Source organism: Saimiri boliviensis, chromosome 8 (assembly GCF_048565385.1).
Source record: "Saimiri boliviensis isolate mSaiBol1 chromosome 8, mSaiBol1.pri, whole genome shotgun sequence".
NCBI lineage: Eukaryota > Metazoa > Chordata > Mammalia > Primates > Cebidae > Saimiri > Saimiri boliviensis.
Window position 1 is genome coordinate 23,251,518 of NC_133456.1, and position 70,743 is coordinate 23,322,260.

At 48.6% G+C, this 70,743-nt stretch overlaps 1 protein-coding gene and 2 pseudogenes across 1 annotated transcript; 2 read left to right on the forward strand and 1 right to left on the reverse strand.

The window, feature by feature from the left end:
* The first annotated feature begins 10,312 nt into the window (after positions 1 to 10,312).
* LOC120363142 (POU domain, class 5, transcription factor 1-like) lies at positions 10,313 to 12,524 on the forward strand (annotated as a pseudogene).
* Positions 12,525 to 20,831: 8,307 nt separating this feature from the next.
* On the forward strand, positions 20,832 to 49,620 carry RPN1 (ribophorin I). The gene is made up of 10 exons (XM_074404164.1): positions 20,832 to 21,137; positions 23,281 to 23,345; positions 30,333 to 30,639; positions 38,137 to 38,346; positions 39,894 to 40,086; positions 43,218 to 43,317; positions 44,024 to 44,162; positions 44,381 to 44,500; positions 46,846 to 47,091; positions 48,987 to 49,620. The coding sequence occupies exons 1-10, from the start codon at positions 20,877 to 20,879 to the stop codon at positions 49,167 to 49,169; spliced, it is 1,824 nt and encodes a 607-aa protein (XP_074260265.1). The 5' UTR covers positions 20,832 to 20,876; the 3' UTR covers positions 49,170 to 49,620.
* Positions 49,621 to 63,949: 14,329 nt separating this feature from the next.
* LOC120367226 (5S ribosomal RNA) lies at positions 63,950 to 64,069 on the reverse strand (annotated as a pseudogene).
* Between the last annotated feature and the right edge of the window lie 6,674 nt (positions 64,070 to 70,743).

Here is a 70,743-nt window from a genome sequence, read left to right on the forward strand (position 1 = left end):
AGTGCAATGGCGCGATCTCGGCTCACCGCAACTTCCGCCTCCTGGGTTCAGGCAATTCTCCTGCCTCAGCCTCCTGAGTAGCTGGAATTGCAGGCACGCGCCACCATGCCCAGCTAATTTTTTTGTATTTTTAGTAGAGACAGGGTTTCACCATGTTGACCAGGATGGTCTCGATCTCTCGACCTCGTGATCCACCCGCCTCGGCCTCCCAAAGTGCTGGGATTACAGGCTTGAGCCACCGCGCCCAGCCGGCAGTATTAGTTCTTTAGCTCTAAGGTTATTACAGAATTAAATACCACTTATTGAGTACCTACTGCATACCCTGCACAAAGTGCTTTACATATATTATTTCTAATTACTATTCTCACAGTGACCCTATGAAAGAGGTTTTGTGATTCTTACCTTAGTTATGCAGAGACTGAAACCAAGAAAAGTTAAGTAGAGCCAGGCACAGTGGCTCACGCCCATAATCCCGACACTCTGAAGGGCCAAGGTGGGTGGGTCACCTGAGGTCACGAGTTCAAGACCTGCCTGGCCAACATGCAGAAACCTCGTCTCTACTGAAAATACAAAAATTAGCCGTGCATGGTGGCACACACCTGTAATCCCAGCTACTTGGCAGGCTGAGGCAGAAGAATTGTTCCAACCCACAAGGCAGAGGTTGCAGTGAGCCAAGATCGCTCCACTGCACTCCAGCCTGAGCGACAGAGTGGATTCCATCTCAAACAACAAGAAAACAACAACAAAAGAAAGGTTAAGTAATTTACTGTGGGCGCCACAGTAAGAATCTAATTTCTTTCCACATGGCGTCTATAAAATGATGAAAATAGTAAGAGCTCTACAGAACTAGCATATTTTTACATCCTCATAAAGTCTCAGAGGCAAAAAGGTACTTCATCAAGCAACTGAGAGATTCCTAAAACAACAGTAGATAATATTTACTGAGCATTTAGTACAGGTAAGTAACTTGGCTAAATAAAAAATAAAGCCGGGCGCGGTGGCTCAAGCCTGTAATCCCAGCACTTTGGGAGGCCGAGGTGGGTGGATCACGAGGTCAAGAGATGGAGACCATCCTGGTCAACAAGGTGAAACCCCGTCTCTACTAAAAATACAAAAATTAGCTGGGCATGGTTGTGCATGCCTGTAATCCCAGCTACTCAGGAGGCTGAGACAGGAGAATTGCCTGAACCCAGGAGGTGGAGTTTGCGGTGAGCTGAGATCGTGCCATTAGACTCCAGCCTGGGTAACAAGAGCGAAACTCTGTCTCAAAAATAAATAAATAAAAAATAAAAAATAAATAAAAAAGGCTGGGCACAGTGGCTCATGCCTGTAATCCAAGCACTTTGGAGGCCAAGATGGGCGGATCACCTGAGGTTGGGAGTTCAAGACCTGCCTGACCAACATGGTGAAACTCTATTAAAAAATAATAATAATTTAAATAAAAAAAATATAAATATATATATAAACAAAGAAAAAAACAAAAAAAAAAGTAACTCGGTTAAACTCTTTTTTTTTTTTTTTTTGAGACGGAGTTTTGCTCTTGTTATCCAGGCTGGAGTGCAATGGCACAATCTCGGCTCATCGCAACCTCCGCCTCCCGGGTTCAGGCAATTCTCCTGCCTCAGCCTCCTGAGTAGCTGGGATTACAGGCATGCACAACCATGCCCAGCTAATTTTTTGTATTTTTAGTAGAGACGGGGTTTCACCATGTTGACCAGGATGGTCTTGATCTCTTGACCTCGTGATCCACCCGCCTCGGCCTCCCAAAGTGCTGGGATTACAGGCTTGAACCACCGCGCCCGGCCTTAAACTCTTAATTACATTAGATATTTAATGCCTTCACCAACCCAGAGTGCTATGTGTAATTATCTCATGTAAAAATGCCTTCTTAGCTGGGAGCCATGGTTCCAGCACTTTGGGAGGCTGAGGCAGGGAGATCATTTGAGGTCAGGAATTAAGAGACCAGCCTGGCCAACCTAAGGAAACCCTATCTCGACTAAAAACACAAAAATTAGGCACTGTGGCTCACACCTGTAATCCCAGCACTTTGAGAGGCTGAGGTGGATGGATCATTTGAGTTCGGGAGTTTGAGACCAACCTGACGAACATGGAGAAACCCTGTCTATACTAAAAATGCAAAATTAGCCAGGCATGGTGGTGCATGTGTGTAATCCCAGCTACTCAGGACGCAGAGACAGGAAAATTGCTTGAACCCGGGAGGCGGAAGTTGTGGTGAGCCAAGATCAAAACATTGCAACTCCGGCCTGGGCAACAAGAGCGAAATTCTGACTCAAAAAAAAAAAAAAAAAAAAAAAAAAAAAATTAGCTGGGTGTGGCCAGGCACAGTGGCTCACGCCTGTAATCCCAGTACTTTGGGAGGTTGAGGTGGGCAGATCATGAGGTCGGGAGTTCGAGACCAGCCTGGCCAATATTGTAAGACCCTGTCTCTACTAAAAATACAAAAATTAGGCCAGGCATGGTAGCTCACGCTGGTAATCCCAGCATTCTGGGAGGCTTAGGTGGGCAGATCACCTGAGGTCAGGAGTTTGAGACCAGCCTGGCCAACATGGCATAACCCTGTCTTACTAAAAAAAAATACAAGGCCCGGCGCGGTGGCTCACACCTATAATCTCAGCACTTTGGGAGGCCGAGGCGGGTGGATCACAAGGTCAAGAGATAGAGACCGCGCGGTGGCTCAAGCCTGTAATCCCAGCACTTTGGGAGGCCGAGGCGGGTGGATCACGAGGTCAAGAGATCGAGACCATCCTGGTCAACACAGTGAAACCTCGTCTCTACTAAAAATACAAAAAATTAGCTGGGCATGGTGTCGCGTGCCTGTAATTCCAGCTACTCAGGAGGCTGAGGCAGGAGAATTGCCTGAACCCAGGAGGTGGAGGTTGCGGTGAGCCGAGATCGCGCCATTGCACTCCAGCCTGGGTAACAAGAGTGAAACTCCGCCTCAAAAAAAAAAAAAAAAAATACAAATATTAGCCCAGAGTGGTGGTAAGAGCTTGTAATCCCAGCTACTCAGGAGGCTGAGGCAGGAGAATCGCTTTAACTTGAGAGGTGGAGGTTGCAGTGAGCCAAGATCGTGCCACTGCACTCCAGGCTGAGCCACACAGTGAGACTCGAGTCTCAAAAAAAAAAAACCACACATACACACACACACACACACACAAACACACACACACGCACGCGCCTCTAGTCCTAGCTACTTGAAAGGCTGAAGCAGAAGAATCACTTAAACCTGGGAGGCAGAGGTTGCAGTGAGCTGACATTGTCACAGTGCACTCCAGTTTGGGCAACAGAGCAACTCCATTTCAAAAAAAAAAATTAGCTGGGCATGATGGCATGGCCTGTAATCCCAGCTACTCAGGAGGCTGAGGCAGGAAAATCCCTCAAATCCGGAAGAGGTAGGCTGTGGTGAGCTGAGATCGTGCCACTGCACTCCAGCCTGGGCAACAAGAGTGAAACTCTGTCTCAGAAAAAAAAAAAAAAGAATGCCCTCTTGTCTGGTGCCTGGCACACTAGTAAAGGCTCAGTATGGTCGTTGCTTTAGGATGGAGGACTAACATTTCTTTCTTTCTTTTTTCAAAAATTATAAATATATATACATATATATATATATATACATATATGTATATATATATATATATATGTATATATATATATATATATTTTTTTTAAGACGGGGTTTCACCATGTTTGTCAGGCTGGTCTTGAACTCCTGATCTCAGGTGATTCGCCCGCCTTGGCCTCCAAAGTGTTTGGATTATAAGCGTGAGCCACCACGCGCGACTATATATATATACGTATATATATATATAGTATATACTATATATATATATACGTATACGTATATATATATAAAAAGATGGGGTTTCACTATGTTGGTCAGGCTGGTCATGAACTCCCGATCTCAGGTGATCTGCCTGCCTTGGCCTCCAAAGTGCTTGGATTACAAACGTGAGCCACCATGCCCGGCCACCACTTCTTTCAAATTCAAATAGGTGACTTCCAAAATCAATGCCAACTCTGAAACTGCTACTACTTACTTTTCAGGCATTGGAAACTCCTTTCTGGATGATTCTAAGGCAGAACTTGCCTCAAACTCTCAATGTTGCCACTGTTTTCTTCTTTGAGATGGAGTTTTGCTCTTGTTGCCCAGGCTAGAGTGCAATGGTTTGATCTTGGTTCACTGCAACTTCCACCTCCCACGTTCAAGTGATTCTCCTGCCTCAGCCTCCCGAGTAGCTAAGATTACAGGCATGCGCTGCCATGGCTGGCTAATTTTGTATTTTCAGTATAAACGGGGTTTCTCCATGGTGGTCAGGGTGGTCTTGAACTCCCGACCTTAGGTGATCCACCTGCCTTGGCTTCCAAAAGTGCTGGCATTAGAGGCCGGAGCCACCGTGCCCGGCCAGCCAGTTTTCAATATTATCCCGAAAAGCCTAAGATAAACCAAAATCAGAAGCCACTATGAGACAGTACATTTTTGTAGTAAAAAGGCATTCATTCGTTCTACAAATAATTAGGTTGAGTATCTCCTGTTTCCAGGCCAAATTTCCTGACACCTCCCCCCTCAACAAAAACTAGCTTTCAAGAGGGCTCAGGCTGTCACAGGGATTGGCATTCTCTGCAGTAAGTACAAGAGTATCGACCTTGAAATTTTTATCATTGCAAAGTGAGTTTAATAAATATGTATCATGTCTTTGTTCCAGCGGAAAAAAGTCTACTTTTTTTTCTATGTGATAGTCTGCCTTTATGATACCCTTATAAAAGAACCTGTCTTTAAGTCATAATTTAGATGTTTACAAAAAATTTAAAATTAACACCTGTCCATGGCACAAAGCTCAGAAGACCCAACGTTCTGAGACGAAAACTGTCTCCTCCCATCCCCATTCCCGGTATCTCCATCCATCCAGTCCCTTCCCGGGCGATCGCTATTACCATTACCGCTATTCTATGCCTACACATTCATAGCTTCATTTATATGGGTCTTCTTGTTTAAAAACACAAAGGCTTACTACACGCTTTCCTGTGCTTTGCTTTCTTTCACTTAATTTATCTCAGAGCTGGTTCCACCTCAGTACATAAACTGCCGCCTTACTCTTTTTTTAAGGGTGGCAGGATAATTACTCTGAAAGATGGCCTCTGATTTATTTCACCAGTTCCTGGTTTTACGGCTCAGGACGCGAAAAAGGAAGTCTGAGTAAGTCGCGCTGAGGTCTCTAGGAATCCCTGAGCTCCCACCTCCCGAAGTGTTAGGACGTAACGTCGCCTCATCGCGCTCCAATGGAGTGCAGTGAAGACGCACACTTGGCCCCGAGGCGGCCCTCACCTCTACCCGCACACAAAGGTGAGTCGCAACCCCGCACGCGGAGACAGGGCCAGCAAGGGGCGGGGACCCTCGGGGCCGCTGCCTCTCGTAGCTCCGTGTGTGTGGGCGCCTCCAGGCGGGCCGCCATCTTATGCTGCGGCCGCCGCCCCCGCCAGGAGACACCTGGCAACTCTGCGGCGGCCATCTTTGACGAGAAACCTGCGCTGCAACCGCTGCGTCAGACCACCGCGTCTCCCAGGGACTGGACGCCTCTCCGCGTTTGGTGAAGCCACAGGGGAACCAGTCATCCTGTCGTCTTGTACGGCAAACTTCCATTGCTGGAGCCGGCATGCTGACGTAATGAGGAAGGCACAAGCCAACACGGCGACTGCGCGCCCTCTGGTGGCCGTGCGGGAGCAGCGGGATTATCTTTGATCTAGCCGGCATTCTACTTCCGGGACCGCTTCCGGGCTGCGAGTGTTGAACGGGGGAGAGGTGGGGCTCCCTTCCTAGGACTAGATCTGAGCATGCGCCATGAGCGATGTGGGGGCGTGGCCTGGCGTGGGGCGTGGTCGGGCGTGGCCGCTGGGTTAGGAACTGGAAAACTGGGAAAGGAGTGCTGTATTTAATAAGGGCCTTGGGCGCTGTGGCTCCCGCCTGTAATCCCAGCACTTTGGGAGGCCGAGGCGGGTGGATCACGAGGTCAAGAGATCGAGACCATCCAGGTCAACATGGTGCAACCCCGTCTCTACTAAAATACAAAAAATTAGCTGGGCATGGTGGCGCGTGCCTGTAATCCCAGCTACTCAGGAGGCTGAGGCAGGAGAATTGCCTGAACCCAGGAGGCGGAGGTTGCGGTGAGCCGAGATCGCGCCATTGCACTCCAGGCTGGGTAACAAGAGCGAAACTCCGTCTCAAAAAAAAAAAAAAAAGAGGTCAAGACCATCCAGGTCAACATGGTGAAACTCCGTCTCTACTAAAAATACAAAAAATTAGCTGGGCGTGGTGGCGCGTACCTGTAATCCCAGCTACTCAGGAGGCTGAGGCAGGAGAATGGCTTGAACCTGGGAGGCGGAGGTGGCAGTAAACCAAGATTATGCCACTGCACTCTAGCTTGGGCGACAGAGTGAGACTCCGTCTCAAAAAAAAAAAAAAAAAAAAAAAAAAAGGCCAGCTGGGCGCTGGTTTACACCTGTAATCTCAGCACTTGAGGCCAAGGTGGTCAGATCACGAGGTCAGGAGTTGGAGACCAGCCTGGCCAAACATGGTGAAACCCTATCTCTACTAAAAATACAAAAATTAGCTGGCTGTGGTGGCTCGTATCTGTAAACCCAGTTACTTGGGAGGCTGAGGCAGGAGAATTGCTTGCACGCAGGAGTTTGCAGTAAGCTGAGACCGCACCACTACACTATCCACTATCAGCCTGGGTGACAGAGCAACCTTCTCAAAAAAAAAACAAAAAAAAAAACGGCCTACCCAGAGGTTGCTGTGAGGTGAGAGAACACCACTGCTCTCCAGCCTGGGTGACAGAGTGAGACTCTGTCTCAAAAAAACCCCAAAAACTAAAAAAAAGGCTTCCTGTGGTCTCACTGGCTCCTCTTTGTTACAGTGCCATTGATACCACGTACAGCGGAGGAACTGAGGTTCACCATTGAGCCTCTCACTTGCCCACTCTGCCAAACGCTGGTAGGGATGTGATTAGAGGCTCCTCTTCTTTCATGAAATGAGATAGCAGTGTCTACTCCAAAAGATGGTTGGAAGGATTAAAACTAGTATTCAGATTACAGTGCTATATTAATAGTGTCCTCTTTTAATAGTAATAATATGGTAGCAGCAGTCACGTAGTCTTTACAGTCACGCAGGTGTGTATGTAGATGGGGTTCTCACTCTATTAACCAGGCTGGTCTCAAACTCCTGGCCTCAGGCTATCCTTGCCCCTCTGCCTCCCTTAGTTCCGGGATTACAGGTGTGAGCCACTGCACTGACCTGCAGTCTTTTTATTTTTATTTTTCGAGACGGAGCTTCACTCTTGTTTCCCAGGCTGGAGTGCAGTGGCGCAATTTTGGCTCACCACAACCTCCATCTCCCGGGTTCAAGGGATTCTTCTGCCTCAGCCTCCCGAGTAGCTGGGATTACAGGCATGCGCCACCATGCCCGCCTGGCTAATTTTGTATATTTCATAGAGATGGGGTTTCTCCATGTTGGTCAGGCTGGTCTCGAACTCCCAACTTCAGGTGATCTGCCCACCTCAGCCTCCCAGAATGCTGGGATTACAGGCATGAGCCACCACGCGGGGCTGCAGTCTTTACTCTCCCTACAACTCTGTGAGGTGGTTAGTGCTAGCATTCCCATTTAACAAATGAGGACAGTGAAGAAAGCAGAAGTATCTTGGCCAAGGTCACAGAATAGCTAATAGCAATTCCCAGGTGGTGTGGAGTGGAAGGCCCTGCCCAAGGTATATTCTGGTTTCTAGAGGTTGCAAAGAAATGGACCACCCATCCGTTCTTGCAGCCTCCTTCTGATCTACAGTGGGACTTGGCAAAGGCAGGCATAGTAAGAAAACAAAGAGAAGAAGGTTGGAAGAAGAGAAGGATTGGGCCTCAGAAAATACGAGAGGACTAGGAAGGATAGAAACAAATATTTTGGCCAGGTGCAGTGGCTCACACCTGCAGTCCCAGCATTTGGGAGGTCATAATGGGTGAATCAATCGAGGTCAGGAGTTTGAGACCAGCCTGGCCAACATGGTGAAACCCCATCTCTACTAAAAATACAAAAAAAAAAAAAAAAAAAATCAGCCGTGCTTAGTGGCGCATGCTTGTAATCCCAGTTACTTAGGAGGCTGATTCAGGAGAATAGCTTGAAGTTGGGAGGTGGAGGTTACAGTGAGCCGAGATTGTGCCATTGCACTACAGCCTGGGTGACAGAACCAGACTCCATCTCATAAAACAAAATAAAACAAAAATTGACCGGGTGTGGAGGTGCGTGCCTGTAATCCCAGCTTCTTTGGAGACTGGGGCAGGAAAGTTGCTTGAACCCAGGAGGTGGAGGTTGCAGTGAGCCGAGATCCTGACACTGTACTCCAACCTGTGTGTTGGAGTACAAACAAACAAAAAAACAAAGAAAGCTTTTGTCCCCATTTCCACCAGAAGTGAAGAAAAGAATGCCTTCTAGCTTGAGGAATGGGAAATGGGCATGGTAGTACTAGACTGCTGCTACTACTAAATACTGCTACTACTGCTATGACATTGCACAATCATATCTACTCATAGAAGGTATTAATTAATCCCAGAAATTCAGGCTGAGATTGGGAAGACTAGGTTTCTTGTCTTTGGGAATATGTTTACTTACCTATACAGGGAGCAATAAATAAGATTCCCAGGCCGGGTGCGGTGGCTCAAGCCTGTAATCCCAGCACTTTGGGAGGCTGAGGCGGGCGGATCATGAGGTTGAGAGATCGAGACCATCTTGGTCAACATGGTGAAACCCCGTCTCTACTAAAAATACAAAAAATTAGCTGGGCATGGTGGCACATGCCTGTAATCCCAGCTACTCAGGAGGCTGAGGCAGGAGAATTGCTTGAACCCAGGAGGTGGAGGTTGCGGTGAGCCGAGATCGTGCCATTGCACTCCAGCCTGGGTAATAAGAGCGAAACTCTGTCTCAAAATAAATAAATAAATAAATAAATTAAAAAAAAAAAAAAAAAAGATTCCCTGTCCTGGCTGCCTAGCCAGGTTATTAGGAGGAAAGAGAGATTTGGTGTCCTGCACTACCGTTCAGAATGGCTCATGATGGGACACTGTGTTTGCAAGGCTGGGGAAAGCCGGCTGTGATACCTACAAGTGAGAGTATACATTTTTACAACTTCAGAGAAGGCAAGCGGCAGTATCTGTTAACCTAACATTAATCCTTTGTACCAATCCTTTGATTAAGCACTTCAGGGCCAAGGAAACTATCTTACATGTGTATTCCCCCATGTGCACAGACAAATGTACAGAGAGATATAGTTTAGAGTTGTTTGAATAGCAAAAGCATGGGAGCAAACTAATTGTTCATAAATAGGGGACTGGCCTGATTTTTGAAAAATGACACGTCAAGCATGAGCAACATGGTGAAACCCTGTGTCTACAAAAAATACAAAAGTAGCTGGGCATGGTGGCATGCATGCACCTGTAGTCCCAGCTACTCCGAGGTTGAGGCAGGAGGATCACTTGAGCTGCAGAGACAGAGGTTGCAGTGAGTCGAGATTGCATTACTGCACTCCAACCTGGGAAACAGAGTGATACACATCTCAAAAACAAAACAAAACAAAACAAAACACATTTGTGTAACAGGAATTCTATGCATCTCCCCCCCAAAAATGTAGTACTCTTGTGCAATAAGCTCCAATATTTAATCACATATAATTATGACTGTGATTGGCTGCAAAGAACAATATAGCCTTCTACAGTGGCTTAAGCAGACAAGGGTTAATCTGTCTCAAGTAATAAGTAGTCTAAGGGCAGGCACATCTGAGTCTCATATGGGGCATGGTGTGTTGTCAGAGACACAGACTCTTGAAAATTTCAAAAACATAGCAGGTCACAGTGGTACATGCCTGTAGTCCCAACTACTCGGAAGGCTGAGGCAGGAGGATCACTTGAGCCCAGGAGTTCCAGGCTGTAATGAGCCAGGATCATGCCTATGAATAGTCACTGCACTTCAGCTTGGGTAACATAGTAAGACCCCATTTTTAAAACAATTTTTTTTTTTTTTTTTTTTGAGACAGAGTTTCGCTCTTGTTATCCAGGCTGGAGTGCAATGGCACGATCTCGGCTCACCGCAATTTCCGCCTCCTGGGTTCAAGCAATTCTCCTGCCTCAGCCTCCTGAGTAGCTGGGATTACAGGCACGTGCCACCATGCCCAGCTAATTTTTGGTATTTTTAGTAGAGACGGGGTTTCACCATGTTGACCAGGATGGTCTCGATCTCTCGACCTCGTGATCCACTCCGCCTCGGCCTCCCAAAGTGCTGGGATTACAAGCTTGAGCCACCGCGCCCGGCCTTTTTTTTTAATTTAAAAACTTTTTGCCTCATTTCACCAGGACCCTGGCTTGGGGAGCCTCCCTCATGGTGGGACTCCTGGCTTTGGATTTCACCTTCTTTCCCCTTCCAAGTGGTGTAGGTAATGGGCCATGGGGGCTGGAGCTGGACTTGGCTAAGCTTCCAAGGCCCTCCTGGAGGGCCAAGAGTTGGGCCAGGCTCTGAGGTGTGGGGGATTCTCCCGTGCCCCGCACCGAATGAGTTCTGTGAGTGATGGGGTACTGTGGGCTTCAGGTTGGAGTGGGACTAGTGCCTCAAGGCAGCTTGCAGATCTTTCAGCCTGAGGGCGAGGCAGGAGGCAGGATGGAAAGCAACCCTGAGGGGCCTCCCCAGAGCCTTACGCTGCCTGTGCTGGAGCCATGAATCTGGAGAAGGAGAAGTAGGAGAAAACCTTGAGGAGTCCCAGGACACCAAAGCTCTGCACTTTGCCAAGCTCCTGAAGCAGAAGAGGATCACCCTGGGCTATATCCAGGCCCAGGTGGGGCTCACCCTGGGGGGTTCTTTTTTTTTTTAATTAAAAAAATTTTTGTTGTTGTTTGTTTTTTTGTTTTTAATTTTTTTGAGATGGAGTTTCGCTCTTGTTACCCAGACTGGAGTGCAATGGCGCGATCTCGGCTCACCGCAACCTCCGCCTCCTGGGTTCAGGCAATTCTCCTGCCTCAGCCTCCCGAGTAGCTGGGATTACAGGCACGTGCCACCATGCCCAGCTAATTTTTTTTTTTGTATTTTTAGTAGAGATGGGGCTTCACCATGTTGATCAGGATGGTCTCAATCTCTTGACCTCGTGATCCACCTGCCTTGGCCTCCCAAAGTGCTGGGATTATAGGCGTGAGCCACCGTGTCCAGCCTTTTTTTTTTTTCCCCCGAGATGGAGTTTCACTGTTGTTACCCAGACTGGAGTGCAATGGCACTGGCACGATCTCGGCTCGCCGCAACCTCCACCTCCTGGGTTCAAGCAATTCTCCTGCCTCAGCCTCCCGAGTAGCTGGGACTACAGGTGTGCGCCACCATGCCCAGCTGATTTTTGTATATTTAGTAGAGACGGGGTTTTACCATGTTGACCAGAATGGTCTTGATCTCTTAACCTCGTGATCCACCTGCCTCGGCCTCCCAAAGTGCGGGTGTGAGCCACTGCACCCGACCTCGCGCCTGGCCTTTTAAAATTATTTTTTGAGACAGGGCCTCCTTCTGTCGCCCAGGCTGGAGTGCAGTGGCATAATCTTGGCTCACCGCAACCTCTGCCTCCCAGGTTCAAGCGATTCTCATGCTTCAGCCTCCCAAGTAGCTGGGATTACAGGCACCTGCCACCACGCCATGTTACAGTCCAGGCTGGTCTTGAACTCCTGACCTCAGGTCATCTGCCCACCTTGGCAAAGTGCTAGGATTACAGGAGTGAGCCACCATGCCCAGCCTCTGGGGGCTCTATTTGGAAAGGTGTTCAGCCAGGTGACCATCTGCTGCTTTGAGGCTCTGCAGCTCAGTTTCAAGAACATGTGTAAGCTGCCACCTTTGCTGCAGAAGTGGGTGGAAGAAGCTGACAACAACAAAGATCTTCAGTAGATCTGTAAAACAGAGACCGTCATGCAGGCCCGAAAGAGATGGTAAACCAGTACCGAGAACTGAGTGGGAGGCAACCTGGAGAACTTGTTCCTGCCGCGCCTGAAACACACTGCAACAGATCTCCAGCTTGGGCTGGAGAGGATGTGGCCCGAGTGTGGTTCTGTAACTGGTGCCAGAAGGGTAAGCGATAAAGCAGTGACTATGCACAATGACAGGATTTTCAGGCCGCTGGGTCTCCCTTCTCAGGGACCCAATGTTCTTTCCTCTGGCCCCAGGGCCCCGGTTTGGCATCCCAGGCTATGAGAGCCCTCACTTCTCTATGCTTCGAGGGGAAGCCTTTCCCCCTATCTCTGTCACCACTCAGATCTTCCATGCATTGGAACTGAGGTGCCTGTTCTTCTGGGAATGGGAATGGGGGACAGGGGAAAGGAAGAAGCTAGGGCAGGAGAACCTGGAGTTTGTGCCAGGGCTTTTGGGCTTAAGTTCTTCATTCGCTAAGGAAGGAACTGGACACACGAAGGGTGGGGGCAGGGGGCTTGGGGGCAACTGGTTGGAGGGAAGATGAGGTTCAATGATGCTTTTGATTTTTTTTTTTTTTTTTTTTTTTGAGACGGAGTTTCGCTCTTGTTACCCAGGCTGGAGTGCAATGGTGCGATCTCGGCTCACTGCAACCTCCGCCTCCTGGGTTCCAGCAATTCTCCTGCCTCAGCCTGCCGAGTAGCTGGGATTACAGGCACGCGCTACCATGCCCAGCTAATTTTTTTGTATTTTTAGTAGAGGCGGGGTTTCACCATGTTGACCAGGATGGTCTTGATCTCTTGACCTCGTGATCCACCCGCCTCGGCCTCCCAAAGTGCTGGGATTACAGGCTTGAGTCACCGCGCCTGGCTCTTTTTTTTTTTTTTTTTTAAAGATGGGGTTTCACCATGATGGCCAGGCTGGTCTTGAACTCCTGACCTCAGGTGATCCACCCACCTCGGCCTTCCAAAGTGCTAGAATTACATGTGTGAGCCACCGCGCCCAGCCCACTTTGTTCTTAAAGAAGCCAGAGACACAGTAAAAAATAAATTAATTAAAATAAAATAATAAAAATAAAATAAAATAAATATAAAAATAAAATAAAAATAGATTAATAAAATAAAATAAAAACTTTTTATTGTGAATAATAAAACGTTAGTGTTCAATTTAATATGTTACTGTAATGTGAGTATCTATGTGACCACTACCTGAGTTAACCAAGAATGCTGGCAGCACTCCAGAAGCCCTCTCTGTGCTGCCTTACCACTCAACGCAGCCTCCCACCCTCTTGAGGGAACCACGCTCCTGACACGGCAAGCAGGTTTTGCTTTACTTTATAACAGTTAGTCTCAGAGTAGGATTCCTGGATCAGCTATATCAGCGTCAACTGGACCTTGTTAGGAATGAAAATTCCTAAGCCCCACCCCAACTGTACTGAGAAACCTCGGAGATAGGGCCCAGCCTTTTCGATTTTTTTGTTTTTGTTTAAAAGACAGGGTCTTGCTCTGTCAGAGGCTGGAGAGCAATGGTGCATTCATGGCTCATGGAAACCTCAAACTCATGGACTCAATGGGTCTACCCACATGAGACTCTCAAGTAGCTAGCATTACAAGCATATACCACTGCACCTGTGTAATTTTTTTTTTTTTGAGACGGAGTTTCGCTCTTGTTACCCAGCCTGGAGTACAATGGCGCGATATCGGCTCACCGCAACCTCAGCCTCCTGGGTTCAGGCAATTCTCCTGTCTCAGCCTCCTGAGTAGCTGGGATTACAGGCACGCACCACCATGCCCAGCTAACTTTTTGTATTTTTAGTAGAGACGAGGTTTCACCTTGCTGACCAGGATGGTCTTGATCTCTTGACCTCGTGATCCACCCGCCTCGGCCTCCCAAAGTGCTGGGATTACAGGCTTGAGCCACCGTGCCCGGCCGGTCTCGATCTCTTGACCTCGTGATCCACCTGCCTCGGCCTCCCAAAGTGCTGGGATTACAGGCTTGAGCCACTGTGCCCGGCTGAACCAGATAATTTTTCATTAAAAATTTTTTTTTTGTAGAGATGTGTTTTCAGGCCGGGTGTGGTGGCTCACGCCTGTAATCCAAGCACTTTGGAGGCCTGGTGGGCAGATCACCTGAGGTTGGGAGTTCAAGACCAGCCTGACCAACATGGTGAAACCCTGTCTTAAAAAAAAAAGAGAGATGTTTTCACCACATTGCCCAGGCTGGTCTCAAACTCCTGAGCTCAAGCAATTCTCCCACCTCAGTCTCCCAGTGAAGTTTTAAATGAAAAAACAGGCCTGGCACAGTGGCTTACACCTATAATCCAAACACTTAGGGAGGCCAAGGAGAGCGGATCACTTGAGATCAGGAGTTTAAAACCAGCTTGACCAATGTAGGGAAACCCCACCTCTACTAAAAATGCAAAAATTAGCCAGGCATGGTGGTGGGCGCCTGTAGTCTCAGCTACTCCGGAGACTGAGACAGGAGAATTTCTTGAAGCAGGGAGGTGGAGGTTGTAGTGAGCTGAGATCATGCCACTGTAGTCTAGCCTGGGCAATACAGTGAGACTCATCTTAAAAAAAAAAAAAAAAAAAAAAGGGGGGCTGGGCGCGGTGGCTCAAGCCTGTAATCCCAGCACTTTGGGAGGCCGAGGTGGGTGGATCACGAGGTCGAGAGATCGAGACCAACCTGGTCAACATGGTGAAACCCCGTCTCTACTAAAAATACAAAAAATTAGCTGGGCATGGTGGCGCATGCCTGTGATCCCAGCTACTCGGGAGGCTGAGGCAGGAGAATTGCCTGAACCCAGGAGGCGGAGGTTGCGGTGAGCCAAGATCGCGCCATTGCACTCCAGCCTGGGTAACGAGCGAAACTCCGTCTCAAAAAAAAAAAAAAAAAGCTGGGGCATGGTGGCTAATGCCTATAATTTCAGCATTTTGGGAAGCCAAGGCATGCAGATCACCTGGGGTCAGGAGTTTGAGACATGTCTGGCCAACATGGTGAAACCTTGTCTCTACTAAAAATACAAAAATAGCTGGGTATGGTGGTAGGCACCTATAATCCCAGCTACTTGGGAGACTGAGGCAGGAGAATCACTTGAACCCAGGAGGCAGAGATTGCAGTGAGCTGAGATCATGCCACTGCACTCCAGCCTGGATGATACAGCAAGACTCTGTCTTAAAAGAAAAAAAAAAAAAAAGAAAAAAAGAAAAGAAAAAGTGATTTAGGCCAGGCGCGGTGACTCAAGACTGTAATCCCAGCACTTTGGGAGGCCGAGGCGGGTGGATCACAAGGTCGAGAGATCGAGACCAACCTGGTCAACATGGTGAAACCCTGTCTCTACTAAAAATACAAAAAATTAGCTGGGCATGGTGGCGCATGCCTATAATCCCAGCTACTCAGGAGGCTGAGGCAGGAGAATTGCCTGAACCCAGGAGGCGGAGGTTGTGGTGAGCCAAGATTGAGCCATTGCACTCCAGCCTGGGTAACAAGAGCGAAACTCCGTCTCAAAAAAAAAAAAAAAAAAGAAAAAGTGATTTAAGACAAAGCACAAAATATTGAAGATAGTCAAAACCCAATAGTCAAATAAGAGGAATCCCCAAAAAAGACTTTCAAAAAGGTTTGAAACTACAAGCTGAAAGAACATAATGCATCCCCAGAGCTATCACTGCTAAGATATGTTCTAATAAAATATTAAGGCTTTAGGGTGGTACGATGGCTCATGTCTGTAATCTCAGCACTTGGGAGGCCGAGGCAGACAGATCATCTGAGATCAGGAGTTCAAAACCAGCCTGGCCAACATGACGAAACCCCATCTCTACCAAAAAAAACAAAAATTAGCTAGGTGTGGTGGTGCAAGCACATAATCTGAACTACTCAGGAGGCTGAGGCAGGAGAATCGTTTGAACCCAAGAGGCAGAGGTGGCAGTGAACTGAGATCGTCCCACTGCACTCCAGCCTGGGCAACAGAGCAAGATGCCATATAAAAAAAAAACTAAACAAAAAAACCCAACACACACACACACACACACACACACACACACACACACACACATACACATACACGCACACGCATGCACAATTATTTACAGAAATTTGTGACTGGCCTGCAGGTAGTAATTTGCAGACTCCTGCTCTGACAGGAAGGAACATGCCCTCCTGTTTCCTTACTTCTCTTTCTATTAGCTGGTGCTATGATTTACATGTTTTTGTACCCTCCAAAAATTCATATTGGAATTTATTCCCCAATGCAATGGTATTGGAAGGTGTGGCCTTTAGGAGATAAGATTGAGTAATGAGGGCTTTGCCTTCATGAATTGGATTAAGTTCCCTTATAGAATGGCCTGATGGGGGAGTTCACTCCTTTTTTGTCCTTCTGCCACCATGAACACCCAGCATTCCTCTCCCTGAAAGATGCAGTAAAAAGCCACCCTCTTTTTTTTTTTTTTTTTCTCTGAAACAGAGTTTCGCTCTTATTGCCCAGGCTGGAGAGCAATGGTGTGATCTCAGCTCACTACATCTCTACGTCCCGGGTTCAAGCAATTCTCCTGCCTCAGACTCCTGAGTAGCTGGGATTATGGACATATGCCACCACACCTGGCTAATTTTGTATTTTTAGCAGAGATGGGTTTCTCCATGTTGGTCAGGCTGGTCTTGAACTCCCAGCCTCAGGTGATCTGCCCGCCTTGTTCTCCAAAGAGTTGGGAGAACAACTCTTGACGTGAACAACTCTTGTAGTGGCATGAGCCACTACATCTGGCCAAGCCACCCTCTTAAAAGCAGAGAGCAGAAATTTGTAGTGTGAAGGAACTGTTCTGAACATTCTTCCTGGTGCATTTGGTGGGCTCAGCATTTTTATTTCCTATGATATCTGGTTAGTTCTGTCTTTCCAAAATTAGGGACTAATAAGGTTTCACTAATCTGCTGATGTGCAGTGTGGTATTTCTCAGGTTTACTTGACTATGTGGAAACACTTTTATACTCCTTTTTACTGAGACCCGCAACACCCCAGTCACTCTGGAAGTCATCAGTGGGGAAGAAATGAATGGAACCACCTTGGTGTTTCCCTTCCCCACAAAGAAAATTACGGATTTTGAGGAGACATGCAGGTAAGAGGGATTAGTACTTGAAGAGCTAGTTATTTTGTAGAATTTTCTTCAATTTTAGTTTGTCTGATTTTATCTTTCTATGTTTTTTATTTATAATTATTATTTTTTGAGGCGGAGTCTCGCTCTGTCACCCAGGTTGGAGTGCAGTGGTGTGATCTCCATCTCCTGGGTTCAATCGATTCTCCTGCCTCAGCCTCCCAAGTAGCTGGGATTACAGGTGTGTGCCACCACACCTAGCTAATTTTTGCATTTTCAGCAGACACAGGGTTTTACCATGTTGGCCAGGCTGGTCTTGGGCTCCTGACCTCAGGTGATCCACCCACCTTGGCCTCCCAAAGTACTTGGATTATAGACATAAGCCACTGTATCTGGCCTTCTTTGTTATTTTATATTTTTTTTTTTTTTTTTTTTTTTTGAGACGGAGTTTCACTCTTGTTACCCAGGCTGGAGTGCAATGGCGCGATCTCGGCTCACCGCAACCTCCGCCTCCTGGGTTCAAGCAATTCTCCTGCCTCAGCCTCCTGAGTAGCTGGGACTACAGGCACGCGCCACCATGCCCAGCTAATTTTTTGTATTTTTAGTAGAGACGGGGTTTCACCATGTTGACCAGGATGGTCTCGATCTCTCGACCTCGTGATCCACCCGCCTCGGCCTCCCAAAGTGCTGGGATTACAGGCTTGAGCCACCGTGCCCGGCCTTATTTTATATTATTTTTTTGAGACAGGGTCTCACTCTGTCATCCAGGCTGGAGTACAGTGTTGTGATCACAGCTCACTGCAGCCACAACCTCCCAGGCTGATCTTCCCACTTCAGCCTCTTGAGTAGTTCGGGCTACAGGTGCATGCCACCACACTAGGCTAATTTTTAGAATTTTTTGTAAAGATGGGGTGTCGCTATGTTGTCCAGGCTAGTCTCAAACTCCTGGGGTCAAGCAATCCTTCTGCCTCAGCCTCCCAAAGTGCTGTGATTGCAAGCATGAGCCACCATGCCCAGGCTTGTTGGTTTTGTTTTTCATCTTGCTCTGTCACCCACACTGAGTGACATGAACATGGCTTACGGCAGCCTTGGGCTTGAGTGATCCTCTTGCTTCAGTCTCCCAAGTAGCTGAGACTACAGGTGTCAGAGGCATGTAAACCAGAACAACTCCATCTTGAATGGGAGCTGGGTAAAATGAGGCTGAAACCTATGAGCTGCATTCCCATACAGTAATAAATTCTAAGTCACAGGATGAGATAGGAGGTCGGCACAAAATATAGGTCATAAAGACCTTGCTGATAAAACACGTTGCAGTAAAGGAGCAGCCCAAAACCCACCAAAATCAAAACGGCATGAATTTTCACTACTATACTTCCACCAGTGCCACGACAGTTTACAAATTCCATGGCAATGTCAGGAAGTTACCCGATAAGGTCTAAAAAGGGGAGGTGTGAATAATCCACCCCTTGTTCAGCATATCAAGAAATAACCATAAAGATGGACAACCAGGAGCCCTTGAGTCTGCTCTGTCTATGGAGCAGTCATTCTTTTATTCTTTTACTTTTTTTTTTTTTTTTTTTTTTTTTTTTGAGACGGAGTTTCGCTCTTGTTACCCAGGCTGGAGTGCAATGGCGCGATCTCGGCTCACCGCAAACTCCGCCTCCTGGGTTCAGGCAATTCTCCTGCCTCAGCCTCCTGAGTAGCTGGGATTACAGGCACGCACAACCATGCCCAGCTAATTTTTGTATTTTTAGTAGAGACGGGGTTTCACCTTGTTGACCAGGATGGTCTCGATCTCTTGACCTCATGATCCACCCGCCTCAGCCTCCCAAAGTGCTGGGATTACAGGCTTGAGCCACCGCGCCCGGCTTCTTTTACTTTCTTAATAAGCTTGTGGGCTGGGAGTAGTGACTCAAGCCTGTAATTCCAGCACTTTGGGAGGCTAAGGCTGGTGGATCAGAAGGTCAGGAGTTGAAGACCAGCCTGGCCAAGATGGTGAAACCCCATCTCTACTAAAAATACATAAATTAGCCAGGTGTTGTGGCGAGCACCTGTAATCCCAGCTACTCAGGAGGCTGAGGCAGAGAATTGCTTGAACCTGGGAGGTGGAGGTTGCAGTGAGCTGAGATCATGCCACTGTACTCCAGCCTGGGTGACAGAGTGAGACTCCGTCTCAAAAATAAAAACCAAAAAACCCAAAAAACTTGCTTTCACTTTGCACTGTGGACTCACCCTGAATTCTTTGTTGTGCAAGATCCGAGAACTCTCTCTCAGGATTTGGATCCAGACTCCTTTTCTGTACACAGGCACTTGTCACCACGCCCGGCTAATTTTGATTTTTTGTAGAGATGGGGTTTCACCCTGTTGCCCAGGCTGGTTTCAAACTCCTTGGCTTAAGGAATCCTCCCTACTCAGCCTCCGAAAATGCTGGGATTGCTGGCATGAGCCACTGTGCCCAGCCTTGTTTGATATTTATGACTAGACTGAGGTAATGCATTTTTTAGAATGTTGTGGCAGTATCACAGAAGTGTTGTGCCTTTCTCAATGGATCCTAACGGTAGATACATAATGTCACTGTGTTTTATACCTGGGGATGTTAACTTTGATCACTTGTTTAAAGTGGTGCCTGCCAGGATTCTCCACAGTAAACTATTTCTTCCTTTGTAATTACTAAACATTTTATTATTTTCTTCTTTTTCCTCGAAATTGGATGTCAAAAACATTTCATTTTTATTGATTTATTTTTTTGAGAGGGAGTCTTGCTCTGTAGCCACAGCTAGACTGCAATGGAACGATCTTGGCTCACTGCAAATGCTGCCTCCCGGGTTCAAGTGATTCTCCTGCCTCAGCCTCCCGAGTAGCTGGGACTACAGGATGCACCATCATGCCCGGTTAATTTTTTTTTTTTTTTTTTTGAGACGGAGTTGCCCTGTCACCCAGGCTGGAGTGCAATAGCGTAATCTCGGCTCACCGCAGCCTCCGCCTCCTGGGTTCAAGCGATTCTCCTGCCTCAGCCTCCCCAGTAGCTGGGATTCAGGTGCGCGCCACCACGTCCGGCTAATTTTTTGTGTCTTTAGGAGACACAGAATTTGACCATGTTAGCCAGGCTGGTCTGGAACTCCTAACCTCGTGATCTGCCCGCCTCGACTTCCTAAAGTGCTGGGATTACAGGCGTGAGGCACCGCCCCCGGCCTCATAGCCGGCTAATTTTTGTATTTGTAGTAGAGACGGGGTTTCACCATGTTGGCCAGGCTGGCTCCAACTCCTGACCTCAAGTGATCTGCCCGCCTTCGCCTCTCAAAGTGCTGGGATTCCAGGCGTGAACCACCGCGCCGGGCCTAATTACTAACCATTTTAGTAGAGATGTTTTGAAACTCTGCATATATCCTGTTTCGGCTTCAAATTCTGCTTACTGATTTTAGCATCCGTCGGTGGATGTGCAGAAGGCCGACTTTTACTTTCTCAGTCTGAGCAAAATTTCCCTGTCTCAAGGAGCAAAACAAGCAGAATTATTGGACAGGAAGAATGGTGGGAGAGAGCAGAGACCTAGGCAAGGGTAGTTCCTGTAAAAATTAGGTAAGTGAAGCCTAGTAAGTACACCCGCACTACAAATAGAAGGATGGCTCAGGCAGCTCCGAGAAAGGTTTGTAATTAGGCGCGGGGCCGGCTGCCCGGTTGCCCTGGAGACGGGGTCCTTTCTCGTTGGGCGTCGCCATCTTGTGTCACCAGTGTTTGCCCAATGAGCAGCTGCTTAGTGGCGGGAGGGCGGGGTACCCTGGCGGCTCTCCGCTCGCTCTGGCGCTCTGCTCTTTCCGGTCATGGAGACGCTAGCCACCCGCTTGTTTTTGCTCCTGTGGCTAGGGGCCTGGGCGCCCGCCCCGGGCAGCGCCTCCTCCGAGGTACCCTCGCTGATCAACGAGGAGGTGAAGCGCACAGTGGACCTAAGCAGCCACCTGGCAAAGGTGACGGCCGAGGTGGTCCTGGCGCACCTGGGCAGCGGCTCCACTTCCCGAGCTACCTCTTTCTTACTGGCTTTGGAGCCCGATCTCGAGGCTCGGCTGGCGCATCTGGGCGTGCAGGTGAGTGCGGGCGACCCTTCGACGCCGCTCCCCGCGCTCTTCCCGCCAGTCCCATGACTCGGCCTGCTCCCGTCTAAGCTTCAGGAAATGCCGAGACCCGGGCGGCGGGTGGGGCACCCGGGGTCCGTGGGATCGGCTCGGGGCCCGGGAGGAGCCGGGGTGGCCAGGGGCCCCAGCGCCTCCGCGGCCAGTGCATGCCTGCCCTCCCGCCTGGGCCACGTCAGCACTGGTTTGCCCCCGTCGGGCCGCTGCTCACAAGAGCAGCCGGTTGGATCTGCGGTCGACTCGCCTCGGAGCTTGCCCGCACATGGGCTGCTCTGCATCGCTCGGGCGACCTCCAGCCTATAGAAAGCACCTCCCTTGCGTTAGGCGAGCGCGGCCGTCCCCCGGCCCGGTGCCAGCGGGCGCCAGACTTCATTTCTCACGGCCCGACGCAGTGGCCCAAGTGGAGGACAAATAAATGAGTTAAAATGAATTTCATTCTCTTAATTCACTATCTGGTCCATTGTAGGCGCTTCTTTCTAGACGTAGAGAATCACCAGAAATGTTAACAGGTTTCGCATTTGTAAGTTGGTAATCACTTGAAATCACTATTAATGTGACATTTCTTAAGGTTGCTAATAACGCTTTCTAAATGTTAAAACTCTTTTTAAAGTTAGTTTTAGAGCTCCTGCACGTAATGTAAATTATCTTATGCTGTACATAAAAGGAAAGTCCAATTCACTCCCTTCCCCCTACTGCCTCTCGTTCTTAAACCTCGGCAAGAAATGGCTGTGTTTGCCTTAAATGCTTCCAGGTATTTTAGTGATCACTAAAGAAAATGTTGGATTTGGGGGTAGAGGGAATACACACATACAGAGATTTGCTTTTTTCTTTTTTTCTTTTAATAAGACAGGGTTTCTTCATTTTGGTCAGGCTGGCCTTGAACTCCCAACCTCAGGTGATCCGCCTGCCTTGGCCTCCAAAGTGTTTGGATTACAGGCGTGAACCACCACGTCCGGCCTAGATTTGCTTTTTATTACTATTGTTATTAAACAATTTTGTTAAATGATTACTTAATTATTTGTTGAGAGAATAGTCATTATAGTGTCACATTTCTTCTAAGCACACTTCATTCTTTGACTGAATATAGAGCTATAAAACTGGGTTTATAGAGATTACTTTTCTTAAATGACTTCTCTTTTCATGCCTGTCCATGACGAAATAAAGTTTTACTCAAAGGCTTATGGAAAGATAGATCAAAACTTCCTGTAAGTTTGCCCTGCCACTTTTGAATGTCTTAAATATTAAATCCCATTCTTTATTGAAGCCAGTTGTGATTTAATGAGCTTGTTACAGTATAACTGGACCACAGCAGGAGCTCAGCTGTCCTGCCATCATGCTAGTGAGCTAGGTTAATGTAATTATTTTATCTTTTTTTTTTTTTTTTTTGAGACAGGGCCTTGCTCCATCACCCAGGCTGGAGTGCAGTGGTGGGATCTCAGCTCACTGCAACCTCTGCCTCCCTGGTTCAAGCAGTTCTCTGCCTCAGCCTCCTGAGTAGCTGGGACTGAGGCCCAGCTAATTTTTGTATTTTTAGTAGAGACGGGGGTTTCACCGTATTGGCCAGGCTGGTCTTGAACTCCTGATCTCATGATCCGCCCACTGTGGCCCTCCAAAGTGCTGGGATTACAGGTGTGAGCCACCATGCCGGGCCCTATCTTGTTTTTATTTTATTTTTTTCTCCCAACTTTATTGAAATGTCTACCAAAAAAAAAAAAAAAAAAGAAACTTTTCTATTACATCATTAAATACATTTCTATGAGTATGCTTATTTGAATGTAAATGAGGAAAAGCATCAAGAAAGAGATCTTTGAGAAGTATATTTGGAAGTGTAATCTTTATGTGTATGTATGTATTTGATCATTCAGGAAAATGTTATGCATTTATAGAGGTTTAATGCCACTTTGTAAAAGTAAGTCTTTGACAATATTCCTGTGTTTCAGATGAAAAAAAATTGTTAACTGAAATGAAAATTCAATCTCTAAAATGTTCTGATAGTTTGAGTACTTTAATGTGGATGTTCTAAAGCACTTGGTTAATTGTTGACTCAAAATTTAGGCGCCAAAAGACAAGAAGAATAAACTGGCTTTTTCTGTTGTAGGTGAAGGGAGAAGATGAGGAAGAGAACAATTTGGAAGTACGTGAAACCAAAATTAAGGGTAAAAGGTAAGCCAACAAAGAATATATCTTGTCTCTTCTTGTTAAAGATTATCATGTCAGGGTTGGGATCACGTGGGATCGTAAACTAGGAGAGTTGCTTAGGAAGTGCCTGCTGTATTGGAGGGTTCTGTTTGTTTTGTAGAGAGGAGGTCTAGCCATGTTGCCCAGGCTGGTCTTGAATTCTTGAGCTCAAGCGATCCTCCTGCCTCGGCCTCTCAAAGTGTTGGGACTACAGTTGTGAACCACTGTACCTGTCCTAGAGGATTATTTTTTCTTTCTTGAGACAGAGTCTGACTCTGTTGCCCAGGCTGCAGTACTATGGCAGTGTGTTGACTCACTGCAACCTCTGCTCCCAGACTCAAACCATCCTTCCACCTCAGCCTCCAGAGTAGCTAGGACTAGAGGTGTGTGCCACCATGCCTGGCTAGTGTGAGTGTGTGTGTATGTGTTTTTAGTAGAGACAGGGTTTTGCCATGTTGCCCAGGCTGGTCTTGAAATCCTGGCCTCAAGCAGTTATTTGCCTCCCAAAGTGCTGGGATTATAGGAGTGAGCCCTACTGAGGATGTTTTAATTAATGTATGTGATTATAAGCAACATGCTGTAATATATTCTGGACTCATTTATGTCTTGTCATTACTAATGCTGAAATTGGATTTCGCTAAACAGTGGCAGTTTGTTTTATAGGAAGAAAGTAGATACTTTCCATGTCAGATCAGTTCTCCCTCCTGGTTCCACAGAGCTTTATGTGAGAACTCCAAGCTGTTTGCTCTAGCAAGTATCTTCCTATCTATGGTTGGTTGCTATTCTGTTTCCAAGGGGTAGACAACCTTCTTATTGGATCCCCCACCCCTAAGCCTTCAGGGCAAAGTTATAACTTCTTTGAAGGTCTTCTGTGAAGTCTGTGAAGGCTGAGTGGGTTTAAATTCACATAGTTGTCTTCTCTGACCTCAGCACCTAACAAGGAGCCTGGAACTTCTTTTTTTACTTTATTTTATTTTATTATTATTATTATTATTTTTTATTTTTTATTTTTATTTTTATTTTTATTTTTTTTATTTTTTATTTTTTTTTGAGATGGAGTTTCGCTCTTGTTACCCAGGCTGGAGTGCAATGGCGCGATCTCGGCTCACCGCAACCTCCACCTCCTGGGTTCAGGCAATTCTCCTGCCTCAGCCTCCTGAGTAGCTGGGATTACAGGCATGCGCCACCACGCCCAGCTAGTTTTTTGTATTTTTAGTAGAGACGGGGTTTCACCATGTTGACCAGGATGGTCTCGATCTCTCGACCTCGTGATCCACCCGCCTCGGCCTCCCAAAGTGCTGGGATTACAGGCTTGAGCCACCGCGCCCGGCCTCATTATTATTATTTTTTATTTTTATTTTTATTTTTTATTTATTTATTTTTTTTGAGACGGAGTTTCGCTCTTGTTACCCAGGCTGGAGTGCAATGGCGCGATCTCGGCTCACCGCAACCTCCGCCTCCTGGGTTCAGGCAATTCTCCTGCCTCAGCCTCCGGAGTAGCTGGGATTACAGGCACGCGCCACCATGCCCAACTAATTTTTTGCACCTTTAGTAGAGACGGGGTTTCACCATGTTGACCAGGATGGTCTCGATCTCTTGACCTCGTGATCCACCCGCCTCGGCCTCCCAAAGTGCTGGGATTACAGGCTTGAGCCACCGCGCCCGGCATTATTATTTTTTAAAAGACAGGGTTTCACCATGATGGCCAGGCTGGTCTTGAACTCCTGACCTCAGGTCATCCGCCCACCTTGGCCTCCCAAAGTGCTAGGATTACAGGTGTAAGCCACTGCACCCGGCCCAGAAGGTATTTATTTTTTTTTGGAGACAGAGTCTCATTCTGTTGCTCAGGCTGGAGTGCAGTGGCCCTGTCTCAGCTCATTGCAACATCTGCCTTCCAGGTTCAAGCGATTCTCCTGCCTCAGCCTCCTGAGTAACTGGGATTATACACATCTGCCACCACGCCTGGCTAATTTTTGTATTTTTATCAGAGATGGGGTTTCACCATGTTGGCCAGGCTGGTCTTGAACTACTGACCTCAGGTGATCCGCCTACCTCAGCCCTGCACAGTACTGGGATTATAGGCCTAAACCACTGTGCCCAGCCCTTTTTTCTTATATATGAGTACATCATAACCTTTCCTTTCCTTTTTTTTTTGGAGATGAAATCTTGGTCTGTCCCCCAGGATGGAGGGCCAGATGCAATCTTGACTGACTGCAACCTCTGCCTCCCAGGCTTAAGTGATTCTTCTGCATCAGCCTCTGGAGTAGCTAGGATTACAGGCCTCCACCACCATGCCTGGCTAATTTTTTTGTATTTTTGGTAGAGACAGGGTTTCACCATGTTGGCCAGGCTGGTTTTGAACTCCTGACCTCAGGTGATCTGCCCACCTTGGCCCCCCAGGGTGCTAGGATTACAGGTGTCAGCCACTGTGCTTGGCCACCTTTTTTGTTTTCCATGTAATCTTCATAGTCATCTTTCTTTTGTTGTTACGTTTAATCCTCCTTGAATTACAGTTCATGTACAACATCCTCTTAGGAGCCACATTTTAGTGCATGGTGATTATCTTGCTTTTTCTGTTACAGTCTCTGAGTGTATGAAATAGGCATCTCACCATCCCTGAGTCTGTCAGATCTGAGAGTTAGCTTTAAACAAGTCGCTATTAAAACTGCTTTCTCTTGTAAACATTTAAGAGACTGCTCTCCTTCTCTGAGACTGAGTACCCTGTCTGTGTTTATTGGCTCCAGCTGCTTTTTATTGTCCTGTAGCTATCTCCTGAAGAGGCAAGGTAACATAGTGGTTAGGAGTGTGGTTTTTACATCTTTTCGGTTTCTTTTATTTTTTTGAGACGGAGTTTCGCTCTTGTTACCCAGGCTGGAGTGCAATGGTGCGATCTCGGCTCACCGCCACCTCCGCCTCCTGGGTTCAGGCAATTCTCCCGCCTCAGCCTCCTGAGTAGCTGGGATTACAGGCACGCGCCACCATGCCCAGCTAATTTTTTGTATTTTTAGTAGAGACGGGGTTTCACCATGTTGACCAGGATGGGCTCGATCTCTTTTTTTTTTTTTTTTTTGAGACGGAGTTTTGCTCTCGTTACCCAGGCTGGAGTGCAATGGCGCGATCTCGGCTCACCGCAACCTCTGCCTCCTGGGTTCAGGCAATTCTCCTGCCTCAGCCTCCTGAGTAGCTGGGATTACAGGCACGCGCCACCACGCCCAGCTAATGGGCTCGATCTCTTGACCTCGTGATCCACCCACCTCAGCCTCCCAAAGTGCTGGGATTACAGGCTTGAGCCACCGCGCCCGGCCGGTTTTTACATCTTTAGTGCCTGAGATCAAATCCTAGCTCTGTTATGTTTACTAGCATTTTCCTCATAGTAAAAGAATAGTGTTGCTGGGCGCGGTGGCTCAAGCCTGTAATCCCAGCACTTTGGGTGGTCGAGGCGGGTGGATCACGAGGTCAAGAGATCGAGACCATCCTGGTCAACATGGTGAAACCCCGTCTCTACTAAAAATACAAAAAATTAGCTGGGCATGGTGGCGCGTGTCTGTAATCCCAGCTACTTAGGAGGCTGAGGCGGGAGAATTGCCTGAACCCAGGAGGTGGAGGTTGCGGTGAGCCGAGATGGCGCCATTGCACTCCAGCCCGGGTAACAAGAGCAAAACTCCGTCTCAAAAAAAAAAAAAGAATAGTATTTACCTTATATGATCATGGTTAAGATTCACTAAATTCATACATATAATGTACTTGGAACCTTAGTAAGTACTTAATAAATTTTGAATTAATCACAAGGAAGGCTAACTAATGGAATGAAAGGAACGTTTCAGGCAGAGACATCTGTAAAGATATAGAAGTTTGACATTTCATGGTGCATTTTGTTAACTGGGCTTTCAGAGTGGCTCTTGCTCAGAGGAAGGTGAAGCTGTGTAGGGTGGTTTGAGTACCATTATTAGAGGTGTGGACTTTAAGCAGTTGGGAACGTTAAAAAAATTTTTTTTCACAGCATACCATTTCATTCATTTCTATTTATATGTGCACACATTATACGAATTTGTCTTTATCACCTCTTCCTGCCACAGAAACTGACATATACGGTGTTCTCAGTAAATCTGTTTGAGTACATGAGTAATTGCTTTAGAAAAACCAAATCATTCACACAGTGTTCTCCCATTAGATCCAGCTAGAGAAGAGCTACAGGAAAAAAAAGTCCTGCTCCATATACATAGTTTGGTCAGTTCTGTGTTGTCTAACTAGCATTTTATTGATTGAAAACCTTCATTAGCTGGTGCTTCCACATTTTGATAAGAACTGATGTTCCTAATGATTATCCTGGAGCACTGAAAGGTTCTGATTTGTCTTCTGAATCATGAAAGCAAACTTACGTGACAACATTTAACAGCTTGTAAAATGAATGTAGGAGTCTTGACTTGAGATTGTGTAGATGGGCTTGAGTGGGGAGGAAGATGAGTACATTAATCTAGGCACATGGTATTGGTTTGAATGGAAGGGGAGGCATTTCTAAGGCAGGACTGCCCAGATATTGGGGACAGAAAATGCCTGAGTTTCCAGCTTAGAGTTGATTAGATGGCAGTGGTGTTAAAAGAGATCAGGAATTGGGATCATGAATGATACGGTTATGTTGAATTGCCTGTGGGATGGTCAGTGCAGCTGTCTGGTAAACATTTGAAAGTTTGATTTTATAATTCAGGACAGAGAATGGGATGAGAAGCACATTTGAAACTTGAAACTAAGAACTGGATAAGACTGTTGTGGGAGAAGATACTGCTGCTTATGTTTTCAGTAGTGAACTTCACAGTAGTAATATGAAATATAATGGTGTGACTGATAAAGACATGCAAGTTCAGTGTTCTGTAAAGTCATATCAGGAAAAATGATACATGTTCTAACCTTTGAGAACAAACTCATTGGAGCATATTCATTCAGTTTTTCACTAATGGTTTCTACATCTTCTAAAAATTGGTCTCGGCCGGGTACAGTGGCTCATGCCTATAATCCTAGTACTTTGGAAGGCCGAGGCGGTGGATTGCCTGAGTTTAGGAGTTCAAGACTAGCCTGGGCAACACAGTGAAACCCCATCTCTACTAAAATGCAAAAAATTATCTGGGCTTGGTGGCATGTGCCTGTGCAGGAGAATTGCAAGGACCCGGGAGGCAGAGGAGGTTGCATTGAGCCGAGATCACACCACTGCACTCTCGCCAGGGTGACAGAAAACTGATTGAATTTAGAATTAGTACCCTGTGCATTTTCAGTTTCCAGGCCGTCTGTTTTTCTTTGAAGTATGAGTAGCTTTATTTTTTTCTCCATATGAGGATAATGCAAGCTCATTATAAGACTTAAATCGGGGTGTGGTGGCTCATGCCTATAGTCCCAGCACTTTGGGAGCCTGAGGTGGGCGATCACCTGAAGTCAGGAGTTCCAGACCAGCATGGCCAACATGACGAAATCCCCATCTCTACTAAAAACACAAAAATTATTAAAAGTACTCTATTTTTTTTTTTTTTTGAGACGGAGTTTCGCTCTTGTTACCCAGGCTGGAGTGCAATGGCGCGATCTCGGCTCACCGCAACCTCCGCCTCCTGGGTTCAGGCAATTCTCCTGCCTCAGCCTCCTCAGTAGCTGGGATTACAGGCACGTGCCACCATGCCCAGCTAATTTTTTGTATTTTTAGTAGAGACGGGGTTTCACCATGTTGGCCAGGATGGTCTCGATCTCTCGACCTCGTGATCCACCCGCCTCGGCCTCCCAAAGTGCTGGGATTACAGGCTTGAGCCACCACGCCCAGCCTAAAAGTACTCTATTAAAAGTACAAAAATTAGCTGGGTGCGGTGGCGGGTGCTGGTAATCCTAGCTATGAGGGAGGCTGAGGCAGGAGAATCACTTGAACCTAGGAGGCGGAGGTTGCAGTGAGTGGAGATCGTGCCATTGTACTCCAGCCTGGGTGAAAAGAGTGAGACTCGGTCTCAAAAATAAAAATAAAGTAAAACAAATTGTAAAAGACAAACTAAAGGTTATTCTCCTACCTTGAGAGACTTACCATTAACATTTTGTTGAACATTCCTTGAAATACAATTTTTTTTTTTTTTTTTTTTCGAGATAGGGTTTCACTCTTGTTGCACAGGCTGGAATGCAATGGCATGATCTCAGCTTACCACAGCCTCCGCCTCCCAGGTTCAAGCGATTCTCCTGCCTCTGCCTCCCTAGTAGCTGAGATTACAGTCATGCACCACTACGCCCAGCTAATTTTTGTACTTTTAGTATAAAGAGATGGGGTTTTGCCACGTTGGCCAGGATGGGCTTAAACTCCTGGCCTCGGGTAATCTCACCTCAGCCTCTCAAAGTGCTGGGATTACAGGCATGAGCAAGCCACTGCACCCAGCCAAGAGATCATCTTTAATGTAATAATTTAAGTCTTTTATTAGGCAGGTGCAGTGGCGAGCGCCTGTAGTCCTAGCTACTCGAGAGGCCGAGGCAAGAGAATCACTTGAACCTGGAAGGTGGAGGTTGCAGTGAGCTGAGGTTGCGCCATTGCCCTCCAGCCTGGGCAACAGAGTGAGACTCCCAACTGAAAGAAAGAAAATAATAATAATTTCTTTTAAGACGAATGTCTAGATGTTTCTGTCAGAGTTGTTTATAATAGCAAGAGTATAAAACAACCTAAATGTTCAACAGTGGGACAAAAGTTAAAAATATTCTAATAGGTAATCCCAGCTACTTGGGAGGCTGAGGCAGGAGAATTGCTTTAACCCGGGAGGTGGAAGTTGTAGTGAGCTAAGGTTGCACCATTGCACTCCAGCCTGGGTGATAGAGTGAGACTCTGTCAGGGAGAAAAAAAGGTGATTTCTTAAAGATAATTGCTTTTGTCTTGAGTTCAAAATTTTGTGTCACTTTGAACTGCTAGTTCTGTTTTCAGTATCCTCAGTTTCTCTTAATTCTCTTGCCTTGTTCTTCCTTCAGTGGGAAATTCTTCACAGTCAAGCTCCCAGTTGCCCTTGATCCTGGGGCCAAGATTTCAGTCATTGTGGAGACAGTCTACACCCATGTGCTTCAGCCGTATCCAACCCAGATCACCCAGTCAGAGAAACAGTTTGTGGTGTTTGAGGGGAACCATTATTTCTACTCTCCCTATCCAACGAAGACACAAACCATGCGTGTGAAGCTTGCCTCCCGAAACGTGGAGAGCTACACCAAGCTGGGGAACCCCACACGCTCTGAGGACCTGCTGGATTATGGGCCTTTCAGAGATGTCCCTGCCTATAGTCAGGTAGGCTCAGGTGGAGTCCAGCCCATCCCTGTCTGCTTCAGAGAATGTCTTGCAGAGTGACTGGTGGATGGGCTTGGCTGGTATGGGGTGTTTGAAATCTGACGTCATTTATAAGGTCATCCCAAAAGTGTTTAACCTGTAATGAAATGACTCCATGGGAGTCTCGTTTCTCCTTTTGGGATCACAGGTAGAGGCTAGGGGTAGTATTTCAAGAGATGGAATGGGAGTTGGGGGAGATGGAAGCAAGGCATTCCAGGCAGAGGCAGTAAGAGGGACAAAGGCCCTGAGATGGTGTGGCTGGGCAGATACTGGGGTAGCAAAGCTGTTGGAATGGCTGAGGGCCTTCTTTAAATGTTGGGCCTTCGGTTGGAACTTGAAGGGAGAGGGAGCAATTAAAGCTTAAAAAGGTTTTGTTACTATGGCAAATTTCAAACATGCCAGAGTACAGAGACTAGTGTAAACTCCCACACACATCACTTAGATTCAGTGGTTATCAAGTTACCATAATTCAGCCACCCCTCTCTTTTTCTTTGGTGGAGTATTAAAAAAATTTTTTTTGAAATTTGGATCTTGCTTTGTTGCCCAGCCCAGAGTGCAGTGGCACAATCATAGCTAACTGTAACCTAAAACTCCTGGGCTCAGTTTATCCTCCCAGCTCAGCCTCCTATGTAGCTGAAACAACAGATGTGCGTCACGATGCCCAGTTAATTTTTTTTTTTTTTTGAGACAGAGTCTCGCTCTGTTGTCCAGGCTGCAGTGCAGTAGCACTGTCTCGGCTCACTGCAAGCTCTGCCTCCTGGGTTCAAGCAATTCTCCTGCCTTAGCCTTCCGAGTAGCTGGGACTACAGGCGCCCACCACCACTCCCGGCTAATTTTTTTGTATTTTTAGTAGAGATGGGATTTCACTGTGTTAGCCAGGCTGGTCTTGATCTCCTGACCTTGTGATCTGCCTGCCTCGGCCTCCCAAAGTGCTGGGATTACAGGTGTGAGCCACTACACCTGGCCTGTTTTTTGACTTTCTTTGGTTTTGTTTTGTTTTTGAGATGGAGTCTTTTTCTGTCACCAGGCTGGAGTGCAGTGGGGCGATCTTGGCTCACTGTAACCTCCAACCCCCTGGTTCAAGCGATTCTCCTGTCTCAGCCTCCTGAGTAGCTGGGATTGCAGGCAAGTGCCACCATACCCAGCTAATTTTTTTTTTTTTTTTTTTTTGAGATGGAGTTTCGCTCTTGTTACCCAGGCTGGAGTGCAGTGGCGCGATCTCGGCTCACCGCAACCTCCGCCTCCTGGGTTCAGGCAGTTCTCCTGCCTCAGCCTCCTGAGTGGCTGGGATTACAGGCACGTGCCACCATGCCCAGCTAATTTTTTGTATTTTTAGTAGAGACGGGGTTTCACCATGTTGACCAGGATGGTCTCGATCTGTTGACCTCGTGATCTACCTGCCTTGGCCTCCCAAAGTGCTGGGATTACAGGCTTGAGCCACCGCACCCGGCCAATTTTTGTATTTTTAGTAGAGAGAGGGTTTCACCATGTTGGCCAGGATGGTCTCAATCTCCTGACCTTGTGATCTGCCTGCCTCAGTCTCCCAAAGTGCTGCGATTACAGGCATGAGCCACCATGCCTGGCCTGTTTTTTGTCTTTTAAATATCAGGTTGATACATAGTTAGGGCTGTTCATTTTGGGTTGTTTTAAACTTTTAAGAGCTTTTTATTGGCTAATTGCTGGGTCTCATGCCTGTAATTCCTGCACTTTGGGAAGCCGAGACAGGTGGATCACAAGGTCAGGAGTTTGAGACCAGCCTGGCCAATATGGTGAAACCCTATCTCTACTAAAAATCCAAAAAATTAGCCAGTCATGGTGGCATGTGCCTGTTGTCCCAGCTTACTCAGGAGACGGAGACAGGAGAATTGCTTGAACTTGGGAGGCAGAGGTTACAGTGGGCTGAGATTGTGCCACTGCACTCCAGCCTGGGTGACAAAGTGAGACTCCGTCTCAAAAAAAAAGAACTTTTTATCAACTTAATTTTTTTGAATATGAAAACAACATGATTTCATGGTCAAAATTATATAACAAGTTACAAGGCCAGGTGCAGTGGCTCATGCTTGTAATCCCAGCACTTTGAGAGGTCGACGCAGGCAGATCACTTGAAGCTAGGAGTTCAAGACCAGCTTGGCCAACATGGTAAAACCTCATCTCTACCAATAATACAAAAATTAGCCGGTTGTGATTGCATACAACTGTAGTCCCACCTACTAGGGAGGCTGAGGCATGAGAACTGCTTGAACCCGGGAGGTAGGGGTTGCAGTAGCTAAGATTGTATCACTAAACTCCAACATGGGTGACAGAGCAAGCCTCTGTCTCTGAAAAAAAAAACAAACAAAAAAACAGAAAACAAAAACAAGTTATAGTCAGAGAACTCTTTTTTTTACAGGCAGGTAGTTCTCTTCTTTTTTGAGAGGCAGTTTCACTCTTGTTACGCAGGCTGGAGTGCAATGGCACGATCTCGGCTCACCGCAACCTCTGCCTCCTGGGTTCAGGCAATTCTCCTGCCTCAGCCTCCCGAGTAGCTGGGATTACAGGCACGTGCCACCATGCCCAGCTAATTTTTTGTATTTTTAGTAGAGACGGGGTTTCTCCATGTTGACCAGGATGGATTCGATCTCTTGACCTCGTGATTCACCTGCCTCGGCCTCCCAAGGTGCCGGGATTACAGGCTTGAGCCACCGTGCCTAGCCAGTCAGAGAACTCTTGCTTCCAATTCTTCCATTCATTTATTCTCCTCGGTAACCATTTATGTTAGCTTTTGGTGTATTCTTCTAGTTTTTCCTTCTAAATGTATGCAGATTTGTAGTAAACATATTCATATTCCCCCATGTCTCAAAACATAGCTCCCTATGCATATTGTTGCACTGTGGGGTTGGTTTTGGGGTGTGAGAGGATTTCTGTGCCTCCTGCTGTGGTTGCAAAGTGCCCATGGCTCATGTGTCTGCTGTGAAGATGACAGCCTTGCTACTCTGAGCTGTGCTTTCTCTAACTGTGTGATTTCTTTTAATTACTTAAAACTGTGAGAGTTCATATTGGGACACTGATTTTTCTTTTACGGAGGCTTTTAAAAATCTTAATATTTTGGGTTTTTGACTTTCCTCTTCCATCTTAAGTTAACAAAACGTTCATGAGAGGCTGGGTACAGTAGCTCACGCCTGTAATCCCAGCACTTTGGGAGGCTGAGGCAGGCGGATCACGAGGTCAGGAGTTTGAGACCACCCTGGCCAACATGGTGAAACCCCATCTCTACTAAAGATACAAAAAAATTAGCTGGGCATAGTGGTGCGCACCTGTAATTCCAGCTACTTGGGTTGCTCAGGCAGGAGAATGACTTGAACCTGGGATGCAGAGGTTGCAGTGAGCCAGGGCCACACCATTGCACTCCAGCCTGGGCGACAGGGTGAGATTCTGTCTCAAAACAAACATACGGAAAACCCAAAACGTTCATGAGAAACCATTTGGCAAATACAGAGGAAGATTTGAGGTCAGTTCACAACCACTTTTTTTTTTTTTTTTTTTTTGAGACCGAGTTTCGCTCTTGTTACCCAGGCTGGAGTGCAATGGCGCGATCTTGGCTCACTGCAACCTCCGCCTCCTGGGTTCAGGCAATTCTCCTACCTCAGCCTCCTGAGTAGCTGGGATTACAGGCACACGCCACCATGCCCAGCTAATTTTTAGTATTTTTAGTAGAGACGGGGTTTCACCATGTTGACCAGGATGGTCTCGATCTCTCGACCTCGTGATCCACCCGCCTCGGCCTCCCAAAGTGCTGGGATTACAGGCTTGAGCCACCGCGCCCAGCTCGAGTTCACAACCACTTTTGACACTATTAGCACTTTAGCACCTGAGTTGTTTTTAAACATAGGGCTTTTTAATGTATGTATTATGTTTAATGTCATATTATGTATGTTGTGTATATTCTCTGAACATTTTACATATTACTATATTACCTTCCTTTGTCCATTTTTTTTTTTTTTTGAGACGGGGTCTTACTCTGTCACCCAGGCTGGAGTGCAGTGGTGCAGTCTCAGCTCACTGCAACCTCTGCCTCCTGAGTTTAAGTGATTCTCCCAACTCAGCCTCCTCAGTAGCTGGGACTTACAGGCATGTGCCAACATGCCTGGCTAAATTTTGTATGTTTTGATAGAGATGGGGTTTCACCATGTTGGCCAGGCTGGTCTCAAACTCCTGACCTCAAGTGATCACTCACCTTGGCCTCCCAAAGTGCTGGAATTACTAGTGTGAGCCACTGTGCTTACACTTGTATACCATTTTTAAGTGGCTGACTCACTGATTTGATGTTCTAGAGCTTACTTTCCAAGTTTTTAATAGTTAAAAAGTTAGTGTTTTGGCTGGGTGCGGTGGCTCAAGCCTGTAATTCCAGCACTTTGGGAGGCCGAGGCAGGTGGATCATGAGGTCAAGAGATCGAGATCATCCTGGTCAACATGGTGAAACCCCGTCTCTACTGAAAATACAAAAAATTAGCTGGGCATGGTGGGGCATGCCTGTAATCCCAGCTACTGAGGAGGCTGAGGCAGGAGAATTGCCTGAACCCAGGAGGCGGAGGTTGCGGTGAGCCGAGATCCCGCCATTGCACTCCAGCCTGGGCAACAAGAGTGAAACTCCGTCTCAAAAAAAAAAAAAAAAAAGTTTTTCTTTTTCTATTTCATACTATAATATATAACTTTGTATTTTCAGAATAGATTTTCTGAAGTAATTTTTTTTTTTTTTTTTTTTTTTGAGACGGAGTTTCACTCTTGTTACCCAGGCTGGAGTGCAATGGCGTGATCTCGGCTCACCGCAACCTCCGCCTCCTGGGTTCAGGCAATTCTCCTGCCTCAGCCTCCTGAGTAGCTGGGATTACAGGCACGTGCTACCATGCCCAGCTAATTTTTGTATTTTTAGTAGGGATGGGGTTTCACCATGTTGACCAGGATGGTCTTGATCTCTTGACCTCGTGATCCACCCGCCTCGGCCTCACAAAGTGCTGGGATTACAGGCATGAGCCACCGCGCCTGGCATGAAGTAATGTTTTTCAAATGAAAGGATATGAGCATTTTAAAATTGCTGGCTGGTTGGGTGCAGTGACTCATGCTTGTAATCCCAGCACTTTGAGAGGCCAAGTTGGGTAGATCAGTTGAGGCCAGGAGTTTGAGACCATCCCGGGCAACATGGTGAAATTCCATCTCTACAAAAAATACAAAAAATTAGCCAGGAGTGGCGGCATGCGCCTGGAATCCCAGCCACTCAGGGGGCTGAGGTGGAAGGATCGCTTGAGCCCAGGAGGTTGAGACTGCATTGAGCCAAGATTGTGCCATTGCACTCCAGCATGGGTGACAGAGTAACACCCTGTTTATAAAAAAAACAAACTCTTGCTGTATTTTGCCAGGTAGTTTTTCTTTTTCTTTCTTTTTTTTTTTTGTGTGTGTGTCTGTTGCCAAGTAGTTTTTCAAAAGATTTTTTCTTTTTGAGGTGCAGTCTCTGTTGCCCAGGCTGGAGTGCAGTGGCGTGATCTCAGCACACTTCAACCTTCACCTCCTGGGTTCAAGCGATTCTTTTGCCTCAGCCTGCTGAGTAGCTGGGACTACAGGCGCACACCACCATGCCAGCACATTTTTGTATTTTTAGTAGAGATGGGGTTTCACATTTTGGCCAGGGTGATCTCAAACTCCTGACCTCTTGATCCGCCCACCTCAGCCTCCCAAAATGCTGCAATTACAGGCGTGAGACCCTGCTGCCCGGCGATTTAATTAATTTTTTAGGATACTGTGTGAAACTGCTGGTTACCTTTTCCTGTACTAGCATTAAATGCTATCAAATATGATTATGAGTGAATTGTACTTTTAAAAATCTAGTCACAGAATGAGTGATTAAACTAGGAAGAACTGTAACAGCCAACAAAATAGATCTTGTCCTTTTCATGGTCTTTTGGGAAGCAGGGTGTTTTCTGGCCCTTTTTTTCTTTTACATTGCATTTCTTTAAGGTTCTTAGGAATGTATTTATAGAAGGACACTTGGATTCCTTAATGACCAGAAATATATATATATGTGTGTGTGTGTGTGTGTGTGTGTATGTGTGTGTGTGTATATATATATATATATATATTTTTTTTTTTTTTTTCTTTTTTTTTTTTTTGAGATGGAGTCTTGCTCTGTCACCCAGGCAGGAGTACAGTGGTGCAATCATAACTCACCGCAACCTCTGCCTCCCAGGTTCAAGTGATTCTCCTGCCTCAGCCTCCCAAGTAGCTGGAATTACAGGTGCCTGCCACGATGCCCAGCTGATTTTTGTGCTTTTTAGTAGAGACAGAGTTTCACCATGTTGATCATGCGGGTCTCGAACTCCTGACCTCGGGAGATCCACCTGCCTCAGCCTCCCAAAGTGCTGGGATTACAGACATGAGCCACCGCACTCAGCCCAGAAAGATTTTTTAATACTAACCTCAGTGGTAAAATTGGCAAATAAATTGAGGAATTGGCGAAGGTATTGACTTTTTCTCTTTTTCTTTTTCTTTTTTTTTTTAAAGACGGGGTTTCACCATGTTGGTCAAGCTGGTCTTGAATTCCCGACCTCAGGTGATCTGCCCACCTTGGCCTCCAAAGTGCTTGGATTACAAGCGTGAGCCACCATGCCCGGCCAGGTATTGACTTTCTCTTGGATCTCATTGAGAGGTAGTACTTACCACGTAGAAGAGTGAAGTCAGACCAGGAGATGGCTGGTCGGGTGTGGTGGCTCACGCCTGTAATCCCAGCATTTTGGTAGGCCAAGGTGGGCTGATCACCTGAGGTCAGGAGTTCTAGACCAGCGTGGTCAACATGATGAAACCCCATCTCTACTAAAAGTCCAAAAATTAGCTAGGTGTGGTGGCATATACCTGTAATCCCAGCTACTCAGGAGGCTGAGGCAGGCGAATCACTTGAACCTGGGAGTTGGAGGTTGCAGTGAGACACAGTTGCACCACTGTACTCCAGCTTGGTTGACATAGCAAGATTCTGTCTCAAAAAGAAAAAAAGAAGAAGTGAAGTCAACTTAGCAGATCTCGTATTGCCACTTAAGTTTATGACCTTGAACAAAGTAATGGTAACCGCCAGACCTTGAGACTTATTTGTCAAATGGGGATAAGTAGTTCTTTATCATATTGTTTGAAGAATGAAATGAGATAATGCACTTATTTAGAACTCATAAAACAGTGCCTACCACATACATGTCAGCTCCAAACACGTTATTTATTTTTTTGTGTCCTATTTTTCCAGTTAATAATATGAATATTTATTTCCATATGTTTGAAGAAGTCTTAGTAAACATCATCTTAAAATGTTGCATACATTAGATACATCATAATTTACCCATTCTGTTGCTGATATTTATTTAGGTTGTTTCTGGTCAATTTGATTTAAACTAATGGTGATTTCTCTGTTGCCAAAACTTTGAACTACTTTTTCCTTCCTTGCAGGATACTTTTAAAGTACATTATGAGAACAACAGTCCTTTCCTGACCATCACCAGCATGACTCGAGTCATTGAAGTCTCTCACTGGGGTAATATTGCTGTGGAAGAAAATGTGGACTTGAAGCACACAGGGGCTGTGCTTAAGGGGCCTTTCTCACGCTATGATTACCAGAGACAGCCAGATAGTGGAATATCCTCCATCCGTTCTTTTAAGGTATAAAATGTTTAACTTGGACATTGTGAGAAGCTACGACTTTTTATTATATCTACCTATTCTTTGCTTTAGCTTATAGATGCTAAACTATCTATAAATATATAGATAGTTTAGGATTGACTGATGTTCATGTTGTTGAGTGGCAGTGTTAGAAATTAGCAGAATCTTAAACAAATCCCCCATATATAATAAATAAGCCATTTTCTTTTTTTTCTTTGAGACAGAGTCTCATTGTTACCCAGGCTGGAATATAATGGCATGATCTCTGCTCACTGCAACCTCTGCCACCTCGGTTCAAGCGATTTTCCTGCCTCAGACTCCTGAGCAGCTGGGATTACACGCATGCACCACCACATCTGGCAATTTTTGTATTTTTAGTGGAGATGGGGTTTCACCATATTGGCCAGGCTGGTCTTGAACTCCTGGCCTCAAGTGATCCGCCTGCCTTGGCCTCCCATAGTGCTGGGTTTACAGGCATGAGCCACCATGCCTGGCCTAAACCGTATTTTTTTAATTTTTAATTTTTTTACATTTTTATTTAAACCATATTTTTTAAATGAAAATTTGAATAGAAAAAGGAAAAGCATACTGACAGTCACAGTACCATCACCCAAACACAGCTAACATTTTGATCTATTTCTTTGTTCTTTTGTAGTATTTTTCAAAAACATTTTATCGCATTGCATATACGGTTTTAAAAATTTTTTTGTTTTATAAATGAAATCTTATAAACTTTTTTTTTTTTTTTTTGAGATGGAGTTTCGCTCTTGGTACCCAGGCTGGAGTGCAATGGCGCGATCTCAGCTCACCGCAACCTCCGCCTCCTGGGTTCAGGCAATTCTCCTGCCTCAGCCCCCTGAGTAGCTGGGATTACAGGCACGAGCCACCATGCCCAGCTAATTTTCTGTATTTTTAGTAGAGATGGGGTTTCACCATGTTGACCAGGATGGTCTCGAACTCTTGACCTCATGATCCACCCGCCTTGGCCTCCCAAAATGCTGGGATTACAGGCTTGAGCCACCGCGCCCGGCCTAACTTTTTTTATACTTATGTATGATAGAAGGGTTCAGTATGTGAACCAAGTATTATCCCCTCCCCCCATGATCAGAATACACTGACAGTTTTGGAAGATACAATAAAGAATATCAGGTAGACAAACTTTTTCCGTAACCCTACCACCTAGTAATTTGATAAAATTTCTTAAATCTTCCATCTTTAGTTTTCTTCTCTGCAAAATAACTTTCAAGATTATTTTTACCTTTGTATCATGTCTTCAGTGTTCACAAAGTTATTCGCAATTCCCTAAATTATTTACTGTTTAGAAGAATTTGGGTACTTAGCACCCTTGATTGAGAAGTCGACACAATTTCTAGAAATTTTGTAATCTTTGTGTGAAAGTCAGGCTTATTTAGGTTGTTTATGTTTGGGGACTACTTTAATTAAGTACTACATATGAAGATCTTGTGGCAGAAAATCTTCTGTGTTTAGGATCATTTCCTCTGAGCAGGTTCCTGGAGTTTTAGAAGGGCATATCTACTCTGTTGCAGACCATCCTTCCTGCTGCTGCCCAAGATGTTTATTACCGGGATGAGATTGGCAATGTTTCCACCAGTCACCTCCTTATTTTGGATGACTCCGTAGAGATGGAAATCCGGCCTCGCTTCCCTCTCTTTGGCGGGTGGAAGACCCATTACATCGTTGGCTACAACCTCCCAAGCTATGAGTACCTCTATAATTTGGGTCAGTCTTCAATAGTAAGAGAAAAACTAACCTTTACTTTTATGCATTTTTTTTTTCTTTCAGTTAGCAGTTTTTCTAGATGGAGGGTGTTTATTTGTCATTCTTAGGAAGGTTAGGGTATCAGGAACAACTTTTTATGAGTGGGTACAAATTACTATTGTAAAAGTAGTACATGGATTTGATAGTCAATTTAAACAGTATGTAAAAATCCTCTTCTTGCAGTTCTGTCATTAGATGGAACTGCTTAAATTCCTTTAAATAGTTTTTGGGTTATTTAAAAAACAAAAATTCAGAGAATACTAACACTTTTATATGAACATCCAGAACTAATGATTGTAAACATTTTGTCATATTTTCTTCAAGTGTTTCCTTTTTATTTTCTTTTTGAGACAGTGTTTCACTCTTGTTGTCCAGGCTGGAGGGCAATGGCATGATCTTGACTTACTGTGACCTTTTCCTCCTGGATTCAAGTGATCCTCCTTCCTCCACCTCCCAAGTAGTTGGGACTACAGGCGTGTGCCACCATACCCAGCTAATTTTGTATTTTTTTTTTTTTGTAGAGATGGGGTTTTGTCCTGTTGCCCAGGATGGTCTTGCACTTCTGGGCTCAAGTGTTTCCCTGCCGTTGGCCTCCCAAATTGTTGGGATTATAGGCGTGAGCCACCGTACCCAGCCTTGCCCCCATTTTTTTTTGTTACGTGTTTATTGTCAGAACAAATAGCCTTTACGTAGTGTACTTTTTCCCCTTTAAGTTTAGTTGTAGTTCCCAGCTCAGTGTCTATTGAACGCTCACCCTCATTGATTGATAGCAGTCCTTCCGGTTACCTGAAGGTAATTTTCATGTAGATTCTGCAGGAAGGGCTTATAGAATGAGTTTTTTTTTTTTTTTTTGAGATGGAGTTTCGCTCTTGTTGCCCAGGCTGGAGTGCAACGGCACAATCTCGGCTCACCACAACCTCCGCCTCCTGGGTTCAGGCAATTCTCCTGCTTCAGCCTCCTGAGTAGCTGGGATTACAGGCACGTGCCACCATGCCCAGCTAATGTTTTGTATTTTTAGTAGAGACGGTGTTTCACCATGTTGACCAGGATGGTCTCGATCTCTCGACCTCGTGATCCACCCGCCTCGGCCTCCCAAAGTGCTGGGATTACAGGCTTGAGCCACCGCGCCCGGCAGAAGTTTCCCAGTATCTTAAATGTTACTTCATTTTTTTGGGGGTTGCATAAAGTATTCTTTTCGAAGACTGATCTGCTTTCTCCTTATAGACTTACAAGCTTTAAAAAATATAGAAAAGGAAAGGATTGAAGTTTTTTATTTGTTTGTTTGATTTTTGAGGTGGAGCTTCCCTCTTTTTGCCCAAGCTGGAGTACAATGGCACGATCTCAGCTCATTGCAACTTCCACCTCCTGAGTTTAAGCGATTCTCCTGCCTCAGCCTCCCAAATAGCTGGGATTGTAGGCACCTGCCACCATGCCCGGCTAATTTTTGTATTTTTAGTAGAGACAGGGTTTCAACATATTGGTCAGGCTGGTCTCAAACTCCTGACCACAGGTGATCTACCTGCCTTGGCTTCCCAAAGTGCTGGGATTACAGGCGTATGCCACCCTGCCTGGCCATAAAATGAGTTCTTTCATATTGATAACAGGTTGTGCCTTTTGTAGTTAAAAGTCACTTTTGCTGAATATAAAATCCTTAGCTTACACTTCTTTTCTCTAGTATCTTAAACGTTACTTCGTTTTTTTGGAGGGGGGGGGGTTGCATAGAGTATTCCTTTCAAAGTCTGATCTGCTTTCTCCTGATAGACTTACAAGCTTATTAAAATCTAGATGTGGAAAAGGAAAGGATTGACATTTTTTTTGTTTGTTTGTTTTTTGAAGTGGAGTTTCGCTCTTATTACCCAGGCTGGAGTGCAATGGCGTGATCTCAGCTCACTGCAGCCTCTGCCTCCTGGGTTCAAGTGATTTTCCTGCCTCCGTCTCCTGTGTAGTTGTGGTTACAGGCATGCACCACTATACCTGGCTAATTTTTTGTATTTTTAGTAGAAAAGGGGTTTCACTATGTTAGCTGGGCTGGTCTTGAACTTCTGAGCTCAGGTGGTCCACCTGCGTCAGCCTCCCAAAGTGCTGGGATTACAGGCATGAGTCACCGCACCTGGCCTTTTTTTTTTTTTTTTTTTTTTTTTTTTTTTTTGAGATGGAGTTTCACTCTTGTTGCCCAGGGTGGAGTACAGTGGCACGATCTTGGCTCACCACAACCTCCACCTCCCAGGTTCAAGCGATTCTCCTGCCTCTGCCTCCCAAGTAGGTGGGATTACAGGCATCCGCCACCACAGCTAATTTTTATGTTTTGAGTAGTGATGGTGTTTCACCACGTTGGCCAGACTGGTCTCAAACTCCTGACCTTAGGTGATCTGCCCACCTCAGTCTCCCAAAGTGCTGGGATTACAGGCGTGAGCCACTGTCTGTTGGTCATTTTTAATGTGGCCCTTTGGAAGGAGGGATGCTTTAGGGTGGCCTTTGTCCCTTCCCAGACCTCTGCTGTTTTACTGTAGTATACTGGAAAAACACGTGGCTTGCTTGCTGAGCTTCCCCCGCTCGGTTTTTGAGCTCCATTGTCCCTATCATGCTCAATTTTGATTCTGTTGAGCAGTTCCTCCTCAGAGAGTAGGGCACTGTCCCAGAAGGGGAGTTCTGCTCTCAGGGACTAGACTCTGCAGACTCGTAGACCTTCTGCAGGCCCGTTTCAGTCACCTTTAGGCAGGGCACTACTGCTCCGAGTTTCAGCCACTCCACACATTGGCCTGCGATGCTGTCTAGGGAATCCCAGTTGTATGTTTTGGGGTTCTGCTGTTCTTAAGCCCTTTAGTTGCCCTGTTGCTTCTCTCTGCCTTCTTGTTCACAGACACTGATAAGTGAAGATCTTGTGGCTGTCCGTGTTTTGACCCCTGCCCCTGTCTTTGTATTGTGGGGTTTGGTAGAGATACTTGGTTGCCTGGTTTTGTTGTAAACATGGTCCGTGGGTTTTGGGTTTGCTGTCTAGTTGCTCTGTATTTATGTGGGCCGCTGTACTTCTTTCTCTCCTGCCCATTTACTCTATCTTCCACATCATTGTGTATGTTTGGTTGATCCCTCAGGTGACCAGTATGCCCTGAAGATGAGGTTTGTGGACCATGTGTTTGATGAACAAGTGATAGATTCTCTGACTGTGAAAATCATCCTGCCTGAAGGAGCGAAGTGAGTGTGACTGTTCCTCTCCTCTGCACCCATTTTCTCTGGTTGTACCCTTGTGCTACTCTAAGGGGAGCCTGTGTTCTAGGGGCACAGTCTTTGTGTCACTTCGTTCTAGATTTACTTCATCAGGGAACTGCTTGGCCTCTCTTGAGTCACATGTCCACTCTGACTGCCAGAATGAGAGAGCCCTTGATTTTTATCCTGTGTAGTATGTGCCATGGGGAAAAGGTAGTTCCTCAAGCAAATCCAGGGTGTGCTGTTTACCAGGAGAAGGGACAGTGGTCCTGGGCAGACAAAAGCAGGACGTGTCCCCCATAAGAAGCTGTCTCATGTGAAGAGCAAGAATATTCACGACAGCGTGCGAGTCCTCTGTTGAAGCCCTAAGGGACTCACTGGTTAGAATGTACAGGAGAGCTGTGCCAATTTTGTGACTCCAAGGAGTGGGGCCAGTGCCTGTGAGAACTTGGGAGGGGAGGATACAGTGGGACAGTTGTTGCCCCAGCAGAAGAGGGCTTTAAAAGAAAGGGCTTTCTGGCAGCGGCTCTCCTGTCTAAGAGAGTTGTGTTCTCCATAGCTAGGGAGGGAGCTCAGTGGAGGAGGATGAACTCAGTGACCTCAAAAGGCCCAAAGCCTTGGAATTCTTTGATTCTAAATGTGGTTCGTTGGTATAGTTGGTTGGAGGCTATATTTTATTTCCATCTGCTTCCAGGAACATTGAAATTGATAGTCCCTATGAAATCAGCCGTTCCCCAGATGAGCTGCACTACACCTATCTGGACACGTTCGGCCGCCCTGTGATTGTTGCCTATAAGACAAATCTGGTAGAACAGCATATTCAGGACATTGTGGTGAGTGGCTCAGCTGTTTGCCTTGCGTGCTGTCTTTCCCAGACAGTGGGCACTGGGGCCGAGGACTCACCCCCTGTCCCTCCTTGGGCTGGAGTTGTTTGAGCCCACAACCTCTTCTGGGCTTGGGGTGGGGCAGCAGGTTGAGTGGGCCAGCCTGGGTGAGTCTAGGCTCCCCTGTCCCTGCAACCCTGACGAAGCCTGTCTCCTGCTTCTCCCAGGTCCACTACACATTCAACAAGGTGCTTATGCTGCAGGAGCCCCTGCTGGTGGTGGCAGCCTTCTACATCCTGTTCTTCACCGTCATCATCTATGTCCGGCTGGACTTCTCCATCACCAAGGTACCCTCTCAGCCTTCTTCCTGCTTGTCATTTGTGTCATTTGTGTCCTCGTAATAGCACCAGCTTGAGCACTGATCCTTACAGTGAACCCAGGGGAGGACACCATGGCCAGAAGACCCCGGCTTGTGTTCATCCTTCTTGGAAGGGTACTTTGTTTTTGTTTCTTGTGGTGACCAGCACAGGAGCTTAAGTCCCTGTTTGTCTTATTTTGGCTCTGGAGACAGAGTAACTTGGATGCCCAGTTGAGGTAGAAAATACACGAAAAGACTGGTGCTTGTTATTTAGCTGTTTTGCTTCTATTCAGTGGAACTTGGAGGTGGAACTCCCTCTTAGTCCCCTTGCCAGTGTCCCCTCTCCCTTCCCTTGTGATTCCTTGGCCCCACAATACCCTTCTCCCGCTGCACTCTCTGCTCCGTGACAGGCAGGCTTCGTGGCTCCTTGGTGCTCTCCAGGCTGCACCGCCGTTACCCTCAGGTCATCCTCTCGGTCTTTTCTTCCTCCTTCCCTCTATTTCTCATTCTCTCATTGTGACCGAGGACTCTTGGCACCATGCCTCAGGGCAGGCACTAGTACCAGGCACTTACTGGAGCCTGGGGGGTGAGGCTTCGGGGCGGACACGAGCGAAGCTGGTGCTTGAGGGCTGTGGGAACGTGAGGACAGGTACAGGTTGTGCTTTTTTTTTTTTTTTTTTTTGAGACAGAGTCTCGCTCTGTTGCCAGGCTGGAAGCAGTGGCGCAATATCAGCTCACTGCAACCTCTGCCTCCCGGGTTCAAGCAATTCTCCTGCCTCAGCCTCCCAGGTAGTTGGTACCGCAGGTGCGCACCAAGGGTGTGCTTTTAGTGGTGCAGCCTGGCAGGCCCCAAGGGCTACCCTGAGGAGGTGACAGGCGAAGAAGGTTGCAAGGACAATCAGCTGGAGGGGCTGATGTTTATGAGACGGCAGGGAGGGGTTTTGATGACACCCGTGGATAGTGGCAGGGCACGTGTGTAAGATGTTGATCCACCCTGTGTGGGTCCGCTTATAGGCAGGTTTTTTCAATCAATGCAGATAGGAACTACAGTACTCAATACAGTGTTTGAGGGATCTGAAACCAAGTATGTGGAGGGTTGACTTTTTGTATACATGGGTTTCATAGGGCAGACTACCGGACTTGAGTATGTGCAGATAGTCAGTGGCTTCGAAGTGTAACTGTGTGTGTGTGTGTGTGTGTGTGTGTGTGTGTGTGTGTGTGTGTGTTTAAGTGTAATTATTTTTGCTGAATCATTTGAGGTTAAGTTGTAGACATTGTGCCCTTTTACCCTTGAATAGTTGAGCATGTGTGTAGCCTGAGAGCAAGGATATTCTTACATAATCACAATACAGTGACCAAATTCAGGAAATGTAATGTTGCTAAAAATCTGGTAGAACAGCACATTCAGAACTTTGTGCTGAGTGGCTCCACTGTTCTGCCTTCTGTGCCATTCTTCCTCAAACAATGGGAAATATAATTGTCTGCTAATTAATTAATATTAATTGGCCAGTTAATTATTACTATTGACCAACATGGAGTCCATACTTAAATTTTGCTGACTGTTCCCCTAATCAGTCACAGCTGACTGCAGCCTCGAACTCCTGGGCTCAAGCCATGCTTCCACCTCAAATAGTTTGGGACTACAGGAGCATGCCACCATGGCCGACTAAGTTTTTGTATTTTTATTAGAGATGGGGTTTTGCTACGTTGGCTAGGCTGGTCTCAAACTCCTGGACTGAAGCAGTCTCCCTGCCTTGTCCTCCCAAAATGTTGAGATTACAGGTGTGAGCCCCTGCATCTGGCTAAAAATTTTTTTGTAGAGACAGAGTCTCATTATGTTGCCCAGGCTCAGCTTTTACCCCTGACCTCAAGTGATCCTTCTGTCTCAGCTGCCCAAAGTGTGGGGATTACAGGTGTGAGCCTCCATTCCTGGTCCTTTCTTTGTGTTTAATGACTTTGACATTTGTATTGTAGAGACTAGATTTACACAGCGTCCCTTAATTTTGGTTTGTATAATGTTTCCTGCTGATTAAATGGGCAAGACTGCTGAAAAGTAATGTGTGTACAGGGCACACTGACATTATACTTGTTCACATCTGTCTGCCTGCTTTACTGGACTGAGAAGTGAATGTCTGCTTCATGTTTATGGCCCTAGTCTTGCCTATTGCTGAACCTGGTCCAGATTAGGTGTCAGCAGGGGTTTGACTCTGACTTTCTAAGAAGGTGGCATTTCTTTTTTGGATGGCTGGTGGTGGCAGATGTTCTTTGGGAGATAAGGTCAGAGTGGGCCCAAGCCTGGAAGTTGGTCACACATGGTCCCTCTCCTTCCTTCAGGATCCAGCTGCAGAAGCCAGGATGAAGGTAGCCTGCATCACAGAGCAGGTCTTGACCCTGGTCAACAAGAGAATAGGCCTTTACCGTCACTTTGATGAGACTGTCAATAGGTATAAGCAATCCCGGGACATCTCCACCCTCAACAGTGGCAAGAAGAGTCTGGAGACTGAACACAAGGCCTTGACCAGTGAGATTGCACTGCTGCAGTCCAGGCTGAAGACAGAGGGCTCTGATCTGTGCGACAGAGTAAGTGTCGGGCATCACAGAGTCTCTTGGCTCGGGGCCCTCCAAGCCTTACTGCTGTGTCCGCGGCACACACCAGGCAACTCTTTTGCTTACCTGCATGCTTGTGGGATCAGACTGCATCTCGCCATAGCTTTTCATGTGGTACTAGTCTTTGTGGAGGAACAAGGGATTTTGGGGTCCTGGTTGTGAGCTGGGTTTGGAGGAAGCTCTGCCAGCCTCCTCAGCACTATGTGCTCTTGTGGAGTATTGAGAGTAACTGCTGCTTCTCCTGAAGGCCAGACTGTCTAGGCCTCAGGCTGCTCATGTTGTTGAACCTAGATTTTAGAATCAATGGGTTTGAATCTAGGCCCTGATTCAGAGTTCGTAAACCTGGTCAAGTTACCTAACTTTTGTGCCTCAGTTTCCTCATCTGTAAAATGGGAATGCTATTAGCCCCCTCATGGGGGTTGTGTGTGTGAAATGAGTTAATGCATGCAAAATGTTCAGAACTCTGCCTCATACAAACTCTGTAAAGGAGTTATGTTATCTGTAAATGAGGACAGTAACCTCTTTGCAGAGGTGCCCCTCAGAGTCCCTGACTCCCCTGTCCTGTCCCTGGCATTCCCTCTCCTCACCCTGTGTGAATTTCCTCATAACACCTACCATTTCTTTCTTTCTTTTTTTTTTTTGGATATAGGTTCTCACTCTGTTGCCCATACTGCAGCATAGTGGTGCAATCTCAGCTCACTGCAAGCCCCACCTTTAGGCTTAAGCAATCCTCCTACCTCAGCCTCCCAAGTAGCTGGGACCACAGGTGCACATCACCATGCCTGGCTAAGTTTTTGTATTTTTTGTAGAAATGGGGGTTTTGCCATGTTGCCAAGGCTAGTCTTGAACTCCTGAGCTCAAGTGATCTGCCTGCCTTGGCTTCCAAAGTGCTAGGATTACAGGCATGAGCCACTGCGCCTGGCCTGCACCTACCACTTTCTGAAATGATTTAATCTTGTGCTTAATTGTGTTTTTTTTTTTTTTTTGAGACGGAGTTTCGCTCTTGTTACCCAGGCTGGAGTGCATTGGCATGATCTTGGCTTACTGCAACCTCCGCCTCCTGAGTTCAGGCAATTCTCCTGCCTCAGCCTCCTGAGTAGCTGGGATTACAGGCACGTGCCACCATGCCCAGCTAATTTTTTGTATTTTTAGTAGAGACAGGGTTTCACCATGTTGACCAGGATGGTCTCGATCTCTTGACCTCGTGATCCACCCCCCTCGGCCTCCCAAAGTGCTGGGATTACAGGCTTGAGCCACGGCGCTCGGCCTTAATTGTTAATTATATGTCAGCGTTTGAGGGCAAGATCCCTTATCTGTCCTTATTGCTGTTTTCTGTAACCTAGAATTGTGCCTCATGCCGTGGCTCACTAAACATTTGTTGAATGTTGAATGAATGTGACTATACCAGTTCTCAGTGTGACATACAGTAGGTGACAATGACTGTCACCCCCCTTTCCCTTGCCATTGGTAATTTGCCTAATTGAATCCCTGGGCCTAATTTGGCAAGCTGCAGGGAGAGAAGGGACGGTAATAGAGCAGCCGCTATGTGCCAGGGCGTGTACCAGGTGCTGCCAAGTACTTTCACACTTAATCCTCAATGATCCTGGAATGGAGATGAGGCCCAGGGATGGTGCAGGGCTTGTTCACAAGGGCCTAAGGACAGGGCTTGTGGGTGGTGAAGTTGGCATTTGAAGCCAGGCCTGTCTTCTCCATAGCCAGCCCTGCTGCCCTGGGACACTGTGCTCTTTGCTGTATTTGTGGCTGGTCCCTGTGGAGCTCTGGGGTCTATAGGCCTGGGAGATGGTGGGGCCTGCTGAGTTGGGTGGGAGGACCACTCATAAGTCCTTCCCTGCTCTTGCCTCGGCCAGGTAAGCGAAATGCAGAAGCTGGATGCACAGGTCAAGGAGCTGGTGCTGAAGTCGGCGGTGGAGGCTGAGCGCCTGGTGGCTGGCAAGCTCAAGAAAGACACGTACATCGAGAATGAGAAGCTCATCTCAGGAAAGCGCCAGGAGCTGGTCACCAAGATCGACCACATCCTGGATGCCCTGTAGCCCCTGCCCACGTCCTCAGGGGGGCCCAGGGGTGCCTGCGCTTCACAGTGGCAGGCAGAGTGGGTGGTAGTGGGAGGTTGAGCATGGAGGCCCGTCAAGGCTGACATCTGTAAAAGGCCTTTAAGGAGGAGAAACCAGGCCCTGCCTCGGGCAGTGTGAGCAGCTTGCTGTTTGTCCTTAAATCTTTCCTTTTTTTAAAAAAAAAAACAAAACAAAAAAACCTTAAAAATAACTCCCATTAAAAACAAAACATCTTTGTGTTTTGAACAAAGGAATTTTCAATATTTGATCGGTAGTCTGTTCTGAAGCCTAGGATGTTTTTTCAGCCTGTAAAGTCCCTTATTTTATGCCCTTCTAATTCCTGATGTTTAGGTATTTTGTGAGTGCATGTGTTACTTTTTTTTAAAGTGTGTGTGAACAAATGGAAATAAAGCAGGGACTGTGAACATTGCTTTTTGTTCTGCTGAAGATCTCATAATTTCTTAATTTTGGGAATAGTGCTTTTATCAAGTGCTTTTTATTCATTAAATAATGGATTTGCTTCTCAGCAAGTTTGCAAGGCAAGCATACAAGCATTTACATTTTACATATTAGACCACTGAAGTATTCTAATACCAGAATGTTGAAAGAGGTAAAGTGGCTTAGGTTACAGAATGGAGTAGTGGAGTGAAGCCTCTATTTTTGTAGTTTTTTCATCCTTCCTGTGAGTCACATTTTACTCAGCATCAAGGAAACAGTGATGAGCAAAGCAGAGTTGGTTCCTCCCAAGAGGCAAAGGATTGAAAGCTCAGGTGGGTAATTGATAGTGCCAGTGAGTGCCAGGCTTTCTGCCCTCTTTCCTCTCTGGAGGGGGGTTCCCTCCCTGTCTCCACCTAATGAATTCCTGCTCAGCCTCAGGCAACAGCTTAAGGTTACTGGGTCAGGAAGCCGTCCACTGCCTGCCACACTCAGTCAAGACCTGTGGTACCCTTGTTTTCCTTCATACCTCTCTTCCACCTCATCTACCACAGTTGGGTGTGTGATTACTGAACTAGTTTCAATAGGGCAGGAGTTTTACCTGAATGCTCATCTTGATGTTAACAGCTAGGTGTTCAGCTCAATCTATGACACTTAGTTGGGTTATTGAATGTTTGCATGAGTGGCTTACAAACAGCTTTAATATGGGCAGGTGGGTTGAGGGATTACTGGGGAAGTCTGTAGAAAACCAGTTGTGAGGAACTGATGTTGAATTTTGTTTCAGATATGGCAAAATTGAGGTACTTGGGACATCCAAGTGGGAATGTCCCTGGGCAGATAGATAGTCAGGCCCTCGGATTCTAAGGTCTGGTGTGGAGATGGTAAATCTCGGGCTGCTGGGCCTACAGGTGGTTATGGAAAAGGCGAGAAGGAGGCTGTGGCAGATGAGGATGCCTAGGAAGGGTGTAGAATAAGAAGAGATCCAGAACTGAATATTACTGTGACAAAGTAATAGTGGCCACCTGGGTTGACAAAGACCAGGTCTCTCCTAACCTGGGACAAGAAAGACCAGGACTGTGTGGCGTCATGAAGCTAAGTGGGAAAATGTTTCTAGGAGTGAACCATCAGCAAATGCTGTGGCTGAAGAGACTGGGCAGTGCCTTTTGGCTGTAGGAGTGGATCACCGAAGCCTTTTACCCCATCGGTCGCTTGAGAACTGTGTTGGTGTGGGGATGGGAATTGCACGGAAGTGAGGCTTTCTCTGGATACTGACAGTGCATTTCGCTGTGAAACAGGCTGTGAAAGGGATGCCTGAGGGCCTCCAGGAGGATGCGCAGCTTGGATCTCTAAGGTGGAAGACACCAAGTGTGCTAAATGCCATTGGGAAAGTTCCAGTTGAAAATGAGAAGTTGAACATAGGGTTTAAGAGATTGTGCAGAGGGGAAATGGGGGTCCAAGGAAAGTGGAAGGATGGGATGGACAGAAGGAGGACCCTCCAGAGTGGGGCTCTGCAGTCTGATCCCTGGAAGGAAATCCCAGGCCTGCTGCTCTCCGTGACCTTAGGCAAGTCTTTCCGTGCAAAATGGAGCAGGGCTGTGTTGCCTGCTTCCTAGGATGGCTGTGTGGGTCACATGCAGTCACAATGCGATATAGCAAGTGCTTGTTAAATAGCTATGGTCCAGTCCTGTGACCCCAAGCTCTGGCCTGAGCCAGGAGCGGAGGATTGGTCCTGTCCTGGGGGTTGGAGGGCCTGGAGGCCACGTTTAACCGGTGCTGGACCTGGCCCCACGCACGCCTGGCCTCGGGAGCTCCTGCGGAAGGGTGCATATCCTGACATGCCTGGGAAGCGTCCATCGCAGCCCCTGCTCCCCTAGGGAAGCCCCGGGCGGCAGTGCTTCACGGAGGGGCCCTGCTTTGCCGCGGCTGCATACCACCTCGGGCCATTTGGCCAGCTGCTTCACCAGCTCTCCTGTTTACTCATCTTACTCTGCCTGAAACTTTTTCTCCGTTTTTTGGAGCAGTCAGCCTAGCCGAAACCAAGAGAACTCGCTGGGCCCGCATGCAGGTTCGTAGGCGCTCTCTCGCTGGCCTGGTGGGCTTCTCGCAGGCCTGAGCAGCGAGCTGCGCCTGCGCCCTGGTGTCCCTTTGAAACATTGCGGCGCGTCACCAGGGGGCGCCGGGGAGTAAGGCCGAACACGCAGGCGCAGAGTGCGGGCTGGAAAAGTCGCGCATGCGTGGGGCTGCTCCTAATTTAGAGGGTGCGCGGCTCCGACAATTCTCTGGCTGTGGCGCCACCTATGGGTATGGGCTCGTAAACGCCGCCTCTGCCCAGACTGGGACTGGGTCTGGGGTCAGCAGGCTCAGGGCCACTGAGCTGCTGAGAGGCTTAGCCATGGGGACTTGGGCTCTCAGCTGCCCTGGAAGGCCACAGGGCCAGCTGGGCTGGCCAAGGCCAGTGGCTCCCCCAGCATCCTGTGCTGGGTGCATCCCTGGGCCGGGTGGGGCATCCAGCGCTGCCCTCCCCACCCCGGACCTCTTCACATCCCTCGTTTGCTGGGACTGAGCGCCCTAGTTCACTGGCAGCCCTGCGCTTCCCTGATCCTGTTTCCCCAGTAGTAAACAGGGTTTGCTTTTCAGCTTTTGCCTCAGCTCTAGCCCAGTCTGTTTCCCCTTTGTAAATCTCAGGGAGGGTGAAGTGGGGCCCTAGGTGTAAAACCAGGTTCAGGCCAGGCATCCCTTGGCTCCATGGGACATGCCCCAGACATCTGATAACTCTCATTTGGTATCGGACCCAGCATGTCCTCTCTGGCCCTCACGTGGCCTCATAAGGAGTGACCCACACACTCCCACTCCTGTTCAGATTCCCAGGCCACAGTCCCTTTTGTCCAGCCTTGGCCAAGATGCCTGACACTAGTGGTTTGGCCGTGGCAGCCTCCATGGATGCAGCTTTGGGATGTCCCTGTGGCCATAGGTGGTCACATGGCAGGCCCCAGCCAGCAACCTGGACCCTGGCTCAGGGAGGGGAAAACACGGCTGAAGAAGGGTTGGGTGTCACTTTCTCTCTTCCATTTGTCTTAGAGGCTGTCATGGGAGAAAACCCCAAGGACCCAGTGCGCCCTCACAGTTTCACCACAAGTATCCTGACCGGGCGTCTGGTGCCGAGCTGATAGTGCAGGCCCCGGCCGCAGCCCCGCCGGAAGCCCATGCTGCCAGCGGTTGGGGGCCGCAGGCTCAGACAGGAAATGCCCCCGAGTGTACCCCAGGGCTCATGGCCTCTGCAAAGGCCTGATGCTTTGGATGAGACCTGGCGCCATTTTGAAGCTGGGCCTGCTTCTGGGACTCTGGCCTGGTTTTGGGGCTGGTGGCCTGAGATCTGGGGACTGCTTTGTCACCTGCTTGGACAGGTGTGGGAGATGACGGAGGGAAGAGAGTATCTTCAGACTGGGCTAGAGCTGAAGCACAAGCTGAACGAGGCAGCCTGTCCCCTACCATGGCCAAGCCCTTTAGGATGTCGCCAGCCCAGCTCTTTAAGGTCTCAACTTTCATCAGGGCCTTGGTTCCACATGTAGTGTGACAGGCTCAGGACTAAATGCAGGGGTCACAGAAGGGAGCAGACAGTAGAAGTACTGGGCGTCAGGAAAGGCAGGCCAGAAGGGAGGGCCATCAGGAGGGGCCATCTGAAGGATTTGCCTGAGGGGGATGGTGGGGAGGGAGGAGTCCAGACCCTTTTTCGACCTCCACTCATGAGAGAGAATCCAGAAAGATTTGTTTTGGGCCGGGCGCGGTGGCTCAAGCCTGTAATCCCAGCACTTTGGGAGGCCGAGGTGGGTGGATCTTGAGGTCAAGAGATCGAGACCATCCTGGTCAACATGGTGAAACCCCGTCTCTAGTAAAAATACAAAAAAATCAGCTGGGCATGGTGGCGCGTGCCTGTAATCCCAGCTACTCAGGAGGCTGAGGCAGGAGAATTGCCTGAACCCAGGAGGCGGAGGTTGCGGTGAGCCGAGATCATGCCATTGCACCCCAGCCTGGGTAACAAGAGCGAAATTCCGTCTCAAAAAAAAGATTTGTTTTAAGACGAGTGTCTCAATCTGTTAGGGCTGCTGTAACAAAATACCATAGACTGGGTAGCTATAAATAGAAATTTGCTTCTTACAGTTCTGGAGGCTGGGAAGTCCAAGATCAAGGCACCGGCAGATTTGGTGTCGAGAGGTCCTGTTGCTTAGTTCAAAGATGGGACCTTCTCATGTCCTCACATGGTGGCAGAGATGAGGGAACTCTCGGAGGTATCTTATAAGGGCACTAATGTCCATTCGTGAGGGCTCTACCCTCATGGCCTAATCACCTCTCAAACGTGCCACCCCTTAATGCTTCATACTGGGGCTAAGGTTTCAACATAGGAATTCTGGGGGGATGCAGACAGTCAGTCTGTAACTGTGGGAAGGACAGGAGCCTGTTCAAATGCTGATGGGAAGGAAGGAAGGAAGGAAGGAACAGGGACCCAAAGGTTGAAGATCCAGGAGAGAAGGGGCCCATGAATAGATCCCTGTAGAGCAGGATTGGGTGGGATTGAGGGCTTAAGGGAGAGATCTCATGGGAGAGTCCTGAGAGATTGCGCCTTTATTAGCCCTGAGGAGGAGATCAGCAAAGACCCACTGAAGCTTAGCCTCCCGGGCACCCTTCCCTATTCTCCAGGTGGGCTAAGAGGGCCTTGCCTTACACCACTGGGCCTTACTCTCTGAAGTGGAATGGATTGTTTGCCTCCCTAGACTGGGTGCTCTCTTTCAGTAGAGTTTAAACAGAGGCAGCGCATCAATTCATTTAACAAATATCCTCAACTGAGTGTAGTGGACTTTATAAATGCCCTCCCAACACTTTGTGAGGTTGAGGAGGGAGGATCATTTAACCCGGGAGATTGAGGCTGCAGTGTTATGATCACACCACTGCACTCTAGCCTGGGTGACAGAGTACGACCCTGTCTTGAAAACAAAAACAATTTTTGTATACTTTGTAGAGATGGGTTTCACCATGTTGCTCAGGCTGGTGTCGAATTTCTGGGCTCAAATGGTCTGCCTGCCTCGGCCTCCTGAAGTGCTGAGATTACAGGCATGAGCCACTGCGCCTGGCCCATTTGCCATTTTTAAGTAATGGACAAGGTTGGTCATTTTTCCTTGTGAATTTGCTCTCTTCTGTGTGGTTTATGTATTGTTGAGGTTTTTGCCCTTTTTATAGGTGCCTAGGAAAGCTAGTAACAGAAAAATGGGTGCTCATTGTGATTTCTGAAAGTCAGCAGCAAAAAGGGTAAACAGGAATGTTCTGGAAAGGCCCTGCCCTGGGAGGGACAGGGACTGGAAGGCCGGAGGGAGGGCTGCATGCCTATTTTTACAAATAAATGCAATCTGAATGGTTTAAAACAAACAAACTACACACACACACACCAAAAAAAAAAAAAAAAAAAAAAAATCCACTTTGTAGTGGGCACTGTTTTGGGCACTGGCAGTATGATAGTGATAAATGCAATGAAGGAAATAAAATGGGTGATGTGATAGATGGATGTGTCTGGAGGTCAGGAGAGCATCCCTTGGAGGAGACTCCTGAGCTGAGACCCAGGACAGCTGAGAGCTGGGCAGGGTGGCGTAGCAGGGCGTGGGCTGGGTGGCCACAAATCCTGCAGCCTCTTTTCTCCTGGCCACTTCGCTCCCCCCATCCAGGCCTCTGGTGGCTGCAGGGCCTCCTGCCTCCAAGTTAGGTCTCTTTCACACCTGCCCTCTAGAGTGCTCCAGCTCCTCAGCTTCCAGCTTCCTCTCCCCCAGGCCTGGGTCCTGGTGCCTGCATGGCCCGACGCTCATGCATCGTAGCCTTTGCATCAGGGGGCACTCATACCTATGCCAGGCTCCTGATGGTGTCTGACCCACTCAGGGCTCAGGGATTGCTGTTTTTCTTCTCTGAGCCTCACATTGCTCACCTGGAGAATGGGCACCATAACGCTACGAGGACTGAAGGAGCTCAGAGGTGTGCCACCTGGGAAAGCCCCTGGCGCCACCTGGGAAAGCCCCTGGCGCAGCACTGGCTCAAGGAGCAGGAAAAGTCTTTTCCTTTGACAGATACCAGGTGACCAGTATAACCTTTTGGTTTGAACTGAGCTTAGCTGTTTACAAAGTGCTTTATAAATGTCCATTTATTCATTGGTTCAGACTGCGGATCAAGGTCTCAGCACACAGGGGGTTGGAGCTGTAGGCATGGAGGGAGGGAGGAGCCAGCCCTCACTGAGACAGACAGACCGGGGATCAGTCCCTCTCTGCAGCTAGTAGCTGTGTGAGCTTGGGCAAGGCCCCGCCCTCTCTGGGCCTCAAGTCTTTCTGCACAATGACAGATGTCAGAGGGCCTTCTAGCATTGATGTGCTGGGATTCTGGGGCCAGTTAGTGCAGGGAGAGTTCCAGAAGCAGCCTCAGTTGAGCAAGATGCTTTGAATGGGTCTTTTTAAATCAAGCACTAGTTATGTGAAAAAGGTGGAAAATTGATTCAATGAATTATGCAGGATCTTTCAAATGTTGGTACATTTTCTTAACTAAAAAGTCACATTTATCAATATCACCATCACATAATTATGGACCCTCTGAAAGGATCTCGAGGGCCCCAGGGATGCTTTCCTCCACAGTGCTGGGACTAGATAGGTCTGGGGTCCCCACGGCGGGTCTCCTGGTTGCCTCAGTGAATGCTGGGGGTACTGTGATGCAACGTGGGTTCCTCCTGACCCCTCTGACCTGTTCTAGCAGCGTGGGGCCTTCTCTGTCTCTGTCTTATGTTTACTCTTATGGGGAGTGTGCAGAAGACACACAACCACTGGGCCATGTGCTGGGAGCCCTGGGGGAGCAGGGTCAAAGGATGCGTGGTGCATTTGTCAGAGATGGAGGCTGGTCCGAGGAGGAGACCCTTCTGAACCTGACAGGGCTAGAGAGGGGTGGTCTGGGGAGGGAGGCTTGGGCTGGGGGAATCCATACACACCTGGGGTGAGGGAGAAGGAGAGGCGTTAGCTCCAGGAAGGTGTTATTTTGGGCTGTGACCTCTGTGTGTGTGTGTGTATGTCCATGTGTCTCTGTGTGTGCACGTGTGTCTGTGTGTATATATGTGTGTGTCCTTGCGCCTGTCATATGCATGCCATGCACATGCAGCCCTTCCAATGCTTAGGTGTGCACCTGCCACTCTCACACCTGTGACTGTCACTGAGGCTCACAGACATGCACACATGAGTGAACACGCAGGCGCACACCTGGTGCTAGGCAGATCCATGCATGCCAGATATGTGCACTTGCCATGCCCCGGCCCTGGGGATACAGTAGGGAGTGGGCAGAGTCCCCGCCACAGGGACCTCGTGCAGCCCACAGAGATGCCTGCAGAGTGGAAATGATAAGGAGCCTCCTCGCGCTTGCTCTGCCAGGTGCTGCTCTGGCTGCCACTCTTGTCACTGAGGGAACTTGCACAGCATGTGAGCTCGCCGTGCCGGCCTCAGAGCCTGTGTTCTCACCCTCTGCGCTGCATGTCCTTTCCCACAGACTCTCCCCTTCATGCACACATGCACAGACTCCCAGAGCCACGCAGAGGCACACAGGCTGCTCCAGGGCATACGTGCGTGCAGAAACATTTTGCATGGTGTGCTCACATGGTGAGTGCACCCCGTTGCTGTGTGCTGCCACACGCTGCTGCTCTAGAGAGCACCTGTCTCTTTTCTTTAAAAAAATTTTAAATATAGGCCAGGCATGGTGGCTTATGCCTGTAAACTCAGCACTTTGGGAGGCTGAGGTGGGTGGATCACGAGGTCAAGAGATCGAGACCATCCTGGCTAACATGATGAAACCCCGTCTCTACTAAAAATACAAAAATTAGGTGTGGTGGCACGTGTCTGTAGTCCCAGCTACTCAGGAGGCTAAGGCAGGAGAATCACTTGAACCAGGGAGGCATAGGTTGCAGTGAGCCAAGATCACACCACTGTACTCCAGCCTGGGTGACAGAGCAAGACTCTGTCCAAAAAAAAAAAAAAGAAAAAATTAAATATGTATGTTTTTTAAATTGTAGAAATGGGATGGGCCGTGTTGCCCAGGCTAGTCTTGAACTTCTGGGCTCAAGCGATCTGCCCACCTCAGCCTCTCAAAGTGCTGGAATTACAGGCGTGAGTCACTACGCTGGCCACCTGTCACTTTCATAAGTCTCAGCCCTAGGTCTTGTCACTCACCCCTCTGCCCTTGGGACCTGTCATGAAGCCCCGAGGCCTGCTCACTTTCCCGACCACTTCTCTCCATCAGGCTAGGGCCCCGGGCTGGAGCTGGTGTAGGGCACAAAGGCCTGGAGTAGAGGGAGTGGGTCCGGTCACACAGGGAGTGCGTGTTGGATGGACATGGATGAAGACACGGCCTGACTGCCAGCACCTGGAGCTCTGCTGGAGAGCTCAGGGTTTCCTTCTCCACCAGCCGAGAGGTGCAGCCACTGGGCCACATGCTGGGAGCCTTGGAGGAGCAGGGCCAGAGGATGGGGTAGGGGGATTTGTCAGAGATGGAGGCTGACCCGAGGCTGCCCTTTGTGCATGTCATGTACACATGCGTGTGTGTGCGTCTGTGTGTGTGTGGGGGGCGGTGGGGGGGTAGGAGGCAGCCTGGGGCTGTCAGAAGGGGGCGGGAGGTAGGATTCCACCTATCTGGACCTGAACCCTGCTTGTGCCAGCTAGGTGATTCTGAGGCAAGTCACTTAAGTTCTTTCTGCCTGTTTTCGCATTCAAAGAATGGACTAAATATTACTTATGTTGTGAGGATGACAAATATGTGTGTAAACATCCGGGCACACACGAAATGCCTAGGACACAGCAGTTATGATTTATTTATGTGTTGTCTATGTGGGGTGGGAGGAGGATTTGGAGCCTTTTTAGGACTTGGGAATTTCAGGTCTTGACAGAGCCAGTCTGGAAGGCCCATCTGTTCGGGCTGCCCTGAGGGACTGCGGACACTGCCCCTATGTTTACAGGGACCCGTAGTCAGACATTCATGGACCAGGCACAGAGGCAACACACCGGCTGACAGAGGCACAGATGACACAGCAGCTGTTTCAGGCTCCACAGATGGGCGTGGGGATCTGGGGGTCAGAACAGGCCAGGCCCTATGTGGGGCATTTGATTCTAGTTCATTCTATTTTTATCTTTTTCATCAGATCAGGGCACCCGCTGGGCTCGCTGCGTCTTCCTGCTTCCCAGCCCCACCTTCCCTCCCCTTGCCCACCGCCAGTGCATCTTGTGTGAGACGTATGGGGACAGGTGCGCGCACACCCCGGGGAACATGTGGTGGGTTTCCATGTACCTGGATCCATGTGGATCAGGAGCACAGGCTTCTGCTGGCTGTCTTAGTCTGTTCAGGTTGTGATAACAAAATAACAACAATCGGGGTACTCAGAACAACACACATTCCTTTCTCACAGTTCAGAAGGGTGGAAACTCCAAGATGAGGGTGCCAGCAGTGGCGGGCTCTGTGGAGGGCTCTCTTCCGGGATACTGCCTGCCGGTGTCCTCACTGTCCTCGCAGGCAGAAGTTGGCGCGCTGAGCGAGGGCTCTGCTATCAGGTCCCAGTCATGAGCACTCCTCCTTCATGACCTAGATAACCCCACAAAAGACCCCACCTCCTGATACCATCACTGTGGAATGAGGACATCAACAAGTACATTTTGGGGGGACAAAAACATTCAGACCGTGGCACTGATTTCAGTTGTCATCTAAGTCACCACTTGTATGTCCAGGCTGACCTGTGACCCTAGATCTATAGGGGTCTGCCCTCTACCTCAAAGCAGAGATGGACACCCACACCACCATCTGCCCCCTGTGCCTTACCACCTGCACCCCAATTACGGACACCCATGCCTCTGTCTTCCCTGAGTCTCACGAGCACTCCCCAGTGAGTGACACACACACCTTCGTCTTTCTTGCATGCTTCATGTTGCAGTGCAGAGGTTGGGGGTTGGGAGGGGGTGCTGCTGCTCCCGGGGAGTGAAATCTGTGCTGCAGTGGGGCGGGGGGTGGATTCATGAGAAAACCAGGCAGTGCCCCACCAGTTCACTCACTTGTAACACGGAAATCTCTTCAATGAATAGGGACCCTCGTTTCGAATGCCAGGCTCTCTGCTGACCATTCTCTCTCTAGCCAGAACTGGATCACTTTATTTCATGTAAATTGTATTTGATTGATTTTTTTTGCTTTTCAGAGATGAAGTCTCACTGTGTTGCCCAGGCTGGCCTCAAACTCCTGGGCGCAAGTGGTCCTCCCTCCTCAGCCTCCCAAAATGCTGGGATTACAGATGTGAGCCACCTCACTGGCCATATGTTGTATTTGATTTTTACAGCTGCCTGTATTTAGCCATGTGAAAGTGATTTTCCACTTATGTCAGAGATACAAAGTTTCATATAAGGATAAATTTTAAAAAAGAATATAGACCTGGGTGGTGGCTTGTGCTTAATTCCCATACTCGGCTTGAGCCCAGGAGTTCAAGACCAAGACCAGTCCAGACAAGATAGTGAACCCCATTTCTTTCTTTCTTTCTTTCTTTTTTTTTTTTTTTGAGACAGAGTTTCGCTCTTGTTACCCAGGCTGGAGTGCAATGGCGTGATCTCGGCTCACCGCAACCTCCACCTCCTGGATTCAAGCAATTCTCCTGCCTCAGCCTCCTGAGTAGCTGGGATTACAGGCAAGCGCCACCATGCCCAGCTAATTTTTTGTATTTTTAGTAGAGACGGGGTTTCACCATGTTGACCAGGATGGTCTCGATCTCTCGACCTCGTGATCCACCCGCCTCGGCCTCCCAAAGTGCTGGGATTACAGGCTTGAGCCACCGCGCCTGGCCAGTGAACCCCATTTCTAAAAAAAAAAAAAAAAAAATGGGTTGAGCAGAGGGGAACTGGGTAAGCTGACATCTCCGCCTTGCAGATGCCGGAAATGGGTGGTCCGGGCCCGGGTTGGGTTGCTGGATTTGACGCCGTTTGGCTGTGTGACTGTGGAAATGTGTTCAGCTGCTCTTAGCCTCCATTTTCCATTCATAAAACAGGGTCATATTAATTTCTAACCAGACTGTGATTGTTGGTGTGATCCTCAAATAAGCCGACAGCATCAGGCAGTGCCCACCATCAGCACTGTGCAGGCCTGGCGTTAGGATGTGAATATGAACACGGGCGATAGTGCGTCCTGCACATGCTGCAAGGTGGACTTGAACGCTGGCAAAACACTGATCTAGTTCAGCTCACGTTTCAGAGGGGCAACAGTCCCTTTTGCCTCATGCCACACTCCACTGGCCCCAGTAGAACCCAGGGGCTATTAAGGGGCTGTCTGGGGTCAGTCCCAATGGGTGGCTTTAGAGTTGGATAGGTCTCTGAGCCTCAGGGTCTCATCTATAAAAGAGGATAACCCCATGCTCGGGGACTCATGTTTGGGGGTCATGGGACCATACCAGCCGGCACTCCATTAAATGCTGGAGTCACACCCCACGTCCACGTGCCAGCTGCCCAGCAGCAAGTCTGGTCTCCTCCTCCAGTTCTCCCGTGGACGTGTTCCGTGGCTCTGAACAAAGCCTTGGTTTCTCCTTGGCGACGTGGGGCGCTGGGCCCTGGAGAGAGTGCGGCTGTCCTGGCCCACGCCTGCGAAGCGGCGGAAATCGGAGCCCGCGGCCGCCAGAGGGCGCCCCCGCTTAGGCCACACGCGCCTCCAGGCGGGCAGAGGGGCCGGTCCTCAGCGCGGTGGCAGCTTGGGCGCCCGCCCGCTACTCCCCAGCTGTGTGTCACCCTGCTTGCCTCAGTTTCCTCGGCTGTGGCGTGGAATTCTCCCCGAGATCGCCTCGCAGTGCTGCTGAGAGGCTCGATGAACGCCAGCGGTTGTTGCGGCGCTGCTGTTCCGAGCCGGGGGTGACGGGAACCCACGTTCTCACGCCCTGGCTCCTCCCGGCTGCCCCGCGCCGTCAGCTTCCAGTTCAGGAAACTGAGCCTCGGGAAGGGCAGAGGAAGGCCCTGCGGCGGCGAGGAGCCCAGCGGGGCTTGGCGCCTGATGACCGGCTCCAGACCGGGCTGTCACCCCGCGTGTCCTCGGCCTTTGCAGCGGCCAGAGCCCCCCGCTGACCTGGAGCACCTCTGCCCCGGGCCCGTCCCCGCAGCGCCGGCCTGGGAGCCCTGGGCTTCTTTCCAGTGGCAGCTCCGTGTCAGGTCCTGTGGGGACCCGGGGACATTCCCAGGCTGGTGTTCCTGCTCAGAGCCTACCCTCTGTCACCAGAGCCCTCCTGCGGCGGCCTGTGATTCAGGGCCAGAGGAGACAGCAGACACTGAGTGGCTGTCTGGCCCCAGCTTTGCAGAGCCTTTGCTTAGCCCAGAGCATGGATGCCCATTGGAGAGCCATGGCTTTTACAGGCCTGTGTGGCAGCGAGGGGTGGGACAGCCCCTCTCCTGGGCTGACCCTGCTTGGGGCAGTGAAGACCTTTGCCAACTGCTCACAGCGTGTGCGCAGTTCCTTAGCTGTGGCTCTCAGGTGCTTCTGGCACACTCTCTCAGCAGGACACAAGTTCCACGCTCCAGTTTATTTAATTAGAGATGTGGTTTGGCTATGTTGCTCAGGGTGGCCGCAAACTCCTGGGCTCCAGCCATCCTCCTGCCTGGGCCTCCTGATTAGCTGGGACTACAGGCGTGCACCACTACACCCTGTGACACATACCCGCTTTAACAGGGGAGCAAACGGGAGCAAACGGGGAAAATTCAAGGCTTCACGCCAAGTAAGTGGCAGAACCTGGACTTGAACCCAGGTCCTCACCCCTCTCTGCCGCTGGGGAGATGACCTTCATGGAGCCGCAGCCAGATGCCACTGTCCTGGAGTTGTGCTCCGTGTCCATGCCTGTGCTATACTTCCCGCCCTAACCCCGTCTCTGTCCTATTCGCCCCTCCACAAACGCCACAAAACCTTTCCTGGTGATCCCCACGACTACTGGTGTCCTGCGTCTTTGAAACATTCCTTCTGGTCTGCCTGGAAAAACTACTATTCATTCTCTAAGACCCACCCCCAGCATTACCCCTGGGAGAACTTAAGTGCTACTTTTCCTTGTCCCTCTCATAGATGTGGTTACTGCCTTGCTGGGCTCTCTGTGCATTGGGGTTACAATGTTGTGAAGATATTGCTACATCTGTTTATATCCAGATCCATTTAAAAAATGTTTCTGTGTTTTAAAAATTGCAAAAGTGATGTGGGCCTATAGTCCCAGCTACTTGGGAGGCTGAGGCAGGAGGACAGGTCTAGTTCAGGAGGCTGAGGCAAGCTTGGGCAATATAGCAAGACCCGTTTGTAACAACAAAAAGAGATTCAAAAAATTGTAAGAGGCCAGGTGTGATGGCTGATGCTTGTAATCCTAGCACTTTGGACAGCTGAGGTGGGCAGATTGCTCAAGCTCAGGAGTTCAAGACCAGCCTGCCCAATATGATGACACTCCATCTCTACTAAAAATGCAAATATTAGTCCCAGCTACTCGGGGGCCTGAATTGGGAGGATGGCTTGAGCCTAGGAGGTTGTGGCTGCAGTGAGCCGAGATGACGCCACTGCACTCCAGCCTGGGTGACAGAGTGAGACCCTATCTCAAAAACAGAAACAAAAACAAAAAATCTAAGAGTAATACATGCTGATAGTAAGGATCCAGACAGATGAGAAGGGTGTAGAGAGGCAAGCAGAAGCTCCAGCTTTCTACCGGCCTTCCTCCAGAGGAAAACGGTACTAGCAATTTCTTGTGAATTCCTCAGGAAACTCTCCATTCATGTACAGGAGGATGTCATGCTATTTCATTGCTTTAATTATCTCTCTCTGTCCACTGCACCATGCCTAGTTTCCCCGAGGGCTGGCTAGAATCTGACTTAGCTAGGTGCTCAGAAGCAGTCCTGGGCTAGGCTGGAAAAGATGATCAAAACCTTTTACAGGGGATAGTTTTATTCCCTTTTTAAAATTTTCTTTTTCTTTCTTTTTTTTTTTTTTTTGAGACGGAGTTTCGCTCTTGTTACCCAGGCTGGAGTGCAATGGCGCGATCTCGGCTCACCGCAACCTCCGCCTCCTGGGTTCAGGCAATTCTCCTGCCTCAGCCTCCTGAGTAGCTGGGATTACAGGCACGTGCCACCATGCCCAGCTAATTTTTTGTCTTTTTAGTAGAGATGGGGTTTCGCCATGTTCACCAGGATGGTCTCGATCTCCTGACCTCGTGATCCACCCACCTCAGCCTCCCATAGTGCTGGGATTGCAGGCTTGAGCCACCGCGCCCGGCCCCTTTTTAAAATTTTTAACAAAGCCTACAGCACCTGGTATTTCCAGGCGGGTCTCCCATCCAAGTACTAACCAGGCCCAACCCTGCTTAGCTTCTGGGATCCGACAAAATCAGGCGTGTTCAAGGTGATATGGCCGTAGACTTTTATTCCTTCTTGACACCAGCTGACCAGATAGCATGGGATCCGGTGAAACCTCCTTGCTCCTAATTGGAGGCTGCACCTCCTAGCTTGCAGATGTATTTTATTTTCCTTATAGAGTATTATTATTATTACTAAAAGGTGAATTCATTTTCAACATTTAAAGCCTGGGAGATCGGCCGGGCACGGTGGCTCAAGCCTGTAATCCGAGCACTTTGGGAGGCCGAGGCGGGTGGATCACGAGGTCGAGAGATCGAGACCATTCTGGTGAACATGGTGAAACCCTGTCTCTACTAAAAATACAAAACCTTAGCTGGGCATGGTGGCGTGTGCCTGTAATCCCAGCTACTCAGGAGGCTGAGGCAGGAGAATTGCTTGAACCCAGGAGGCGGAGGTTGCGGTGAGCCGAGATCGTGCCATTGCACTCCAGCCTGGGTAACAAGAGCAAAACTCCGTCTCAAAAAAAAAAAAAAAAAAAAAAAAGCCTGGGAGATATTACTTTAAAAATACAATTTTCCATCTGGCACAGTGGTTTATGCCTATAATCCCAGCACTTTGGGAGGCCGAGGTGGGAGGATCGCTTGAGCCCAGGAGTTCAAGACCAGCCTGGCCAACAGAGGGAGACCTCTTCTCTACAAAAAAATCTTAAAAATTAGCCAGGCATGGTGGTGTGTGCCTTAGTTCCAGCTATTCAGGAGGCCAAGGTGCAATCGCTTGAGCCTAGGGGGTCGAGGTTACAGTGAGCTATGATTGCACCACTGCACTGTAGCCTAGGCAACAGAGCAAAACCGCTAAAAAAAAAAAAAAAAAAAAAAAAAAAAAAAAAAAAATTTCTAGGTCTCTTGCTCTTGAAAACGTTCAGAGGAGTCATCTGAGCACTGAGCACTCAGGTCTGTGCAGCCTCATGTACGTCCACCCTCTCTCCTAGTCCCTGAGTCCCATGGCCCCTGAGCCTGTGTCCCCTGTCTTTGGCAACCCAATGAAGAAGTTGGATTTGCATGAAAATAGTCCATGACGAGCAACTGCAGCAGTTGAGTGCCCCAGCAGAGGTGGGAGAATGATGGAGACGGACCCCAGGCCAGGGCCCCTGCAGGAGCGTGAACCCCAGTGCTGTTCTGCGTGGCACATACTCCTCCCAGTCCGTGGGGTTCACATCCTGGATCTCAGTGTTCTGTTCACTGCAGAGAGGAGCAGGGGTGTGAAGTGGGTGGGTCTGTTTCAGGGCAGCCCCTGCTCAGTCCGGGCGTGGGGCTTTGAGGGAACGTGAGCTCAGAGCAGCTAGAGCTTCCAAAGCAAAGCTGGAAACACAACCTGAAAGAATGGACTTAAAGAAAATGAAAACCTGATAACCCATGCAGCAAGCTTAGTATGCCAGTGGCCCTCTTTGTGTCTTTGGTACCTCCACTGCTTTAGAGAAAAGTTTCCTCCACATAAGAAATAGGAGGTTCCTAATGGTAGAGCCCAGGGCAGCCCTTCCAATAGCCTGAGCTTCTGGTTGTCCTCCGAGGAGAGGGGACTTCATCAGCCTCAGCCTGTTGACCATGTGCGGTCCTGAATGTGATGACCCCAGAGCCACCCCCAGCCTCCTCCTGTAGTCCCAGCATGCTCTGCCAAGTGATAGGGTCTCACTCTGTCACCCAGGCCGGAGTGCAGTGGTGTGATCTCGGCTCACTACAGCGTCAACCTCCTAGGCTCAAGCAGGCCTGGAATCCCTGCCTGGCTGCAGAAACACAGGGATACTCCGCAGTACTGAGAGGGGTGCCCGCCAAGGAGAAACCCATGTCTTCCTCCAGAGCAGCCACCCTGGGGGGCGGCAGAGCCAGGGACTGGAGCGCAGGGTCCTGGGCCAGGAGGTTTGGCGTCAGCCCCAGCTTCAGGGAGCTTCCAGGCTGAGGGGGCTCAGCAGGCAGCAGCTCCCACCCACCCTCCTGCACAGCCAGGGCCTGCTCCGGCATCACACTGGCCCACGATGCTTGCCTGGCTTTACACCTTGGCCTCTTCTCACCCTAGGTGCCCGGAGCCCGGCTGGCACAGGTGGGGCAATTAGCCTGAGGCCGAAGGGCAGGGCCAGGCCAAGCTGTCCTCTTGCCTCTCTCCGAGTGAGGCCTCCTCTGTCCTTCCTTTCCCAGTGCCCCCCCCGCCCCCCGCCGCTGCCCTGCTCTTCTGGAGGGGGTGCAGCATGGGGAGGTTGTTGACAATTTGTGCATTAATCTCTCTGCCGGGGGCCTCCTGGTCAGGTGGTGCTTATCAGGGCCCTGCTCCTGTCAGATGGGCCTTCCGGAGCCCGTGGGCGAGGGGGGGTGGCAGAAGCCCCTGCTGCAGGGCCTGGAGACTGCCTCACCATCCCCGGGCCTTCACATCCCCTTGCGCCCCCGCGGGCGGCCTGCTTTACCACATCAGGATACAGAACATTGCATGAATTCCGGTCTCAATGGAATTATTTCAGAATTCTGGTCAACCGCAAGCTCAGGGTATTTCACAAACTATCTATCACTGCTGTGCGGTGGGCAGAGTCTGGGTGGGGGGCAAGTAACGGATGCAGGGAGGCCCCGTCCACTGCCTTGTGGGGGTGGCGTGTCCTCCCCCAGTGACACCCCTGGCTCTGCGGACAGATGGTGTTCCCCTGCCCCCCATTAGCAGGGGAGCTCAGGCCCGGGGTGGGGGCTCAGGAGAGGCAGTGGGAGAACAGGCTCTGGCTGTGAGGGTGCCTGCGAGAGACTGCCCAGGTTTGGGGGCCCACTCCTACCGGCACGGCTCCTTGGCAGGTGCTTGGAGTCTCAGTTGCCCCAGCTGTAAAATGGGATCACGATGCCCAGCCCCCAATTAGCAAATGTTCAGAGATCAGCAAGATTCGAGGCCTTGCTGATTCTCTTACCCTTTAGGACTACTACAGGCAGCATCTGTGAAGTACCAGGCTAAAAGTGGGTGCTCCAGGACTGGCCGCAGGACTGTAATGGAAGCAATACTACCAATCATCCTCCTCATAACACCTCCCACCCCTCTCTACTTGGGGTCCTGCATAGAACTTGGGGGAAGGGAAGTCCCTGCCTCCAGGGCGGCAGATGTCTGGTCTGCACACTGCTGGTCCTCTACTGTGGCAAACCTGGAGATGTCTCCAAGGAGCTCCTTCCTTCGATCATGGACGGTGCCTTGGAATCCTCCTCATCACAGCGCTGGGCAGCACTGCCGACCCCTCAGAGTAGGCGCCAGAGGAAGCTGCTTGGTTATTCTGGCCCCAACTTGTGAGAGTGGTCTGAATTGGCAGGGCAAGGGGTGCCCCTCTGCCTTCCTGCTTCCTAAACTTTTTTGGAAGCTCCAGGCCCTTCCTCCAGAACTTGGCACCAGCCAGCCTTCCCAGAGGCAGGACTGGAGGGCCAATCTCGTCTCTCCCTCTGCAGACCTCCCGCTAACCACGAGTGATTAGGCCCCGCACTGGGAGGAAGGAGATCGGGGCGTCCGGGCTGGCACAGGCTCGGCTTCCCACCGAGGAAGGGTCTAGGACTCCAGGCCATCTGCTCAGCAAGACGCTCTCAGGCAGCATGGCCAAGGTGGCACGGGAGTACCCTCGAGCTCTGCAGGCCCAAGCCCAGACTGCCCAGCCAGTGGGGATGGGTTCCAGGGCCGGGGTCCGGGATAGCAGCCCTGTCCCTCTTGGGTAGAGGGTAGGAGAGGACGAGACTCTTGCCCAAACATTTTTCTTTCTTTTTTTTTTTTTTTTGAGACGGAGTTTTGCTCTTGTTACCCAGGCTGGAGTGCAATGGCGCGATCTCGGCTCACCGCAACCTCCGCCTCCTGGGTTCAGGCAATTCTCCTGCCTCAGCTTCCTGAGTAGCTGGGATTATAGGCACGCGCCACCATGCCCAGCTAATTTTTTGTATTTTTAGTAGAGACGGGGTTTCACCATGTTGACCAGGTTGGTCTCGATCTCTCGACCTTGTGATCCACCCGCCTCGGCCTCCCAAAGTGCTGGGATTACAGGCTTGAGCCACCGCGCCCGGCCCCAAACATTTTTCAAGCCCACTTTGGGACACTCAGCTGGCTGAGGGTATCAACAAAAGTGGGGGAGGGAATTTTTGAAATTAGGAGGCCTCAGAAACCCAGGACTCCCGTCCTCGTGGTAAAGCTGTGAGGGACACAGAGCTTGTGGCAGTTCCCCAGGGCCACCTAAATCGTTCTCCACCCTGATGATGGCTTTTTCTTGTCCCTTTAATGAGATGTTCCCCTGGCCCCCGAGGCCGTTTTGCAGGCTTCCCCAGGGTTCTGCACACCCGTGGGCTGAGGTCTGCGGCTGTGTGGATCCTTCCATACACAGGACCAGAGCGCACAGCCATTCAGCCTGCAGCACCAGGCTTCATCTGTTATTTTGGAGATTGCCCATATTGGTTATGTTTTCCTGTCTCATTCTTTTATTTAACTTTTAACTTTTGGCCGGCACCGTACTCATCCACAATCCCAGCATTTTGGGAGGCCAAGGTGCAGGCATATTGCTTCAGCTCGAGAGTTTGAGATGAGCCTGGGCAGCATGGCGAAATCCCGTCTCTACTAAAAATACAAAAATCAGCCAGGCATGGTGGTTTGTGCCTGTAATCCCACTTACTTGGGAGGCCAAGGCAGGAGAATCGCTTGTACTCAGCAAGCAGAGGCTGCAGTGAGTGGAGATAGCATGCTTTCCAGCCTGGGCAACAAGAGCGAGACTGCCCCTCAAAAAAAAAAAATTTTTTTTTTGCTGGGAGTGGTGGCAGGTGCCCGTAGTTCCAGCTACTTGGGAGGCTGAGGCAGGAAAATCACTTGAACCCGGGAGAGGGAGGTTTCGGTGAGCCGAGATTGGGCCATTGCACTCCAGCCTGGGCAACAAGAGTGAAACTCTGTCTCAAAAATAAATAAATAAATAAATAAATAAATACAAAAATTAGCTGGGCAGTAGTGGTGTGTGCCTGTAATCCCAGCTACTGAGGAGGCTGAGGCAGGACAATCGCTTGAGCCTAGGAGGCGGAGGTTGTGGTAAGCTGAGATCACGCCACTGCAGTCCAGTCTGGGTGACAGAATGAGACACTGTCTTAAAAAAAAAAAAAAAAGAACATTACAAATGTTAAATGTTGCCTCTAAATTTGCCTGTGAACCAACTATTAGATGAAATTGATGAATTACTTTGTCTGCGATGACAACATGTTTTGACTATGTAGAAAAACTTTTGTATTTTTTTAACTCGTGCACTGGAAGGTACATGAAGACACAATGGCTGTGATCTACTGAGAAATATGTTAGCATAAACATAAAATGAATTGAGGTTTTCTTCTGCATAAAATGAATTACATTTAACTTCAGATTGGAGCTTCACATCAGTGTTCCCAGGATAAAGGTCATGAAGTTGAGGACTGGCTGAGAAATTGGGTGGCTCTAAGACAGGCCTGGGGAAACATGGAGGTGAGGGGCTCAGGGAGGAAGGGGCCCAGGCCTGGCAGGGAGCAGCAGGTGGAGGAGGGTGACTGGGGCTTCAGAAGGACTTGTGAGCTGGGTGCTGTTCTAAGCACTTCTGCACAAACTAATTCATTTGACCTGTGCAATGGCCCGACATGGTCGAAACTGTTAAGATGCCCATTTTAAAAATAAGGAAACTGGCCGGGCGCGGTGGCTCACACCTGTGATCCCAGCACTTTGGGAGGCCAAGGCGGGCAGATCATCTGAGGTTGGGAGTTCGAGATCTGCCTGGCCAACGTGGCGAAACCCCATCTCTACTAAAAATGCAAAAAAAAAAAAAAAAAAAAAATTAGCTGGATGTGGTGGTGGGCACCTGTAATCCCAGCTACTCAGGAGGCTAAGGCAAGAGAATTGCTTGAACCCAGGAGCCAAGATTGCACCACTGCATTCCAGCCTGGGTGATAGAGTGAGACGCTGTCATAAAGAAAACTGAGTCAAAAAGAGGTTAGGGAGCTTGCCGCAGACACTGGTGGTCGGGGACTGCAGGAGCTGGGACAGGAACCTAGGAAGCCTGTCTTTGCTATTAACCACCAGGTTCGCCTGGAGGGACACGGGTGGCCTGGAATCCTCAGGACACGTCAAGTTTTAAAGTTGCATTTCTTTATTTATTGAGACGAAGTTTTGCTCTTGTTGGCCAGGCTGGAGTGCAATGGCATGATCTTGGCTCACCGAAACCTCCACCTCCCAGGTTCAAGTGAGTCACCTGCCTCAGCCACCCTAGTAGCTGGGACTACAGGTGCCTCCACCATGCCCAACTAATTTTTTTTTTTGGGGGGGTATTTTTAGTAGAGACTGGGTTTCACTATGTTGGCCAGGCTGGTCTCAAACTCTTGACCTCATGCAATTCACTCTCCTTGGCCTCCCAAAGTGCTGGGATTACAGGCATGAGCCACCATGCCCAGCTTGCATTTATTTTTGTATTTTCTGAGTTAGAATCTCACTCTATTGCTCAGGCTGGAGTGCAGTGGCATGATCACAGCTCATGTAGCGTCAAGCTCAAGCAATCCTCCCATCTCAGCCCCCACCCCTCTGTAGTAGCTGGGACTACAGGTGTGTGCCACCATGTCCAGCTAAGTTTTTTGTAGAGATGGGATCTCCTATGCTGCCCAGACTGGTCTTGAACTCCTGGACTCAAGTGATCTTGCTGCCTTGACTTCTCTAAGTGTTGGGGTAACAGGTGTGAGCCACTGCTATAAGCT

Bases quoted from the DNA above. Each gene is read 5' to 3' on its own strand.
- RPN1 (XM_074404164.1), top strand. From the start codon at position 20,877: ATGGAGACGCTAGCCACCCGCTTGTTTTTGCTCCTGTGGCTAGGGGCC. The intron at 40,087-43,217 runs GTCAGTCTTCAA...TTGATCCCTCAG, and splicing joins TGAGTACCTCTATAATTTGG to GTGACCAGTATGCCCTGAAG. The intron at 43,318-44,023 runs GTGAGTGTGACT...ATCTGCTTCCAG, and splicing joins ATCCTGCCTGAAGGAGCGAA to GAACATTGAAATTGATAGTC.